Source organism: Cannabis sativa, chromosome 8 (assembly GCF_029168945.1).
Source record: "Cannabis sativa cultivar Pink pepper isolate KNU-18-1 chromosome 8, ASM2916894v1, whole genome shotgun sequence".
NCBI classification, from domain to species: domain Eukaryota; kingdom Viridiplantae; phylum Streptophyta; class Magnoliopsida; order Rosales; family Cannabaceae; genus Cannabis; species Cannabis sativa.
The window spans coordinates 49,841,329-49,902,276 of NC_083608.1; the positions used below are offsets into that span (position 1 = coordinate 49,841,329).

General features: G+C 29.9%; 7 protein-coding genes and 1 long non-coding RNA gene across 12 annotated transcripts; 5 read left to right on the plus strand and 3 right to left on the minus strand.

Annotated features, from left to right (window-relative positions):
- Positions 1 to 7,584: 7,584 nt before the first annotated feature.
- LOC115699999 (polypyrimidine tract-binding protein homolog 1) lies at positions 7,585 to 13,216 on the minus strand. Of its 5 annotated transcripts, none has more exons than XM_030627543.2 (10): positions 12,835 to 13,216; positions 11,691 to 11,900; positions 10,833 to 10,895; positions 10,683 to 10,756; positions 10,464 to 10,559; positions 9,248 to 9,305; positions 9,038 to 9,142; positions 8,862 to 8,943; positions 8,626 to 8,738; positions 7,585 to 8,398 (listed from the first exon to the last, which is right to left on the minus strand). In XM_030627543.2, exons 1-10 carry the CDS (start codon positions 13,015 to 13,017, stop codon positions 7,976 to 7,978), a joined length of 1,407 nt encoding a protein of 468 aa, XP_030483403.2. In that variant the 5' UTR covers positions 13,018 to 13,216; the 3' UTR covers positions 7,585 to 7,975. The 5 variants fall into 5 exon arrangements, 4 of the variants coding, with proteins under 4 accessions (XP_030483403.2, XP_030483406.1, XP_060958212.1 ...); XM_030627546.2 differs by having other exon boundaries at positions 8,673 to 8,738; positions 12,835 to 13,168; XM_061102229.1 differs by lacking the exon at positions 12,835 to 13,216 and adding an exon at positions 11,040 to 11,097 and having other exon boundaries at positions 8,673 to 8,738; positions 11,691 to 11,853.
- Positions 13,217 to 15,757: 2,541 nt separating this feature from the next.
- On the plus strand, positions 15,758 to 20,133 carry LOC115698738 (KH domain-containing protein HEN4). The gene is made up of 8 exons (XM_030625894.2): positions 15,758 to 16,031; positions 16,713 to 17,305; positions 17,575 to 18,003; positions 18,079 to 18,336; positions 18,453 to 18,719; positions 18,947 to 19,029; positions 19,447 to 19,522; positions 19,707 to 20,133. Exons 2-7 carry the CDS (start codon positions 16,733 to 16,735, stop codon positions 19,493 to 19,495), a joined length of 1,659 nt encoding a protein of 552 aa, XP_030481754.1. The 5' UTR covers positions 15,758 to 16,031; positions 16,713 to 16,732; the 3' UTR covers positions 19,496 to 19,522; positions 19,707 to 20,133.
- Positions 20,134 to 21,475: 1,342 nt separating this feature from the next.
- Positions 21,476 to 24,105, plus strand: LOC115698886 (uncharacterized). Its single transcript, XR_004008249.2, has 2 exons — positions 21,476 to 23,616; positions 23,917 to 24,105. It is a non-coding gene; the product is annotated as an uncharacterized LOC115698886 (long non-coding RNA).
- A 3,163-nt stretch (positions 24,106 to 27,268) lies between these two features.
- LOC115700716 (pentatricopeptide repeat-containing protein At5g15280, mitochondrial) lies at positions 27,269 to 31,711 on the plus strand. The gene has a single exon (XM_030628344.2). The coding sequence runs from the start codon at positions 27,672 to 27,674 to the stop codon at positions 31,452 to 31,454; it is 3,783 nt and encodes a 1,260-aa protein (XP_030484204.2). The 5' UTR covers positions 27,269 to 27,671; the 3' UTR covers positions 31,455 to 31,711.
- An 86-nt stretch (positions 31,712 to 31,797) lies between these two features.
- On the minus strand, positions 31,798 to 32,633 carry LOC115700717 (uncharacterized protein PAM68-like). The gene has a single exon (XM_030628346.2). It carries the CDS (start codon positions 32,468 to 32,470, stop codon positions 31,916 to 31,918), a length of 555 nt encoding a protein of 184 aa, XP_030484206.1. The 5' UTR covers positions 32,471 to 32,633; the 3' UTR covers positions 31,798 to 31,915.
- Positions 32,634 to 35,353: 2,720 nt separating this feature from the next.
- LOC115701379 (casparian strip membrane protein 5) lies at positions 35,354 to 36,827 on the plus strand. The gene is made up of 3 exons (XM_030629160.2): positions 35,354 to 35,653; positions 35,972 to 36,095; positions 36,349 to 36,827. Exons 1-3 carry the CDS (start codon positions 35,418 to 35,420, stop codon positions 36,562 to 36,564), a joined length of 576 nt encoding a protein of 191 aa, XP_030485020.1. The 5' UTR covers positions 35,354 to 35,417; the 3' UTR covers positions 36,565 to 36,827.
- A 1,485-nt stretch (positions 36,828 to 38,312) lies between these two features.
- Positions 38,313 to 40,269, minus strand: LOC115698905 (pentatricopeptide repeat-containing protein At5g15300). Its single transcript, XM_030626104.2, has one exon. It carries the CDS (start codon positions 40,044 to 40,046, stop codon positions 38,388 to 38,390), a length of 1,659 nt encoding a protein of 552 aa, XP_030481964.2. The 5' UTR covers positions 40,047 to 40,269; the 3' UTR covers positions 38,313 to 38,387.
- Positions 40,270 to 50,263: 9,994 nt separating this feature from the next.
- Positions 50,264 to 52,123, plus strand: LOC115701489 (NAC domain-containing protein 100). The gene is made up of 3 exons (XM_030629301.2): positions 50,264 to 50,778; positions 50,893 to 51,170; positions 51,273 to 52,123. Exons 1-3 carry the CDS (start codon positions 50,589 to 50,591, stop codon positions 51,834 to 51,836), a joined length of 1,032 nt encoding a protein of 343 aa, XP_030485161.2. The 5' UTR covers positions 50,264 to 50,588; the 3' UTR covers positions 51,837 to 52,123.
- Positions 52,124 to 60,948: the final 8,825 nt, after the last annotated feature.

Here is a 60,948-nt window from a genome sequence, read left to right on the forward strand (position 1 = left end):
GATATATCGTTTACCATTCAAACTTTCAACTTGTATTGGACCCATTAGATCCATGTGAAGCAATTCCAATACCTTTGAGGTATTGATATCAGACACAGGCTTGTGAGTGATTTTTAATTGCTTCCCAAGTTGACACGGTTCACACTTACCTTCACTTTCCTTACCAAGCTTGGGTAGACCTCGAACAATACCTGCATTTGACAGCTTTTTTCTGTGTTTTTAAAATTAATATGCCCAAGCTTGGCATGCCACGAATCCGTGGTGTTGTTGATAGGCGAGTGACAAGTAAACACGGGGGTTAGAGTGTAACGGTTATCATTGGATCGAAATCCTTGCAAGATACATTCATTGTCATCATTCATAACATAACAATGATCACTATCAAAAGAAACGAGTAAACCCTTGATCACGTATTTGACCGATGCTAAGTAAATTAGCCCTCGATCCTTCAACTAACATCACATTTTTCGCCCAGGTAACCCTTCAAAATTTAGAGTTCCCATACCAACAACTTTTCCAGATAAGCCATTACCAAAAGTGACTTCTCCACATTGCATAGGCCGAATGTTAGTCAAAAGATCCTTGTCACCTGTCATATGTCTAGAGCAACCACTGTCAAAATACCACATTTGAGATGCGAGTTTATCGGAAAAACCGGTAGACACTTCTTTTTCACCCATATTTGTTTCAAACCTTTATGTTTCTTTTGAGATTTTTTCAAATTATCAAAATAATTTGTTTTAAACAAAGTTGTTCAATGTGAAACATTTAGGTACCGATATGTCCTTTTCTACCACAAAAATGACAAATGGGAACAAATCTTTTTACCTGAGATTTTACCTTTTTCGAAAATCCTGGAGATTTTGCAGCATCAGAAGCTGTTCTTGCTGCCACAGGCCGTGAAACTGTTACAGTAGAGTTTGTAGCCTCACGGTGATTCGTTGGAACACTAGATTTTACAAACTTCGTGACTCCAGAACTTTCCATTCCATTAGAACCAAGGCCTGCAAAACCTCTCTGACCTCGCATTCGAGCTTTTTCAAAAATAGAAGATCCAGGATTAAGCATTTGAACATTTTTCTTAAAGTTTTCAAGTTCCTTCTTCAATAGAGAGATTTTTTCATCTTTATCACAAACACTTGTCTCATATTCTTTTATTTTCAACTCACACATTTCAATCTGATGAGACAATTTTTTATTCAATTTATTCAACTCTCTATTTTCGAAGCAACTGAATCCATTTTTCATACATGACTTTGTATGATTCGGCAAGAGATTCTTCACGGATTTCGGACTCATCCGAATGCGATTCCTCTTGTTTGGTGGTATTATTCGGACATACCAATCTATCTTTCACTCCGTGAATCACACAACACATTAGTCATAACGAAGAGGTTAGGGCAACATTTTCGATAATATCTTCATCACTTTCGGTTTCATCATCACTCCAAGTGACATTGAAACTTTTCTTATTCTTTTTCAAAGTGTTTGCACACTCAGATTGAATATGCCCAAAACCTTCACATTCCCTGCACTGAATTCCCTTTTTGTTAGAGACAGGAGGTTTAATGAAAGTATTACCTTTTGAACCTTTCGAAATATTCTTTTTATTTCCCATCTTTTTCATATATTTACGAAAATTCTTAGTTAATAAAGCAATCTCATCATCACATTCACTATCGAATTTTCATTATCGGCAACTTTCAAAGCAATACTTTTACCTTTATCAAGAATGGATTTGGGTTTGTCCTTTTGTTTAATCAGTTGATTTAATTCAAAAGTACGTAAGGAACCCATCAATTCTTCCACTTTCATAGTGCTAAAATCTTTAGCTTCCTCCATTGCCAAAAGTTTCGTATCAAACCTTTACGGAAGAACTCTAACAATTTTTCTCACAAGAACGAGTCATCAAGCTTTTCTCCAAGAGCAAAATATTCATTAGCAATGTCGTATAATTTTTCATAGAATTCGGTTAAAGTTTCATTATCGGACATTCTAAGCTCATCAAATTTAGTTTGAAGCATGATAAATCTAGATCTTTTCACATCGAAGTTCCTTCAAACCGAGTTTGAAGAATCTCCCAAGCTTCCTTAGCAGAAACACAAGATGATATAAGTTTAATGTAACCCTCACCTACACCATTAAAGATAGCATGCAAGGCTTTGCTATTGTAGGCGAGATAGTTTATCATCTTGATAGACCATTCCGGTTCGGATTTTATAATAGTATTACTCCGAAGAATGCGTCTCAACCTGGAGGAGACCAACTGATAGAACCATTCTCCACGCCTTCTCATCTTGAGATTTGATGAAGGCTCTCATTCTAACTTTCCAGTAAGGATAGTTAGAGTCATTAAGCAATGGTGGTCTAGAAATAGAACTTCCTTCTGCAAAAAATGACATTCTAACAAAAACGTTATAGGACCACACTAAGAGTTTAGTGTCCCGCTCTGATACCAATTGAAAAACCGTGTTTTTGCAAATGTCGAATGTATATAAGAAAATATAAAAGCGTAAGCGTTTGCGGCGGCGAAAGTAATTCTCGCTACAAAGAAAACGAAACAAAGTAATATAAAATATTTGCGAGAAAAATAAATAACTTGACACAAGAGATTTATACGTGGTATCGTTGTTCTCCCGAACACTCCTAGTCACGGGGCCACGCCCGAGAGAATGAAATCAATTAATAAAGTATCAAAATTACAAAGACAATTGACTTAAACAAGTTTAGACTCCCTCTAAAGTATTGCCGCAATCCTTTGTAATCCACTTTATGAATCTGACTTCTTGAAACACCTTCAAGCCCGAACTCCCTTCGTCTTTGAAGTGTGAGTGCTTACTTCCTCCCGAAGTAAGGCTTTAGCAAGTCTTCTCCCGAAGACCAAGTGCTTACTTCCTCCCGAAGTAAGGCTTTATCAAGTCTTCTCCCGAAGACCAATCTCTTGTTCAGTCAAGTAGTTCTTCACAACCTCTAGAATAGAGTAAGAACATAAATAGAACAACTAGAACCTAGATGAACAACTAGGCTCTCACAAAACAAAGAAAGACTCTCTTCTCTCAAAAGATAAATGTAGAAAATGAATAATGGAAGAGGTAATTCGAATGGTTGCTCTCTAGGCTCTATTTATAGATCATAGAAACCAAAGAGGCAACCACAAGTTCGAATTAGCAGCTGTACAAAAACTTTCCAAAAGAAACACGATCTGCTACATCAGATTCGGATGTCCGACGCAACGGATACGCGAGAAACGGAAACTTACTAAAATCGGGTCCGATCTTCTTTTAATGTTTGATTCCTGCCAAAAACAGATTAGATATTCTGATTGTATCAAGATACAATCGAAATCAATAAGGAAAAGGCAATAAACAAAGTTTCCCTAAAAAAGACAACTTTCCAAAAGAGAATTCCTTCTCTTTTGAGAAGTTTTTCAACAAAGGAAAGTTCAGCTGAAAGTGCAACTTTCCAAACAAGGAAAATGGCAACTACAATCCGAATTTATAAGGCAAGAAATCGAATATGAATGCATAGCAATCTTACCATAAATGGAAAAATTATTTTGTCAACTAACTTGCCAAAAAAAACTTTACAGTTTTCTAAGTTTTTAGTTGTTTTGTCTTCTAATTTTGTTAGCTATTTTTGGTTGCCTAGATCGTCTAATCAGGCGACTCATATGCTTGCTAAATGGAGTCTACATCACAGTTGTAAGGGTTTTCTTAATTTTTGGTTGGTGAGTTCTTATGTGCTCACTAAGATCTTATCTTTAAATGAATGAAATATTTTTGAATTTCTTAGCAACAAAATCTGTAAATTTTTGAATAATTTACAGCGTCAAAAATAAAATTTACATATTTTATTACACCTGTGGTTATTTTTTTTTTATACGCATGATAATTACAATTATGAATAATGTAGCTGAAGAACCTTTTACAAATTTTTGAAAACTTCAAATACTTTAGGATGCTAAAATCAAAATCATTTAAATAATGCATTGCACATATACTTGTTTTGATATTTATATGTGTGCCCAATAAATTATTTAAATTCGGATTTCATCATCTTTCCTAAATTATTGGAAGGTTAAAATTTGTGAAATCTCATGTAACTACATTATATACCATACCGCAAAAGTATGAATTTATAATTTATCCATATACCAAAAATATTAAATTAGCCATAATAACTAAACAAAATTACAATTGCCCAAATAGTACATGTATAATTAATAATCTATAAATGGCCAATAAACTATCAAAGTTGAAATTAGTGTTTTTGGAGCACAAGGTTGTGCCTTAATATTGTTTCAAATATATAAATATAGATGGTTATATGTCACCAAATTAAAAGCTTATTAATTAAAGCTCAAGTATGATTTCAATATTGTAAAGTGTAATAAGTAATATTGATTAATGGATAGACCTTATCTTCACTTGAGAAAAGGAATATGAAGAAAAAAGGTGTGAAGCAACTAATTTGGTGGGCCTTTAATTGTCATTATTCATCAATTAACTAATTGATAGCAAAAGTAAATTAATAATGCTGCTGAAATATATAGGGAGCCTTTGAAATATTAATATATTAATATTGCATGAGACATTATACTAATGTTTCTAATTAATTAGCATCACATGTATTTTTCTTAGCTTTTTTTAAGCATTATATATATAAACATTATCATAAATTACCAATGGTAATTTGAGCACTAGCAATTAACAAAGAATTTATTTGGCTGAAGTACTGTAGTTAAAATAAAATTTGTAATTAAAAGTAAAAATATGACTGAAAAAATTCTATTACACTTATGTTCACTTAAAAATTTGTGTGACAAAATATTAGTTAAAAAATTATAATTTATTGTGATTGAATATATGTTAATAATACAACACTCATGTGATTAAAACTCCATAAATTAAAAACAACTTAAATCGAAAATACTATTCTTTTAATATTAGTCAAAAAATTATAATTTATTGATTGAATATATACAAGTTATTTGAATGTCAAATAATTATTATATATAATATTTAAACCATTTGAAGAAATGTAGTAACAATATTAATGTTTGTGGAGTGTTGCACAATTAAAATTAATGAAATATATATAGTAAAGTTTAACCAAAAAAAAATGAAGAGTACAATTTAAATGGATGTAATGTACTTAGTTATAAGATAAGAGGCACATGCACCTGCGTTCTCGTCGCCATGTGTGATTCGGATTTCTTATATATATTTTTATAAAGTAGTGTTAATTATATTTTCTTATTATAATTTTTTTTATCAATTTCTAAACCTAAAATCAAATATTAGAATATTTTTTTTTAATAATAATATCCGTTATAGTTACAATATTATTTTTGTAAATTTTTATAAAATTTCGAATAATTTACACTAAAAATAGTAAATTATTTGAAATTTTTTAAAAAATTTACAAAGATGATGTTATAAGTTAACGAATACCGCTATGAAATAAAATTTGAAAAAAAAAATATATTTCAATATGTGTTTTTGAGTATAAAAATTAACTAAAAAATTATAATAAGAAGGGAACTATAGTACTTCTTTGTGTATATATATATATACTCTGTTCACTAATGTGACGTAAAGCACAATGCACTGTTTCACTTCTATTATATACACATGACATATAAATGTGTATATTAACTGTGAGCCACGTAATTGTATTTAGGATATATGGCTCAAATGGAACTTGAATTATAATATATAGTTATTACTTATTAGTTGTAGCTATAATAACCATACAAACACAAAATCGTCCGTATATGTAATTATATATATTTATATAAAAAAAATGATCATTGTAACAGTACAAACAGTAGTTTTAAAATGCCTCTTCTTGTATCACATGCCTGCATGTGTTGGCTAGTACTTGTGTGATCAAATACTACTCAATCCATATGCTTTTTATATATATTATATACATATATATATATACAGTAATAAGAATACTCATATGTGATATACACCTCAAATTTTTATATAGTCACTGTTAAAGCTCTAATGGGTGTCAAGATCCTTATCTCTTTCTTCATTAAAGACCTCTCTATATATAACATATTGTTGTGGTGAGTAGTAAACCTGAGATTCATCATTTTATTTTATCTTTTTAAAGTAAAATGGTATAATATGATCAAGATTATTGTACTAAATGCAATATTGAAGAGTGATGAGTTTTTGATTTAATGTAACAATATTATAGTGGTCTGCTCACCAGCAAACATGCTTAAACAATGTTTCTGAGACACTTCAAAATCAGCTTATATGACAGATTGTGTTTGTGAAGAAGTAATTTCTACAAACCTTTCTATTCAAAAGTGGACCATGTACTTATACTTGTATAAATATGATAACCACCTATAATGGACATTTCATAATTGAAAGTTTTAGTTGGTAGGCCAACCATAACACAACACATACCACTTATTACATAATGCTATTATAGTAAACTCAGTTTTTCTTCTATTCAATCTCTTATCTTTACATTTTTATTTTTACTTTTTTCTATTCAAGGAAAATGATTAGTGCTCAAAAAGTAGCACCTAATCATTGATCAACTCTTATTATAGGCTTTAGTATATATCGAATACTCGTGCACATGCTGCTATACTATTTATTCTGAATCCCTAAATTATCTCTTTTTACTGGCATTTCTTCCTAATCACGGATGCAAATTTCTTTCCTACCCTTTTACTAGCTCAAACAATTCCGAGTCCACTTATCAATTATAGGCTTCTTATATCTCCTCCAAATTGAAAAGGTGATGCACCAGTTCAACCCGTATAAGATAATGGGCTGACCCAATTATAAATAACGGGTCGGCCCGAGTAAAGCATGCCACGAGTCCAAGCACAGTACAAAATATGAACTACGAGCCATGTCAGATTTACCTTTTAAAATATTAACACAGAATTATTGCAGGCTTTTTAAAATATGAGCCAGCACGGTATAATCCCTACCACTACAGCACAAGTTTGTTTCTTCAATATAATGTTGTGCAATGCTTTTTCCATTATAAAACAGAATAATAATCATTTTATCTTTCTACAGTCTGACCTATTAAATAATATACAAACTCGGTTACAATAAATAATCTAATCACAAGCCCTATTAGCCCTATTATTTAGATCGTTCGTCAGAAGTTAACAAGTCCAATAATTATGTATGCTTCAATAATTTACTATTGGGACAAATTACACAATGGAGACACGTACCTGATACTGATAGCAGCTATACATAACAATAGAGGTTGATTTAAATTTGCTTTTGTACGGATCATGTTTCAGTAACCAGTTTCCACTCACATGAAAAGCACATGGCCACTACATGAGTGGACTCTCTTCTCAAACAAGTAGGCCAATCCCACTTCTCAACTGTCTCATAAAATTTCATTGAAACTGGTTCCTCTTTTAGTTTTGCCAAAATCAAATGCACCTTACTCACTCTAACATTAAAAATGCCATTTTCTTACTGTGATCATGTTTGTGAAAACTACTAAAACTGGCCTAGTTAAAAGCTGAAACTTACTGGAGGCGTGACCTATATATCTTAGGACTAAAAATACAATAAAAGCTTTCCATTCCAATAGTAATCCCATTAGAAAAAAATAGTTGATTATGATTATGGTATCTATCTTATACATAGAAGACAATTCTATATATTCTCATGTTGGAGCTTAAAAATGAAATAGAAAAAAAGGTTTTCTTTTTTTCTCTTTTCAGTATGTACAGAATACTTTAGGATGATAATCATGTCATGTTGAAATTTTAATAGCAAGAATCACAGTTTCCAGGCTGAGCAGGAAAGATATTTGAGTTTGATCAGACACTGCAATTTAATCTGTGGTGTGGATTCTTTCCAAGACACGTTCTCGGTCGCAAAAATAGCAAGGAAACCAAAAAGGAAGGAAATGGGATAGAAGCTATGGTACTATGCATTTTAGTTGAAAGAAAAGAAGATACAACCTATTGGCCATAGTAAGTAGGTTGACCAGAAGGTGAAACACCTCCGGGTCTCACCCCAGGAGGTGAGGCACCATCATGTCGCATGTTCGGTGGAGCTCCAGGCATAGACGGTCTTGTAGAGGCATGAGGAGATGAACCGGAAGGCACTCCTGCTGCTGCATAAGAGGGAACCGAGGATGTTGCAAAATTTTGGCCAGGAAAAGTTCCAGGAGCAGAGACATAAGTTGATCTTCCAGCCTGCATAGATGGATCCCATGGTCCTTGACCCGGAGGCATGTGACCTTGTACAGCACTACCATATTCGTTACCAGGGTACTGAGGATTCTGCCACTGGGGTGGTGCGGCAGGGGCACCAGGAGCTTGTTGTGCGGCAAGTAGACTAGCTTCCGGAATAGTATAATCTCTACTCTTGTCACTGTAAGCCTATAATCACATAAATAGAGAGAAAAATATGGTATGAGTAGGGAATAACCTTTCATTCTTAGAAGATATTGTGGTAAGACAAAAAAACAAGTGTAAAAGGGAATTCAAAGTGTCAAGAATCATACATTCAGGAACAAATCTTTTTCCATCCAACGGATCCACTTTGGATGTCTTTACATTATATTTATTTTCCCCATTAACGCAACCCAAAAGCACATATTTTATACCTTTACATTGAGATCAGTATGACGAGAGTATGATAGATGAAGCTTACAATAGCCACCATCATAAATGCAATGTCCTTCTAAAGCTTCTCTGGCAACTGCTGCGGTACTGATATCTGAAAATTACAGCTCAAAATCAATCAAATCTAATAAATTTTGCAAGTAATCATCAAATGGTTACGAAAAATGGGAAGGGGTTGCAGACAGAGATAATGAAAAATGAACTTGCAAAAAATTACCAGGGTACTGGACCAATGCCTGTGTTTGACCATTCTTTTCGAATATTGCAATTTTCTGGACTGTACCAAATGCAGAAAACACCTAGCCAAATAAACATGATAAATTTATGAAATATATCAATCTAGAAACATAATTGTAAGTACTCAAAAAAAACAAAACTGAGAAAAGTCCTCACTGTGTTAATAACATCAACAGTAACAGCATACTGCATGTTCTCTATTGAAGCAAGAAGCACATTACTCTCTGGCTCTTTCTTTTTTCCGTCAGGACCAACAGCAGGCTGGAGATGATGATGAATTAGTCGTATTGAAACCATCTTCGAATGAATTGAGAAGGGGACAAACATACCAAGAAGTAGAGAAAGATACTAACAAGAAGAATATACCTGAGAAATACCCTCAATAGCAGTAGGATTCACAGGAAGGTACGGATTCGTATAATCCCTGTAGAACATACAAAAAAGTTCACATATGTCATAAAATATTTCCATATAACATGTATTTTTGAAAAACTTTAGAAACGTGTGGTTGTATTAATATAACTCCTGATTAACACATCTAAAGACCATCTCACTATAATAACTCCATGAAGGCAATAGCATGCTCAATTAGAAAAAAGAAACAGAACTACTTATCAGCTTCAAAATTCAAACTCCTGAGACGTGGCAAAAGATAGGAAGGGCAATACCAAATTGTCAACTGTAGACATTAGTGAGCTAAAAAGGAACTTACTAACCATTACAAAGATATTTTCAATGACTGAGGAAATAAATTGCAGCTAAAGTGGTGGTTGATATATTGAGTCCTATTCCTAAGTTTCGAAATGCATACAATACAAAAGATTTATTAGATGAATTGTCACATCGAAATATTTAATGAGGCCCTAGTCATTCTCAGACAACAGTAGCGTTCAATCAGAAAGCAAAGAGGCTTTTAGTTTCAAAACTCATTAGGGATAAGAATGGAAAAGTCTCTAGGCAGTATTCAAATTTTGCATTAGACTACACATTTTTGCATTAGAAATAGACTACACATTCTCTTGAAAATTCTAGGTAGTATCACCTAACAACAAATGCTGCAATCCAAAGCGGAAGAAACTAAGGCAGGGGGGAAAAGAACGTTTAAGTGTGTGCATAAGTTTACAGCTCAATCTTACTGTCTATTGTGAACTTAAAAATATAAAATCACCAGTCAAAAAAGGAGGTATATGAGCAACAAGACCGCACAAACTATGGTCAAGAAAAGAATGACATTAAAGTTTCTAGAATATAATGCCAAGCTGATAGAGAACCATCTAGAAAAGAAGTAACAATTCCATTTGTGGCATTTCTACAACAACAAATAAGATGCTCTTACAACGACATTAATGCTTTAAATTTAAACTACAATTAGAAGATCAAGGAAATTACTAAATTGCAACACATCTGTGTTCTGGCTAGCAGGCTTCACTAAACACCCTAGATGACAAAAAGTACACATCAATTAGAAGCATCTCAAAACCCAAAACCACTAACAAACAAATACAAAAGGAGAAAAAGAAAATCACTATTTTAGACACAAAAGACGAAGAAGAGAGAAGAGATCTTCTTGTTGCAGTCTTACCTGCTACGATGAGACTGAAATTTTATATTTAGATCAGTGTGGGCGGAATATGAAATGCGTAAGTGGCATGAACCAACATGCTCAGGAAGGAGATACCTAAAATAAAATAGCAAAGCACATATTATTACTCAAGTTAATGGATATGCAGTAATGTCAAATTCAAACAGCTCCCAAATCTCAATAAATTCCATAATAAGAAGGGTATGTTATAGAGCGTACCTCGGTATGCTCCTTCCATCCAACGCATTCCTTGCGGAAGATGCAGTCTCCGCATCACTGAACTGAATCAATGCCTGCAAATCCAACCAAATTGAGGATGCCATATTGAAAATGCACTACAAGAAAACACCAACATAACTGATAACAAACCTGAAAACCTGCAGCCTTTTCAAAAGTGGCAATCTTGTGCACAAATCCAAAAGCAGAGAACACCTACAATAGAAGTTAAAAATGACTTGTGATTGTGAGCAGATCAAATTGATGTTAGGAACAAAAATTAAGAACCACCTTCAATGTGAATTTATTATAGGGTTATGAAAAATTCCAAACAGATGAGTAATAAGTGCAGAATGACACCTGTACATAAATGCGTGACCTTAGAAAGGGGTATGACGAACATGATAATAATTCCAAACTGTTTCCAACAAAACAATTTAAATAAGATACAACACCATCTGTGATTCAACCAATTTCAATTAAAGTAAAATTGGAACTTAATTTACTTAGCATAATAAAGGTGAGAAGAAACTAATTTGTTTGATTTACTGAGAAGAGACCAAAAGGCCAAGCAGTGTAGTATGTTGATTCTTGAGTGTATTAAAACCAGGAGAAGCATTTATTATTTTATCTTTTACTCGTGCCATATTCAAACATTGTTTAAAATAGATTACGAATCAAATACACAAATTTTATAGAAAATATTCATCTCTGAAATGAGGTTTATACTTGCAAGGAAACAGGGTCAAACAACTTTTTATATACGTTACACTTGAAAATTGTTGGCAGAATCATGATAATAAATATCATCTATATATACTTTTAAGGAAGACGGTTAGAAAATATGGTATTTACAGAGATTTATATAGAGCAATATATAGTCATACATTATAGCTACTTCGGGATGTACCCCAAAGTGGATATGAATCAGTTAGTTGTTACAGTATTGTATCAATTAAATACAACAAAAGCTAAAGACATGTACGTAAACTTAGTACGGCAACCACTTACCAAGTGAATAACATCAATGCTCACATCGCCGGCTTCTACACCTTCAATGGTTACCAACAGAACATTTCCGGGAACATCTCCAGGACTCTTGTTGTTGACAATTTCATGCCTATTAGAGTACTGGATATATACAGTTTTACCTCGAACTTGTGCAGGCTCCGAAGATGAAGCATAATAAGAAACCATGGAAATGGCCTGATTTAAGTCTGACTGCAAAAGCAATGAGATTATTTATATCAATATATAGCTATGTTAACAATATTCAAATAAATAAGTAAGAGCCTTTATGCAACAAACTAAGAGAAAATCCTATTAGGATTAAATTTTAGGTTGCAACATGGGTTTATAGAACAAAAGCTTTTGATAACCTTTCGTTTCAAGATCTACTTAGAGAATGGGGATGTATACTGTCCTAGGACTTCTCCTTAGTTAAGACATTTACTCTGTTTTATTGATTTTGTTTTACTTTTCTATCTAAATGTTACATTTTTTGTTATGTTACAACGATTTTCCTCCACCACAAGTAAAGATCCCTAATAAATTATGTCAAACTAACAAGTAAAGGTCACTTAATTTACTCTATGCAACCATAATGATTGTGTATGGTAACACGATGTAATTCATTATCGTTTCTGCGACCATACAAGATCATTTTGCTGATAAAAATATTTGAAAAGTCATTTTACTAATAAAAATTTTCATAAAGATTATTTTGCCAGACTCACTAATAAATTTGGGGGAGGACAATTATTGATTGACCTTTGTCTCTTTTTTTATTTAGAAAATCCTATAAGGGTACATACAAACCAACAAGAAGAGCAATTAATATTTCGAAGTTGTAAAATAGTGAAATCCATAAATATAATTTGAATCGAAAACATCGTCAAACTATTCAACCGTTTAAAATTTTAGTAAAAAGTGTGTACTTAGATTTCTCTAATCCATTTTTTCTGAAAATTTTTACACACTAGTAGTAATTCATACCCTACCCAAGTATAGTGTGTCAAAACTCGAACTGTTCTAATCATTGATGGTCTTAAGCTTAAACCCTAACCAGAAAAAGAACCCCAAGAATTCTTCATAACCTGAATATACAAAAGAAAGCCAATCGAAGCGCAAAAAGAGTTAAGAGTAAAGGACTTACAAATTCAACGAAAGCCTGGTTGCGATTGGCGCCGACATTGCACTTGGTATTAACAATCTTACCAAAAGGCTTGCAGAGCTCGATGAGTTCCTCTTCGGTACACTCCCATGGAAGATTTCGGAGATGGAGGACTTTGGACGGGGTTTGGGTGTATCTGAACTGGGGCGTACCGGAGGTTGACATCGGAAATTTCGTCGGAATAGAAGAGCTCAGGAGGAAGGATTAGGGTTATGAGAAAGAGGGAAATTGTGTTTGGATGGTGAGAAAAGGTGTAGAGAATTTTCCGTCAAAGTATGGGAAAATGATTGGATTGAATTGAATTTGGGATTTGTAACTTTTTTATTTATTTATTTATTTTATTGAGAAATTATTAGATCTGTGGCTGCCGGGCGCGTCCTGCTCACCGCATCCGGATAATAAAGTAAATATATTATCTTTTCATTTCACTTTTATTTTATTTTTTAAAAATTTATTTTTATGAACTTTTTCACTAGAAAATTAGAAATATGTCACCTAAATTATGCTTTAGACTTTGGCTATAATTTTGTTAAGAAGTTTGGATTTTAGTGATAAAAGAAAAAGGTAAGAAAATTGTAAAAATAAAAATAAAAAATGTGGAGAATGAATAAAAAAAATTAATATGTTTGGTATGAACAAATTTTTTTCTTTACATTTTTTCCTTAAAATTATTGTAGTGGAACATGTTTGGTTCATGCTATAGGCAAGATAGAAATGGAGGAAAATTCTATTGGGGTTCGTTTAATACGTCGTATTACACCGTATTGTATTGTATTATATTGAATTATATTTTATGCAATATTTTTATGTAAAACTATATGTAGTATTGACTTGTATGAACACATAAATATATGATATTTTAGTATAAATTAAAGTTTAACGTTGTTTTATATGAAAATATGATATATAATCTAATTTAATATAATATAATACAATATAATACGACTTAATACAACATATCAAACGAGCCCTTAATGATTTATTTTGTCCTTTGTGTAAAACCTATAACACAAAAACAACTCTAATATTGGGTCACAACTCTAATACTTTTTTTTCTTCTCCTTTTTTTTCCTTTCTCTTCTGTCTCTTTCTCTTTTCGTTTTTAATGGTTAATTTTTTATGTAATTGGTTCGTTGGAGTTATTTTTATAAGATCGACCCGTCTATGTGTGAAAAGATTTTAGTAGTTGTTCATAGGCTATTGCATACAATATGAAAGCTTGAAGAAGAAATTTCAAACATTTCAACATCAAAATGTTAATGAACATTATTATCTAAACAAACAATGTGAAATTTTTTAAGGAGCGCTCTTCTATATCCCAAGATATTGAACAATGAGCTTTAGGTTGATACACAAGATTTTCTTAATAATATGGTAAAAATTGCTTACATAAAGAATTTTAATGAATGTAACAGAGTTAGTGTTGAAGATTCAAAAATTTCGATGAACACTCATGTTTTGTGTGGAATTTTGGTCACATGTGTTGTATTTGTCATTGTCTTTTCGGTTCATGTCATGAATTTTGTTTGGATCCCTACAATTTAAGGAGATATTAAGAATAGTTTTTTTTTTTCTTAGGATCCCTCTAATATGACAATGTAATGAAAAAAATTGACAAATTTAAATGAAATGATTTATATCTCAAGATTAAAACATTAACAAAATATAATTTGTACATTCATTAATTTGATTGTTGATACATTGATCAAATATCACCAAAAGGCACTTATACATAATTGAATCATTACCAAAATATACCTTATTTGTTACCTGGTGCATTATTCTAAGATTGTCAAAAAGTACCTATACAATATTTAAGCATCAATAAAATATAAGTTAAGCCCTTATTTATTTGTTGGTACATTACTTTAAGATCACCAAAAGACACATTTACAATATATAAAATAAACCAAGTTCTCTATCAAAAGACTAGTGTTAAAACAACCCCGTTCCAAAAGACAAACAACTATGTTTCAAAGAAAAATTAACTACGAGCCTGTGAACTTGAACCTTCCCCCCTCTGTCTAACCTCTTCTTACTCAGTTATTTCTCTATATGATTCCTCCTCTTCAATGTTTGCACAATTGGATTCTTAATCGGTGACTTACCTCTTTTACTCTTTTAACCATACACACACATAATATCAATACAATTGTCAAACATAATACAAATGAAAATCTCAAAAAAATTATCAAAGCATATTTTACTATAAGCCTTTTAGCTTCTCTGGTACATGTTGCTTGTATTTTGGGGTTGTGTGGATAGTTTGTTTGCATTGCATGATTGCTCCCTTTCCACTAGGTGCAGGTGGCTCTTTTTCATCAGCTTCCCCTCACCTTTTTTTCTTTGGCCTGGCAGGAAAATTATGCTAACAAGGAGGTAAGATTTGATTAAGGCCTTTGTTTGGCCACTTACCAGAGCTAGGCATAGGGAAAATTTTCAGTAGTTTTTTAGTGTTGCAAGTTGAAGTTGTAGCTCTTCTGGTGTGATGTTTGAAGACGTTATATCTTTATTGTTTTTTTTCGGAGGCAGTTTTGTCTTATGATGTTCACTTATTTCAGCAGTTTATAATTTGACAAAACATGTCATTCGGTTAGATGATGGGATATCCTTATTTGAGGATGTTCTTGTGCTGTTTGTAAAAATCTACATTGTAAATTCATGAATGATTTTAATTACTACGTCAATATAAATACTACTTAATTATTCATATGCTCTTTTGTCATTTTTAATTAAGATAAATCTTACTTATGAAAAGTGAATTGTCACTTAAAAATCTTAAATTTGTGTGTGATTTATGTATTAAGTATGTATTATCACTCATATCACGATAAAGTGTCATTCTATAATTAGTTAGTGATTTTTTATCATATTTATTAAAGTAAAACAAGTAGAACTCCAACCCAATATTGAGTTGCACTAATAATAATATTACACATTTGATATGAAATAGCTTACTTTAAAGTATAAATGTGAAATATTAAAAGGATGTATTTGTAATTTTGAAAAAGATGGAGGACGATAAGTGAAATATTGAAAGCAAGGGAAATAAAACAATTTTGGGGGTCAAAACCAAACCCTAGAATACACGGGAAAGAAAAATCGACCCGTTCTTGAATCAAATATCCAAAAATATCTTTCTCTCGCTTTAGCTCATCTTCTTGATTCACGATTTGAAGGTATCTAACCTATTTAATTTTCTTTCCAACACTTATTTTTTTTCTAATCGCTATTTTTATTTTTGAATAAATTATTCAAAATTGTTTTCTTTTCGATAAAAAAGTAATTTTTTTTTTTGTTTGTATTGCAAAACCGGGTTTTGGTATATATGTTTCTTTTTCTGGGATCTATGCACGGTGAATTGGGAACTTGAATTCGTTAATGGTCTGTAATATAAAACGTTTTGATACATGGTGGGCGATCTAAAACTGTCCAAATTTGTCGGTTTGGAGGGTCTTTTTCATTAGTTTTATAGGTTTTTTATTTACCTTTGTTTTTTAGGGGTTTGGGGGAAGGGTTCAATTATATATTTCTTTCATTGTCTGGGGTTTTGGGGAAATTTTGGAGATCTATGCTGCCAATTATTAGGTATAAGAGATTGCATACCAATTTTGTAATTGAGTACTTATTGTGATCCTCATTTGTTATTATTGTGTTGGACTTGGAGTTTTTAATAGTAACTTTAGTGGGTTTTGGGATTAGAGTATGATTAAGATGCTATTGTTGAGTGTTGCATTTTTTTCCCCTTTAGTTTTTTAGTTTTTGGTCTGATCTTGTTGAGCTAAGCTTTTTTGGAATTTATGGTTTGTCCAAGCTTTCTTCTTTTCTAATATGGCTTATGCATGAAAATCTGGAAACAGTTAGCAAGCCTGACAAAATAATGGCGGGTCAGAGGAATAGTTATGGAAAGCGTTCTCATTCTGATTATTCTGATAATGGAGGAAATAAAAGGAGAAATCCTGGTGAAGATAGAGAACAGTTTGTCATAGATTCTGAAGATACTGTTTATCGTTATTTATGCCCTGTTAAGAAGATAGGAAGCATAATAGGGCGAGGTGGGGAGATTGTGAAGCAGCTGAGGTTGGACACAAAATCAAAGATTAGGATTGGAGAGACTGTACCTGGAAGTGAAGAGCGTGTTGTCACTGTTTATAGTACCAGTGATGAGAGTAATTCATCTGAAGACAATGGTAATAATATTTGCCCTGCTCAAGATGCTCTCTTTAGGGTTCATGAAAGGGTTGTTGCTGAAGAATTGCATGGTGATGATGACATGGAAGGTGGTCATCAGGTTACTTGTCGTCTTCTTGTACCGTCTGACCAGATTGGTTGTGTTATTGGGAAGGGAGGGCAGATAGTACAGAACATTCGTAGTGAGACTGGAGCTCAGATTCGTATTCTTAAGGATGAACATCTTCCTCCTTGTGCCTTGAATTCTGATGAGCTTATACAGGTAAACATTATGAGTTTTGTATATTTCCCTCAGTTCGGCATGCTATTGTGCATTCTCTTGTTGATAATGCATCTGCTTGTGATGCTCTGGCCATGTTTAAACACTCTATGAAATGAAATATTTACTTGGGAGTTTGGAAATGTAGCAAGCTTACTTAATTCTGTCTTCCTTCTTTCAGCTGTTGTTTATTTGTGGTTACAACTCGAAATCATTTTAACTTAGCAATCTATTAATGCTTATCTATTTATTTATTGGTTACTGTGGGTCAGATATCTGGTGATTCTCTAGTTGTCAAGAAAGCTCTCTATCGAATTGCTTCTCGCCTCCATGATAACCCATCCAGATCCCAGCATTTACTTACATCTGCCGTGCCTAATGTGTATCCTTCTGGTGGTTCACTCATGGGTCCAAATACTGGTGCTCCCCTTGTGGGATTAGCTCCATTGATGGGTCCCTATGGAGGATACAAAGGTGATGCTGGAGACTGGTCACGTTCCTTGTACTCAGCTCCAAGGGATGAAGCATCTTCGAAAGAGTTCTCTATCCGCTTGGTATGTCCGACTGGAAATATTGGAGGTGTGATTGGAAAGGGTGGCACTATAATTAATCAGATCAGACAGGAATCTGGAGCAGGAGTCAAAGTTGATAGTTCCGCTACTGAAGGCGACGATTGTTTAATAACAGTTTCAGCAAAGGAGGTAAAATGTCATCTTAGTTATTCTTCTAACATAAAATCGTATGACTAAAATTTTATTAATTCTGTATCGTTGTAGTTCTTTGAGGATTCATACTCTCCAACTATAGAAGCAGCAGTACGCCTGCAGCCCAGATGTAGTGAGAAGGTTGAGAGAGATTCAGGAATTGTCTCATTCACGACCCGTCTACTTGTTCCAACATCAAGAATTGGCTGCCTTATTGGTAAAGGGGGAGCCATCGTAACTGAAATGAGGAGGGCTACTAAAGCTAATATTCGTATATTGGCAAAGGATAATCTTCCAAAAATTGCATCCGATGAGGATGAGATGGTGCAGGTAATACTAGCTTTACTGAAGTCTTTTTGGATTTGATCATTATCCAGCCTTTAGTGATTAACAGGGTGGCATGTGATCACTAACAATTATTGAATCGGTGAATTTTTAATGATCAGATTGCTGGTGATCTTGACGTAGCTAAGGAAGCTCTTATACATGTAATTACCCGATTGAGAGCTAATCTTTTTGATAGAGAGGGTGCAGTATCTACTTTCCTTCCAGTTCTACCGTATATTCCTATGTCCGCAGATGGTTCAGATGGTTTAAATTATGAAAGTAGAGACAGTAAAAGACATGGACGTGGTCATTCTTATTCTGGTGGTTATGGTGGCTCAAGTGATTTGGCATCTTCTGACGGCTATGGAAGTTATGGTGGTTCCCAGGTATTTTTCTGAATGCCAACAGTACATCTCTAGAGATGTTCAAAGTCTAACCTTTACCTGCATCCTTGTTTTGGTTGATTATCCTCTTCTTGTTTCGTACTTTTTGCAGAATGCATTTAAATATTTTTCACCATCCATATATTTGTATATATTTTGTATATGTCTTTTGCACAATAAATTTTCCTTCCAGTTTGTGAATTTGTTTGTTTTACTTTATCTGTATGCAGATTGGTGGTGGTGGTGGTGGTAGCGGTGGCGGCGCTTATGGTGCTTATGGGTCTTATTCCTCAGGACGACCTGGTAGTTCTGGGTAAGAGCTTTTTTAGTTTTTCTTGGTTGATACTTTATTTGTTGATCTTATATATCTCTGAGTTTTCCTTATTAAGCTTATGTGATTTACTGGATTTTATCCAATTAATGTTGATTTTTCTTCCTTGCTTGAAGTTGCGTTTTAAACATTTGGTTAACCATTGATTCTGAAAATAGTGATTGCTATAGTTTTCTGTTACTCAAAATTTTGTAAGGTTGAGTGAGGAGCCTATTTTTTTTTCCTTCTTTCTAAAATGACTTTATGTGCTATTCTCATTTTTTCACTAGAAATAAGAAAAAGAACACTCGATTCTCAATTTACCATAGGAAGAAGAAAAGAACACTCCATCGTTAGTGCATTATCTTGCTTATTAATGTTTTGAGATGCCTCGACCCTGATTTAACCTTCTGATACCAGGTTATCTAGCCAGAACCCCGTTTCTCGACGGAGAAACTATGGTTACTAGAATTTGTTGATGGTTACCTGCAGGCAGGTAGACTACTGTTTCCCGTGATCCTTTTTCTATTCTCTGTTACTTTTACTGGCATTTTCCTCTGGGCCAGCCATAGATTTGTATGTGACAGTTTGATATCATTCATAACCTATCCAATCTCCCTGTGAATAGAGTTCTGATGCACTTGTTTTCCCTTTTTGCCTTTCCCATCCCAACAAAACAGCTTGAGATATACGAAGCCCCGAAGCCAGCCTACTGCCTCTTTTGATGAAGCCTTCTGCCTAAACTGGAAGACCAGATGAACCAGCGTTTGACAATACTCATGGCCCACCTTGACGCTTCTATTTTAATGGACCAAATACATGTGAAGATTTTTTTTCCACCAAGAAAATTTTGCTTGTCCATTAAACCAAATTTGCCAAACTTAGTATCTTGTGTTTCCTAAATCCTAAGGCCTCTCACTCCTGCTTGTTTTTATTTTATTTTTTTTCGACTCAACTTTCCTTAAGATACAAATCCATGTTGCTCCCAACCTCCAGTAGGTGTTTTGAATTCTAAAGTAAATGTTTGCAGTTGCTTTTCTTTTTTCAGCTGTGTAGTATGAATTCTTTTTCATGGTATTTATAACGAGTTGATTGTTGATACTTTAACCTCTTACGCTGCTGTAGCAGAATCGTTATATCATCTGAATTGCAGGAATCGATGTTTTGCTCAGCTTTAGGCTTAAAGGTCAATAATCTAAGTATCAAAATTTTAGAGTATGAAATACTAGTGTTCTATGTTTTCCAATTTATCATTTTTTCTAGTAATATGAAGATTGCTTGTTAAATGAGGACGGTGTGGATTAAGTTCTGTAGAATACCCGACAATTTGGTCGTAGTTAGTACTAAAATTTTCATGGACATTTAGGTGTGAAACTTCAGATGAAGCTGCAAAAGCTAAAGGAGTAAGTTTATTATGTTTACTATAATGGAGTAAGCTACAAGTCTTTGCTAACAGGTTTTTCTTATTATATTCAATGCATTTTTGTATGAATATATTAGCTTTTGTTTTTGGATCGTTTTGTGCTGTGAAATTGTTTTCTTATGTAGGGCAATTGCATGAAGTGATGAAGATAAGAGGTGTGAAGAAGCCATATATATATATATATGTACTTTTATATTTGTATGTATATTTTTGTACTAGGATAGGGGAATACTAGTCAATTAATTTATTTACAGAGTCAAACTATTGACCCAAAACGTCAAACGGATCATGCTGTCTCATCTAGTCAAGTTATTGCTCTAAAATCATAGACCTCTGTCCTCCTGTGTCTGAAATACCTTTTGGCAATTACGATAAAATTTGTCATTTCACAAAATGTAATATATCACTTATTGGGCCAGAAAATATTACACTAAAATAAGTAACCATTCTACTCATAAAATATGGCTACTTCACTTTGCGATTTTGATGCTTCTTAATTGTGATTCAATGATGATGAACATGTAGGCAATCACTTCATTTCATTGTATGATTTGGTTTTGATAATATTGTATTGCTTTTACAATACAATCACCATTGAGCGTTGCCATAAGAGCACTCACACTAGCTCTTTATTTCTTCTAAAATAGAGAAGTATTACAAAATTTAAAGAACTGTCTTAAAATCATGCCACAACACAAATGTTCTAACTTTATTTTTCATTTTAAAGTTTCTTTATTATTTATGCTCTATATTTATAAAATATTATTTATTTTTTTAAATATATTTTATTAATTATTTTGAGTTTTAATATTATATATTTAAACAAATAAAAATAATAAAATATTAAAAAAGTAGGGTTTTGGTAACTATTTTAAAAGAAGTTATTGGGAGTGTTTTAAGATTGAGCATTGCTATTAGGTACTAGTGGTGCCTAGTGTTTTCTCGACATGCGTTGCGACTGGTTAGCGATACTCCCTAAGAACTATTATATTAAATTATATTGGACCTGATATTTAGTTAAACCAATAGAGATATTGACACATGAGATGGTGTTAAGCACTACTGGTACCTTTTAACATTTCTCTTTAAGATTTTAGTAGTGTTTAGTACCACTTAAAAATGAGGTTTTACGATATTGCATGAAAATTATTACATTAAAGTAAATAAAATAAGTTAATTATGATTTTTACCCCCTGAACTTTGACATGTACCAAATTATGCCCCCTAAACTATTGATATTGTTGGATTGAAGGACTTTTGTCTAATTTTATTCAATTTTACCATTTCAATGATTGTTTATGTACTAAACTATGTTCTCCAGACTTTGATATCTACCAAATCATGCCCTTCGAACTTTGACATGCACTAAATTATGCCCCTTGAACTTTCATCCATGTTAGACTTTTTTACTAAAATTAAAAAAAAGTTCTTAAATCCAACAATCTCAATAGTTCAAGAGATATTTTCAATGACCTTAAAAGTTCAGGGGCATGATTTGGTACATGTCAAAACTCAAAGGGCAAAAATCCTAATTAGCCAATAAAATATGATACTAAATTAATTAATAGCACTTCAGATACTTTTAAGCGTTTCTCTTACAAAGAATTTCATTACACAGCTAATGCTTGATTTAAATGAGTTCAAAGTCTGTTGAAAAGAAAAAAGTTAAAAGCTTAGGTTAGTGATGATTACTTACTCAAAGGGTTGGTGTCATTCTCACTTGGTTAAAGCTGAAATCACTCCAATTAATGACATGTGTAAACATTGTCTGTCGACTTCTTGTGAAGTGGGGTTCTGCCATTTTTGGTTTGGAAAAAGATTCCAGCTAATCCATAACTACAAATCTTTGCTTTGTTTAGAACAAACTGTTTGAAAATGAAAGAGCTTTGAAGACCTCCCCACCCCTTTCTTTTTTTAACACTGGGAATTGACAGTGTGTAGATTAGAATAGATTAGCTTAGATTTGACTTGACTATGAGGATTGAAGAGAGATGATGACTTGTCCCAATGCTTAAGCTCTGTCCAGCTGGTGATTTTTTTGACACCCGTAAAGCCACAAACAAGCCAAGTGTCTTCCACTTATTACCATTAATAACTCCATCACCCAATTATGATGAAACAATCTATGCAGTGTTGTACCACTTTGGTTGGTATGTTTTTTTTCTTTCTTTACATAAATTAGGTTCACCTAGATAACCATGAACAAAATCACATACCCTTCTAGGCAGGCCTTCTATTCTATAGAGTAGTACCATATAAAATGAGAATCTATCTCTTTCTTAAGATAATGTATCAGTTAGGGGTTTTAATACCTCAGTCTACCTTAATTGAATCATTACTTAGTTCTTATCATAAGGGGGCTAACACGCCAAAAAAGAAAAAAAAAAAGAATATATTTGAAGTAGTTGTCAATGCTGAAAAAGCATTTAGTAGCAAATAGTACTAGTAATAATATTTATACATATGCTTAGTTGGGGCATATTATAGTGTTGAAACAATGAAACTTACCTGGTTTTGGTGTCTAGTCTTAAATAGAGTAAATCTTTTCAACTACCCTTTTACCTACTATTATATTCACTTATTACTAGTATGCTGTGCTTGGAAGAAGAACTGAATTGAATTCAAGCAATTAAAAGTAAGGCAGTCAGTATTACTTAGGTGATGGAGATAGATGAGTAGTAGGATCAGCTTAATGTGATATATTGATATTGGTATCTTCAACAATGCAAAGTCACATCATCATCACAAACCCTTTAATAAAAAAAAAAAAAAAACTATTCAATGTTTGTTTTCAAACCGATGAAAGAACTCAGTTTAAGCAGAGCATCATTAATATACTTGTTTTAACTCTCTTTCTCTCTATAAATACATAAATATATTTATATTATTCTAGTCCTGCCAAGGAGGGAAATTTAGTCCAATAGGCATCTTCTTCTCTATCAGTTAAAACCAAAATCATTCAACAATTCACACAACACAACTCATATCATTTCCAACCTTTCTCTATTTTGGGCCAATGCCTTGTTCTGTTTCTTACAATATTCTATTAGGGAATGGTGCCTTTTTCACCTTTGGGGAAAGAATGAAATTTGGGGTCATTTGGGATTGGTCAAAACTCTCACAATATAACATTTTGTTTCATCTAAAATCTTGCATGTGGGAATGAGGTATATATATATTTATACATATATATATATATGTATATGTATAATAGTGTTGCAGCCAAGGATGACTTGCCGGCATAATTAACAACACTCAACTCACTAAAATAATGCATCAAATTTTGCATTATAAATTATTATAACTAATTAAGTTATAAGTGTATTTGATCGGCAAGTCATCTCTGGCTACACCACTGCCTCATTTTCTCATGCTAGATCTATGGTGACTATTACATTGGACACTAATTATTACATGAAATTTTATAGTACTTAATATATATTTATCTAATTGATATTGTTATGTAGGTTGTGTTTTCAGATGGAAAAGCTCAGATTCTTCTCTGCAAAAAATTGCTGGTAATTATAATATATATTCTAACTAGTCTCCAATTTAAAAGGGGGTTGTATTTATTATGAGCTTTATATGGTAAAAGCTAAACCCAACTTTCTTCCTTTGTTCTTTCTTTATACCAAAATCAATGATAAATATTCAGACACTCAAGAAAATAAAAACCCAATAATCCAAATCACATGTATAGTAAGTAAATTACATGATGATTACATAAAAGGTGATTAAAGAGAAATGAAACCTTCCCTTACAAGCAAGCCAAACATGAGGACTAAAAGCCCTATTGTGATGCCTTCATTTGGAGATACATATGATTGTGAATAGGCTGTTAAGGTGATTGTTGCTCCCAACACTCCAATCCAAAATGCAATCTTGTTTTGATTAAACATAATTGATCTCTTCTCTTCTTTTCTCTTCTCTTTTTGCTTTTGTTTTACCTTAAAAAAGAAGAAAAGGAAAATGATAGAAGTTGAAGAAGAGAAGAGAACATTAATGTGTGATGAGATCTAATATAAGTGTCCTTTCAACCTTAGGTTAAGCCCAATAGTGGTCAACTCTTCACCCTTTCACAACTACCATTTCATCTCATTTGATTCACCACTTGTGTTTATTTTTTGTTTTATTAATATTAAGTCAACTTTAGTGGTGGATGGATCTAATTGGAAAGTACTACTTAATACTTATATATAATTTGATTGATGGGACTCTTATTAATTCTATTTATTTACATATATGTTCATGCTTTTACATATATTGACAATTTGACCTTTATTTTCTAGTTTATAAACATTCTTATCCATATCTCTCAACTTGGATTATATATATGACAACATGCATTGTACACATGGTAAAGATATCCCATTGATTTGTTCATTTTTTCATTTGTAATATTTTATGAAAGCTTTTTTCTTTTTTTTTTTTACCTAATTTTTAGTAATGATAAAACTAATTTATGAGTTTGAAGGTTTCATTTATATAACACATTGTAAGATTTTTATTTTGAGTTTACATTAACGTGAGTTGATGATTTTTTACTGTTTTAGCATAGTTAGTGATCTATAATTAATGAGCTTAGAATCTATGTGAAAGCTAGTTGAAACAGTATTTTTTTTAGTTAATTGAAATCTTTAGTGAGTAGATATTGTTTCATTACAATTGTATATTTTTATTGATTTATTGATTTGCTTCAGTTTTAGAGATATATTTTATGTGAGAGAATTTTGTGTTTAAAGTTTTAGATTTTTTTCATAAAATTATAATGAAATTAATTGTTTGATTTTTGAAATGAGTAATTTAATTCTGAAATTGAATGATTATATGATGTAATACATTGATTAGAAGAGTTTTGATGTGGTTCAATAATTTTTCGATGTGTATGTTTAAGTGAAGCAATTTTTTGTATTTTATTAAAATATGAGTTGAGGAATAGTTCTTTCTTATAATAACTCATATAACTAGTGATATACGATTAATGGATTTAACATTAGTATGATGAAATTTAGTTAAAACAAATGTGTGAGCTTTTTTATTTAATTGAAGCCTTATTAAAGAGACTTACTCCAATTAGAGTTTTGTTGCTATGTTTCTTCTTTTAATTCTATAAATATAGTTTTATTACATTCTGTGAGTGTAAGGGCTTAATGGAGGCTTGAAGCAGGGGCATTATAGAAGATCATAACCTTCTGTGCAATCTCTAATAATGACTTCAGATTAGTGTTTTTGCTCATCTTATTATCATCATTTTCTTATTTGATTTATCAAATATTCTATAAAATGTGATTTAAGGTTTTCTATATTAAAGCACTACTGAAATATGTTTAGATCTGTTATTATTTGTATTTCTTGAGTGTTTTATAAATCCTAACACTTTGGTCTTGTTCTTCACTTAAAAATAATTGAAAAAGTTGGGTTGGTAAAGGGTTAGATAGCTTTAAAGATGCTTCCTAATTCTATTAATTGCTTGTGGAGTGCATGGATGCTCTTATGAAGCAGGACATGGAAGAATTTTTTTGAGTTGCGTTGAAGGATTTGTTATCGTCGAAAAACTTTTGTCCATAAGAATAAATTACTCTTTGATGATTTGGTTAGTCAATGGACTTTAAGTTTTCTGTGGCGCTTTCAAGATGCTCAAGCTAATTTGGCTCTAGTTGTTAATGTGAGGCTAGTGGGGACAGTGGGTGGTCTCTCTCGCAGGCAGTTTCAGATTTTGGGTTTGAGTGATTCTAACCTGTTTGTGGATGTAGATATCAATGAGGAACAAGGGCGTGTGTGGGGCTTGGGGTGGTGGTGATTGATCGGGAAAGGGCAGTTTTGTGCTCAGCGGATTCTCCAACAGCGACTTCCTTTAATCCTCATGTGGCAAGGCAGTAACTTTCTTAAATAGGTTGCTGTGGTGTTGTTGTTCGGGGTACAAATTTTGAAACGGATTACTTTCGCCTTGTTTAAGTTATTAATAAGAAGGATAGTGTCAAACTGAGCTTAGTATTATTGTTTATGATATTTTACACATGACTTTCTTTCTCTTCTATTTCTTTTTATCATTGTAAAATAGTTTAAAATGCTATAACTTGTTTGGCTTTAGCTTTTTACTCGGGTTTGATGGTCTAGTTTACCACCTTGGCTATAATGGTTGATTTTGCATCTTTTATCTTTTTGTCAATATGTTATCGAAGATTAAGTATGATAAAAAAAAAAGTATTGTAAATGTGTGAAAGAAAATTAAGTAGCATCTTTTATATAAATTGAAATGAGTGTTTTGTAATGATAGATTTTATGAAATTTTTTATGAACAAAATAATTTTACAAAAAAATTTATTATGCCACCATGAATGAATTATACTGTGTGTGACTATTATAATTGCAAAAGGATCATAAATTTATATTGTACCACACTACATTCTTATAGAGTAAATTAAGTGATATTATTTTATAGGCTAATTAGTAATTTTTCTCTCCGAACTTTGACATATATTAAATTATACTTCCTGAACTTTTTTTGCCGTTAAAAATTCTCCCTGAACTATTGAGATTGTTAGATTTAAGGACTTTTGTTTAATTTCATTCAATTTTACTGTTTTAGTGATTGTTTATGTACTAAATCATGCTCTCTAGACTTTAATATCTATCAAATCATGCCCTTCAAACTTTGATATGTACTAAATCATGCCCCTGAACTTTCATCCATGTTAGAATTTTTTTACTAAAATTAGACAAAAAGTCCTTAAATTTAACAATCTTAATAGTTGAGGAAGAATTTTTAACGACTAAAAAAATTCAGGGGATATGATTTAATATATGTCAAAGTTCGAAAAGAAAAATTATTAATTAATCTATTTTATAATATTTTATTGACGCTGTGAACAGAGTCACACTAACGGTAGAACTTACTCAAACCAAAGATAACTCGGCTAACCGAATAGCATGTGTTATAAATTTTTAGTAGTTCACAATTAAAAGAAGAGCATTGCTATTGGGCACCTTCTAAATGTGTCGACTTGCAATTGGCTAGCGATACTCTATAAAAATTATTATATTAAACTATATGGGACCCGATACTTAATTGCACCAATAGCGATATTAACACGTAGGAGGGTGCTAGGCACCAGTGGTGCGTTTAGCATTTCTCTTAAAAGAAATAACTCATGTTCTTTGTTTCAAGCTGCGGAAGATTCTCACTGCCAGAGTTCCACAAGCACCTACTATGCATACATAGATGAGACCCAGAGCCACCATTTTTGGACCTCTCTTCAATCCGACACCCCAACTTCTCTCTTCATCTCTCTCACTCCACAAACCCCAGCTCGGTTCGCTTTCCTATATCTTCTTAAATTTTCTTAGTAAGCTTCGGTTCTCGACAACCCCATCATCGCTTTTGGAGTCTTCATCACAATCAAGCCCAACCCACATAGATTACCCATCACTTTCTTCTTTCACTGGCATTGCTCAATCTGTCATATCTAGATGTTCCCATTTTGTAGAGAATGACAATACCAAAAGCTTTAATAGCGATTCTCCAAAAGAACTTCTTCGGGAGATTTCGGATATCGTTCCTGAATACACGCGTAGATTTCGTCGAGTTTCTGAGCTCAAAGCCGAAGATGTGCTTCAATTATTACTGGGGTTTCAATTTGAGTGTGGGAAAGTTGGAATTGGAGCTAGCAAGGTTGAAGCTTTACGGGAATTGTTCAAGTGGGCTAATGAACAAAGTAAGGATTTTGAGCATCTTCCTCAGTCATGGGAGGTCATGGCTCGATTGCTTGTCCAAGTGGGGTTGCTTAAAGAAGTTAAAGTCTTGCTCTTATCAGTGGAGAGACAAGGAATTTCTATGGATTGTCATGAAATTTTCAGTAATATGATTGAAGGGTATGCTTGTAGAGGTGAATTAGAGAATGCTATTTCTGTATATGATAGAATGAAGCAACTTGGTTTTGCTCCTTCATTGTTGTGTTATTGTATTCTTCTTGATCATTTGGTTAGAATAAAGAAAACCCACATTGCTTTGGGAGTTTGTTTAGATATGGTTGAGATGGGTATTGATTGGAATGAGATGGTGAAAACAACTCTTGATAATGTCATTAGATTACTTTGTGTAGATGGAAATATTCAAGAGGCAAGAAATCTTGTCAAGAAGGTAATGGCTTGTGGATACAAGGTTAGTGACTCTTCTATTAATGATATTGTTTTTGGGTATTGTGAGAAGAGGGACTTTGATGATGTGCTAAGTTTCTTTTTTGAGATAAAATGTTCACCTGATATTCTAGCTGGGAATAGAGCTATACATTCTTTGTGTAGTTATTATGATACAGAAATGGCTGAACAATTTATGCATGAGTTGAAGAGTTTTGGTTTTGTTCCTGATGAGATAACCCTTGGTATCTTAATTGGTTGGAGTTGCCATGAAAGGAATCTAAAGAATTCCTTTGTTTATCTTGCAGAGATATTTGCTAGAGGTTTACAACCCCATTTATGTACTTATAATGCTCTCATTGGAGGGTTGTTTTTGAAAGGTATGTGGAAACATGCTCGAGACGTTTTTGATGAAATGGTAGAGAGGGGAACAACTCCTGATCTATCAACATTTAGAATTCTTTTAGCGGGGTATTGTAAAGCTAGGAAATTTGATGAAGTGAAAAGGACAATTTGTGGGATGGAGAAATGTGGTATAGTGGATAATATATCATTAGAAGGGAAACTGTCTAAAGCTTTTTCGGTTTTGGGTTTTGATCCTTTAGCTGTGAGTCTAAAGAGGGATAGTGGTGTGGGACTCTCTAAAACCGAGTTCTTTGACAATCTTGGCAATGGACTTTACTTAGATACTGACATTGATGAGTATGATAGGAGAGTTACAGGGATTCTAGAAGATGGTCTAGTGCTTGATTTGAACTCACTTGTAGAAAAGGATTGTAATCATGGAAACCTGAAAGGTGCACTAGCTTTAGCAGATGAAATGGCTCATTGGGGACAAGAATTGTCTTTGTCTGTGTTCTCTGTCTTATTGAAAAGGTTGTGCTTGTCACGATATCATATTAAGGTCTATACAAATATTTTAGAGAAAAATCTGAAGATGGTTAATTTGCTTGACCAAGAAACTCGAAATTTACTTGTACAAGTTTACTACTGCAAGAGAGGATGGAGATTCAACGGGAAGATAGTTTGGGACAGCATGCTGCACGGGCATTTAAAACTCCATAACGAGACATACACTGCTATAATAACAGGTGTTTGTAAAATGGGAAATGTTAGGGATCTTCATGGTTGGTGGGATATTGCTCGAGAAGAGAGGTGGGTGCCAAGGCTTGAGGAATGTAAATCCCTTTTGGAATGCCTATGTAGTAAGGGAATGCTGAATGAAGCGCTGGAGCTGTTCGAGAACATGATGGTGTCTTTTCCTCACATGAGGTTAGACGTTTGTCATCTGTTTATTGAAAAGCTCAGTTTTGCAAGGTTGACTAGAGTGGTACATATATTGATAGAAGAGCTTAATAAAAGGGGTTGTGTAATGGATCATCTAGCTTACAGTCATCTTATAAGAGGAGTGTGTAAGGAGGGAAAAGTTTCCGAAGCTTTAGAAATATTGGAGTGTATGCTGGCTAAAAATTTGGCCCCGTGTTTGGATGTTGCTGTTATATTAATTCCCGAGCTGTGCAAGGCTAGTAGACACATGAAAGCTATTGCGTTAAAAGAGGTTATGTCGAGCAAGGATTCATCATCTTTGCTGTTTTTGAATAATGCATTAATACAAGGGTTATGCATGACATGTAAGGTTGAAGAAGCAGCCAGTGTATTCCGAGAGATGGGATTGAAAGGGATACCTTCAGATGCTGAAACTTACAATATTATGGTTCAAGGCCATTGCAAAGTCAAAAACTTTAGGAAAATTGAGGAGCTTCTTGGTGTCATTATTAGAAAAAGATTTGATCTTTCAGCCACAACTTACCGAAATTTGGTGCGCTTAATGTGTATGGAGGGCGAGGTCTCTTGTGCACTAAAGCTGAAGGAACTTATGCTTGGACAAAGCAAGACACCTTACCTTGTTATTTACAACATTCTGATTTTTTCTCTGTTCTTTTCGGGGAACAGTTTGTTTGTAAATGAAGTTGTGGATGATTTGCAAAAGAAGACACTGCAGCTCGATGAAGTCTCTTACAATTTTCTTGTGTATGGATTTTATCAGTGTAAAGACTTGGCTAATGCTTCTCAGTATTTATGCACTATGTTGTCCAAGGAAATCAAACCGAACAATCGCAGCTTGAGGGCAGCTATAACGGCCCTATGTAATGGCGGAGAGCTTGTGAAAGCATTAGAGTTGAGTCGGGAGATGGAAGTAAGGGGCTGGCTTCATGATTCCATCATTCAAAATGCAATTGTGGAGGGCCTTCTTTCTCATGGTATGGTTAAAGAAGCAGAAACTTTTCTCGACAGACTTATGGAGAAATGTCTGATTCCCGATGGCATCAATTACGACAACCTTATCAAATGTTTTTGCTCATATGGAAGACTAAGCAAGGCAATTAACCTTCTAAACATAATGTTAAAGAAAAGCAGCAATCTTCCAAGTTCCACCAGTTATGATTCTGTAATTAGCTCTTGTTGCTCGAGTAACTTCCTTAATAAAGCTCTGGATTTTCACGCTGAGATGCTCGATAAGGGTCTTAACCCGAGTATCAACACTCAGAACATAATTGTCCATCACCTTTGCGAAGATGGACGAACTTTGGAAGCAGAAGGGATTTTGATTTCTATGGCTCATGCCAACGAAACACCAACTAGGGAGATGTTCTCGTCTGTAATCAATAGGTATCGCTTCGAAAACAATCACAGGAAGGTGTCTGAGCTCGTTCGGGTGATGCAACACAGCGGTTATGAACCAGATTTCAAGACACATTGGTCTCTCATAACCAATCTAAGAAATTCATTTGACAAAAACACAAACAAAAGCAGCCAAGGCTTCCTTTCAAGACTCCTTTCTGAAAGTGGATTCACTAGGAAAAACTGATACAAGGGCTACACACAGGTTTGACTTGATTAACAAATGTTAAATATTTTTCATGTGTTTTCTTTTTTGTTCTCATAAAAATTACTTTTGGCAACTTCAGCTAAATGTAACAAATGGACTGGTTTGGCTTAGATTTTTTAACATGTTTTGATCTTTTGTGAGAAGTTAGAATAATTTTGTAATTAGTAAGTTATTTGTATACATGTATTCTTTTATAACGTATAAAATAAAAGAATTTAGCGTGCAAAGAATTATTTGACTCTGTGTACAGTAGTGTGTTAAGTTTTTTTAAATTTCGTAAGATGTATTAAATAACTATAACGTAGATAATCACGAACAAAAATTCACTGAAATGCTCTTTTAGGGATTCATTTTCATTAGCACACATCCATGTAAAAAAACTACCTAATGTAATTTTCTTTTGTAAAGATTTGTATTATTGTATAGATTCAAATACAATATCATTGAGTGCTCTCATCTTCTTCCCTCCACATATCGACCCAATTCTTCTGCGCTTCTTCAAAGCCAAGCAGAGAGCCTTTACTCTCTGCATCCCAACTGGTAGACAAAGCTCCATAAGCAATCCCAAAAGAAGAAACCCCAAAAGTCAAAAATGTAGTCAACAACGCTACCCAAACCGGTACAATCAGAAACCCCTGCTCCTTCCCTATTTCAAAAATCTTCAACAAACCCAAACCGGTCGCCATCGGAACCCCCACCGACACCAAAATCCTTACAATCATTCTGTTGAAAACAACTTGTGGGATTTCCTCCTCCGGTTCCACATTTTGGGTTGCCGGAGTTTCTTTCGCAGATGGCACCGGTGTACTGGAAAAGCCTTTGGGATTGGCTAAACCTGTTCTTTGAGCTCCCCTGTTTTGGTTTGGGCTTTTTGAGGCCATTATTGGGAGGAAGAGCTTTGTTGGGTTCTTGGGTTTCCATGGTGAAGAAGAAGAAGAAGAGTTTGGTGGGAAGTAAAGAGAGGAGGTTGGTGAGGTTGAAAGTAAAGATTTCATGGCTTCTGTAATACTCTAATTTTTTAGTTCCATCATTTACTATTAACTGTAGCATTACATTCTTCTCCTAGCAAAAAAAAATGTATCATACATTTGTATGGCTCTGTAAATCTTATCCAAAATCTTATCCATAATGCATATATATATATCATAAGATATATGTTATACTGTTTTCACGTTCTTTTGTAAACAAATATATAGATAAATAAAAATAATATTTTTATCAAAAATAAATATTAGTAAATTCTTTGAATATGGTTATATTGTTTTGCCTTCATGAATGAATATGGGTGTCCTAGGTGCACCAATAGTGTGGAGTCTTCTTTCCATGCATTAGTATTGTGCCATGCTACTCTCTTTCTTTAGGAATACTTTCACTCTCCAAAGGAATGAACTTTTTGTTTGCTAGTAGTTACAAACCTTCTTCCTGCCTTCTTTGTTTTGACTTCTCTTATTTTCTGAAATAAAGACTTGAGACTCCACACCTCTCGTCTTGTTTTGTTTTTCAAACGAAACCAAGACCTCTCTGCAATGATTACATGATTGATGGAGGACGTGTTGCCATTATCAATATCAACACAACCTCTTTCTAATTGCTAAACTTCACTTCAAACTTTATTTTGATTCTATATTTTGCAAGACACTATCTAAAAAATTAGACGAATTGTACTAGCTGTGATCTCGTCTATCTCATTCCAATCTTCGTCTTTCATCATACTAGGCTTTTTCTCTATGCTTAGTAACACCTTGTGGACCTTCTCCTAAATAATAAGGAGATCTTTCATCCTCAGCTAGAGAGAAATTATCGTTGCCTCTGAACTTCTTAAATTCTAATTTTTTGGCTCTTCATTTTTCTTCAGTCTCACCAACCTTTGTACTAGCTAGGTGATTCTCAAGAAAGACTGTGTTTATATATCGCAATCCTTTCAAGAAAGGATAGGCCTAGATAGTCTCCTAGACAAAATTACTCTTATAAGTGAGTTCCCAAGAAAGACATGAAGAGTCACATGCGGAATAGAGCTCCGACCTCGACGTTTTGATACCAATTGTCGGGAATTCAGGACAATATTCCAATTCCCCTTCTGGATCAATATTTGTGGGAATATACAACAGAGACTCTAAAATTTTTTTATGATGTGAAAGATCAGTCACAGTTGCAGTCACATAACATATTCAAAATTTTCGAATATTTTCCAACATAAATAGTCCTTTAAGAATAATAATTAAAAAACTAAATGCACGCCAAAAAATTCTCTTGTGGCAAATAAAAACTACAGTAAATCTTCCACTATAACAACATTAAGGAGTACACAATCCAACACTCTTAAGTTTTGACAAATACTTAAGGAATACACTCAAAACTCTCACTCGCTAGTATGGCAATCTCATCATCTCTCTACAAATATTTCTCACAATTTTGTAAGAATTATCTTTTTCTTTTATATTTCTCTCACTAAGAGATACTTTCTTTCTATTTTTTTTCCTCAAGTGCTTCACTCTTCACTTTTGGAATAGATTGTGATGGGGTGAGCAAAGGAAAGGGATGTAGTTCTTTTAGTATAAGCTTCCTTGGATGTATGAACAAGACACAAAAAATCGACTCTACATGCATAATCAAATATGTCCATATGCTTCAAGTCAAAAATTACCGTCATAGTTTTCACTTCATTCGTATTAACAATAATGTTCTAGGACTGGGGTTTAGGATTTGGGTCTAAGTTTGAGTCCGAAACTGAAGTTGGAGTTAGGATCGAAGTTGAATTTATGGTAAAATAATTAATTTTAGACAACCAATTAATACAAGTCAAGTCAATACTAAAAGTAATATTATATTAAATAATACAATTCAATAAACCTAACACAATACAATGCAATATACTAAACAAGCCCTTAAAAAGTAGTGAAAGAAAAAACCAAAGTCCCTTGTGATGCATGCAAAATGGGCGATGATCATAAACATCAGCTAAATAATAAAAAGTGGACTTAGAACCCGATGATGAAATCAGTCTAAACATATATATAAAATGGTAATTACATCATTACTTGAAAAATAAAATCACCACAAATTAGGTATAAATTAACCAACGAAAACGTTTTGTTAATTACATTATCAAATGTTGACTAGACATATATGATTTAAGTGTTTAAGGTTAATGGATGAACTTGAAATTAAGTAGTAAAGAATTAACATTAATAGTACTGAGGTTATAAATTCAATACGCATTAATTAATTGATTAAAAATAAAGAAGAAAAATATAAGTGGATCGGTTTATATAGATATCTTGAATATCTTGCTATACATACCAACTCAAACCTTGAAAAAATTCAAATTGTCAAACTTTACTGCCACTGAAGTGAGGCCCATATATATACTAACTACCCCATTTGCCCAAATTTCTTTCTTGAAGAGTGTAAACTATATGAATATTATGAAGTTTGATATCTTATCTCAAGATCCCTAGGTAGATATATAATTAAGAACATTATCATTCTATTAATTGAGATTTGTTTTCCACTACTAATACATAAGCTTCATTATTTGTGGAGTTGGCATGGAATGACAATTGTCATCATCATTACACCTAGATCATATAGTTTGGATATTAGAATATTCTTTTCCCCATTATATTGGTTTGGAATATTCATGAATATATATATGCAAAAGCAAGTATGATGAGCAGGTAGTAAAATTAATAATAAAACGTCACAAAATTAGGATAAGCTAGCTTTTAGGTCATGTATTATCATTTCATCAAGAATTTAGGTCATGACGATCGATGCATTAATTATATAATATTATCTATATATGTTTGTGAACTAGTCAATGCAAAATAATATATAAATACCCCTCATTAGTAATATATATATATATATATATATATATATAGTACTACTACTACTTCTAATTAATCAATCAAAACTTAAGAAAATTAAGGGTCATTATATATGATGATGAGCAAAGAAAATGTTGTGGAACTTGGTTATGAAGAAGGGAAGAGTAGTAGTAATAGTAAGTCATTTTCAAGAAGAGGAATATCAATGTTGGACTTTGTTCTAAGGCTTATTGGAATTGTTGGTACCATGGCAAGTGCAATTGCCATGGCAACAACCGATGAAACTCTTCCTTTCGCTACTCGTTTCGTTCGCTTTAAGGCTAATTACGACGACCTTCCAACTTTTACGTACGTTTTCTTACTCTTAAATATATTCTTCTTATTATTTTTTGGAAAAATGTTAAGATGCACTATAAAATATTTTTATATGACAAACTGTTATTGATGCATTTGAGTAAATTTTAAGTCTTAATTTAATAAATAATATTGAAAACTGTTAGTTAATTATTAAGGATCATATTAGTGTGGTATTTTTTTTTAATAAATCATATCAATATAGAGTTGAACAACTTAAAATGCCAAGATGTTTTTTTTTTTTTTGAGTATTAATTAATTGATGCATTATTATTATGTGACCTAATAATAATAAATTGATGAATTGAATAGGTTGTTCGTTGTTGTGAATGGCGTTGTGGGTGGCTATCTGGTTGTTTCTCTATCTCTTTCTATCCTACACATAGTACGAAGCACCCCACAAAAGAGTAGAATACTTTTGATCATCTTCGACACGGTACACGTCATCTTGTAACTACTTAGCGGGATTTTTTAAAAGTTATTATTTAAAATTATATGAGTTTCAATACTTAATTATATTAACAAGTAGGATAGTATTTGGGCATCGGATACTTAACACCTTCTAGATGAATGGAATGCCTATAACTATAATAACTATAATGTAGACCGCGGTATAAAAAAATTGAATTATAATTTTTTATATGTCAATAACATAGATGATCATAACTGATAGTTTGCGGTTTTTATAGGTAATGCTTGGTTTTTTAACTGCGGGAGCATCAGCATCCGCAGCTATAGTCTATTTAGCACACCAAGGAAACACCACGGCGAACTGGTTTGCGATATGCCAACAATTCAACTCCTTCTGCGGGCGCATCTCCGGTTCTCTCATCGGATCTTTTGTTGGCGTTGCTGTTTTCATACTCATAATTTTGCTCTCCGCCGTGGCTCTTGCGCGCAGCTAGATCACATAATTGACTCATAGTAATGTCACCCTCGTTTGTGTGTGCTTGTGTTACTTACTATATATTATTTAGTTAATTTGGTAAATTCATTATGAGTTTAAATTTTGTGGATGATATTATTCATCATGATCACTAGTAGTTTTTTCTCTCTATACATATATCATGTTGTGTGATTGGCTCCATTAAATTTACTACTTTTATGTATTTTCTTAATTTATCTTTTGTTGTGATATGAATGAAGTATATATGTTTTTCATGTTCAAGATGATATTCGGTGTTAGGAATATTAGTGTTAATAGCGATATTAATATCTAAAGTTTTGAATTTGTAAGTAACATAAACTTAATATTTTTTTTAGCGGCATAAGTACTTAATATTTGTAAAATTATAATTTTTTTTTTTCTAATTTCGTCAGTACAAATTCTATTTTGAATTCATTAAAAGAAGATTGGAAGTAACTGTTACTGATGTTTCCAGCCAAATCCAATAATTTGAAATCTACCAATTTGAGTTTTATATGTGCCCTGTTTCAAACAATAATAAAATTTGTACTAATGAAACTGAAAAAAAAAATTACAATTGTACAAACATTATCCTACTTACCAACTCAAAACCCTAGGTAATTATACTACTATTTTATCCAACAAATTATCAACTTATTCACAATTATATACCATGTTAATATGTTATTATGGTATATGACATATGTATTAATACATTAAAAAAATGTAAACATTTATGTATTTATAAATATTTTTGTACTTTTTTTTTGAAAGAATATTTTCGTACTTTAAACAATCTCAACCATGTAATAAGGAATCTTACCAAATAGAGATACTGCCAAAACCAAAAGAGCTAAATAACAGAGCAAGAGGCAATGAGCAATGAGCATAGAGAAAATAATACAATAAAACAAAATTATATAATATTACACTAAAAAGGACCTTAACTTTTTGCCATGTTGGTCTAATTATATCCATAATCTTTGTTTGAGTTGGCTAATATGAATGAAGAAACAAACTATTAATTAAAGAAAGCACAAAAGATTCCCACCAGCTTAAGTTCTATGATGTTATCATTTGTGATTCCTAATATATATTATAATTCCATCATATTCTAATTAAATTTGAATGGTTCCTTCCCTTAATTAATAACAATTGGTTTACTTTACCTATATGCTTTCAAAGTCAAGTTAGAATGATACAATGCCTTTCAATACTAGTATGGGAGATCAGTTTAATTGAGACCACCAATTTTAGAATAATTATGAAAATAGAAAATACTTTTTCAAAATATATATTTATCAATTAATTGGTAAAAATACTATTTTAGATTTTGTATTTTGCAAAAGTTATTGATTGGACCATCAGTTTTGTTAAATAACAATTCAAATCCTGTATTTTTTTAAAATAGTACAAAATAGACACTCAGTTGAATTTTCGTCAAATTAAAACTTTTTAATAACTTGACTTGAATGTATTATTAGCAGACTCATTACATTTTTTGTATCTGTTTGTGCTAGATACTGGCTTTAGGTTAGTTATGATGAAATTTTTTTTTACAGAAAATTGAGTTCAGAATCTATTTTGTACTATTTTAAAAAATAAAAAATTTAAATTATCATTTAACAAAATAAATGGTATAATTAATTACTTTACAAAACATATAATCTAAAATGATATTTATCCTAATTAATTCATTTGTTGCAAATTAGCTTGAGCCTTACATACAAAAACCACTGCAACATGTTGAGAAAGCTAATATATTTATAAATTGCTTCTCAAGTAAACGATTTTGTTACATCTACAAATGTTTTAATTGACTTAACTAACATCCTTGCCTTCTAATATATTTATAGATTTGTTAACTTTTGAATCAAACAAAAATTGGTTAACAAACATGTTATTATTGGATTCAATTAGACTAAAGCCAGCCTCTTTCATCAGACCATTGTCATCCATCGACTTCCTCACCTTTTCAGCCCCACTCCACTCTCCATGTGAAGCAAATATGTTAGAAAGAAGAACATAATCACCGCTCTCATTCGTTTTCATTCGAAGCAGTTGCTCGTTCGCTCGCTGTCCAAGCTCAACATCGCCATGAATTCGACAAGCTCCAAGAAGTGTCCTCCACACAATGGCATTAGGATCAATAGCCATTGTCTCTACAAACTCAAACGCTTCATTTAACAGCCCAGCACGGCCTAGAATGTCAACCATACAGCCATAGTGTTTTATATTCGGCTCAATCTTGTATTCACTTCTCATGAGATTGAAATACCTCTTACCTTCTTCAACATTCCCAGCATGGCTACAAGCAACCAAAACACCAACAAAAGTGATTTCATTTGGCTTAATTTTACTCCTCAACATGTCTTGAAACAGAGTAATTGATTCCTCAGCATGGCCATGGAAAGCCAATCCTCCTATAGCTGAATTCCAAGTTGAAACATCTTTGTTCATCATCCCATCAAAAACTTCAAGTGCCCTTTGGATATTCCCACACTTTGCATACATATCAATTAGTGAATTTCCTAGTAGAATGCTTAAATTTCTTGAACCCTTCTCCAAAATTGAGCTGTGTATCTTTTGGCCAATTTCTAAGTCTCCTTGACCAGTACAAGCAGACAAGAGACTCAGCATTGTCACTTCATCAGGCTGTTCCCCAACATTTCTCATTTCTTCAAACATCTCTAACGCTTTCGTGTTAGAACCACAGCTTACATACCCTGCAATTACTGCATTCCAAGTCACAACATCCCTTCTAGGAACCTCATCGAAAAGTTTCCTTGCACACTCCATTTCACCTTGCTTTGCATACCCAGTAATCATCACATTCCAAGAAACCAAATCTCTTTCAGGCATTCGATCAAAAAGCTTTCTAGCAATACCAAGATTGCCTCGTCTAGCATACCCTGCAGTCAAAGCCGACCACGCTACAACATCTGTCTTCGTCTCCTCAGATTGATCGAAAAGTGCAGCTGCAACACTCAAATCCCCACAATTTGCATGAAAATGAATAAGGGCATTCCTCACAAACTTGTTGGATTCAAACCCGAACTTCACAACCTTCCCATGAATCCCAAAACCCATCTTTGCCCAACAAAGCTTAGTACAAGCCTTGAAGAGATAAGGAAACGTGAAACAATCAGGTTTGAAATATTGGCTTTCCATCTGATTATATAAGGAAATAGCATTAAAGGGATTACCACTCCTAGCTGAGCCTCTAATAATGGTGTTCCACATAAATGTGTCTGGTTGGGTAATAAAAGCAAACACTTGGTGGGCATAGTCAATGGTGCATGAAATGGTGACAGCAGAGGCGAAAATGAATTCTCTGAGAGCAGAAGCATTTGAATTGAAGCCATTGACAAGCATGGAAGCGTGGATTTGTTTGAGGAGTCTGACATTTGTACATCTCTGCCAAAGATCGGAGCTCTTGTGACGATGAATGCTCCTGTCGTTTGTTACGTTTCTGAGCATTTAGACGATGTCGTTTTAACGTTATTCTTTCCAATCAACTCCTACCTCATAAAATACTAAATTAACAAAAAAATTGGGAAGTCTAAATATGTTATTATTATATAGAGGAGCTGTCGTTTGTTGTTAGTTTCACAACGACATGTCGTACTCTTTATAGAGGAGCATTATCCACTAGTGCGGATCGAGCTTTTTGACACGACACGAAACTGTCACGAGCACGACCCGACATGAAGAAATATGAGCTTGAGCGTGACCAACACAATGCTGCAAATTGATACGAGATAACACGAAAAAAGTAAACTTAGACACGATACGATATGATACATCTAAAGGTACGATACGTTAAAAATTTTTATAATATAAAAACAATTCAAGCTGAAAAAAATAACATATAATTTAGTAATTAACTTACTTATTATTAAAAAAAAATAAAGTTTTAATTTGAGCTTATACAAAAAATCTAAGTAACCTATTTATCAAAAATAAGTTGATCCTGCTCTATTTTGAACTTTCAACCTCTTAGTTGTTAAACTAATCAAATTACCACTAAGCTACCACACATATTTAGTATTAAAAGTATTATTATTTATTTTATTTAATTATATTTTAATATTTTCGAAATAGGAGCCTAAGCGGTTGGGGGCCTAAGATGGTCGCCTCTTTCGTCTCACCTCAGGACCGGCCCTAATAAAACACGACATGAAGATGAATTTACAGGCCATGCCAGACTACTTTTAAAATATTAGCACGATACGATGTATATTATTGTAAATTTTTTAACATATAGTCCGAGCTAACCTCGACCCACACTTATTTACAACTATTTTATCAACTAACAACAAAATAGTAATTAATAGAGCATACATAATTCGAAAATAAAAGAAAAAAAACATGAAAATTATAGTTGAATCGAATGTGAAAACTTATGAAAATAACATCTCATCTAAGAAACAAGCACTCTCCTTTTAAAACTTGTCTTATCTCATCTTGTATTTAACCCATTTACTAGTGTCAATGTGTACTGTCTACTATTCGATTAGGAATCCCATAAGGCCTCACACCACTACCCATCAATCACTATACAATTAAAGCTCATTACTAAACCTTATTTCAAATGAGATTTACACAACCATAATAACATAACATAGATTTTGTGTGTAAATTCTTGAGTGAAAGTGTTTAGCTCAACAAAGTTTAAATTAAACATTGACTCGCGACCATGAAATTTAGTGTTATAAAAAAAATATTTTTAAGCCCAAAGAAAAATATAGTATTTTTTAAAATTAAAAAAAAAAATTACTTTATATACTATTTTTTAATTTTTTTTTTTAATTTATAGTTTGGGTTTCCAAAGTGGTTGCAGTGCTAGTTGCAATAAGGGTTTCTATACGATTTTTTGTTGCAATTTAGGTTGCAGCACTAGTTGCAATATGAGTTTTTATGTATAATTCCGTAAAAATGTAAAAAAAAAAAAACTAATTTGAAGTGTAAAAATGAAAAACTCCTAAAAAAATATTTTTTTAAAAAAGGAATAATTTTTTTGGTGACCCTAAGGTAGGTAGGCTCTAAGCACAGGCTTAGTACCTTTTATAGGTGACACATATTGATTAGTTATATTCCCTAATAGTTATTGTCATAAGTTATATGAGATTAAAAACTTAATTACAATAGCCAAAGGCAATAACCAAAATAACAGTCAAACTAACTAAATAATTGAAGTAACAAAGATGAAAAATAAACTAACTAAAATAACAGAATTAGTTAGGTTCATTAACACAACGTTTTGAACGTTGTTTGCTTGATCGGTTCCAGCTCTCATCATGTAACACCTAATTCACCTTAATTAATTCTATGAGCACTCATTAAAGACCTCTTAATAGTCATGGGAGTTTGTGATTTGAATTTCAAATAATCCTAAACACTATAAAAATAAGAGAAATGCTAAAAGGTACCAATGGTGCCTAACACCCTCCTATGTGTCAGTATCGTTATTGGTCCAACTAAGAATTGGGTCCCACATAGTTTAATATAATAGATTTTAGAGAGTATCGCTAGCCAATCGCAACATGACATGTCGAGAAGGTGCTAGGCACCATTGGTGTCTAATAGCAATGCTCTAAAAATAAGTGTTTATGTGCTGATTTTACACCCTAGCACCACTTAGAGGTGTTGTTTGTGATTAGTTAGCGATATTTTATAAAAATTATTATGTTTATATGAGATCTGAAATTTTACAGGATATCTTAAATAGCTATAATTTACATGACCATAAGAAAAAATTTGACTATAAAATTATTTCGGATACTAAATTAGATAGAGATATATCGATACATTCCTTTTAAAAAGTTATCAATTGGACCCTCTGTTTTGTTAAATAACAAAATAGACCCTGTATTTTCTAATATAGTACAAATAGGACCCTGAATTGATTTTTTTGTCAAAATAAAATTTAATTATAATCCGATCTAAAAGTGTTACGACAAAATTGTTTACATTTTCTGTATATTAGGAATTGTTTTCAAGTTGATTATATTAAAAAAAATGTCAAAAATTAAGGTCAGGTCCTATTTTTACTATTTTGGAAAATACACGGTCTATTTTATCATTTAACAAAACACAAGGTCCAATGAGTAACTTTTGCAAAATACAATTTACCCTTATTTATTAATACACGTGTGTTTATTTTTTAACTTCCCAAATTACATCACTTATTTTGTGCAGGTTGAGTTTTTCTCAAATGAGTTTTATCATCTCTTCCCTAGCTCGGTGGATCGTTTAATTTTGGCCGATTGTTATGTCTTATTTAATGAATTTCAAAAATAAAAACAAATTTCAATTGAAATTTGAGTAAGACTTTTTTTTTTTATTGGTTGTTATAGAATAAACCAACCAGGATCTACTTTTTCTCTCTCTCCTAATTAAAGTCTCATATTACACATACACATTATACAGTTCGTTACAACTTCCAACTTGTGATTTTTTTAAATTTTCATTTTTTATTTTTCTAATTAATTTTTTGGACTATAGTATATCCAACCCATATTTATATATATAATATTTGTGAGAGAACAAAATTAATTTATATTTTACTAATTCTCAGCAGCCACAGAGATACAGTACCAAGGACTAGAACATATATAATACAAAATTAATCATTTCAAATTATCTCTCATATTAATTAATACAAATTTTTTTAATTTATTATCTCCACGAGTGTATTCATTCCATTAATTTATTATTTCAACTACAGATATATTAAAATATATACTTTATCTTATCTGTTCACACACATATATATAAATATATCTATATATGTATGATTGATTCGTTTATTTTAGCAGAAAAATATAATAAGTAGGGTATAGATATAAGTATATATTTTATTAGAGAAGAAGTCTGAATTTTTTGATAGAAATATGCAAGCTGATAGTATTTTAAAACCCAATAATTTATAGATGAAATTATTTTATTTCATTTGGAAAATGAAATTATTATTTGATCATTTTATGTATAATAAATATTAAGTTTGGAAAAATGATATTAATTATTAAACAATTATAAAATGCATGAGATTATTATTATTAATTTGAGTTTTACATAAGTTGTTGTGTCCTCGATTGGGGTACAATTCTATCACAATTTTCTTTAATTGTTTCCACTTTGTTCGTATTATCAATAGAAAATAAAAGTGTCCGATTAATTTTTTGATATAATAGTTCAACATATTTTACATGATATTTTTTCTCTTCTATTTCTCTTACTTTGTGAAATGGTTTAAAATACTATGATTCATTCTCTTGCTTATTTGGCTTTATCGATCTCAGATTAGTAGTCTGATTTAATATCGTCTTATCTCTAATTCTGAACTATTTTCATATTAATCTTTACTTGAAATTTTTTACCTTCTAACAAATTGAGTTTTAGAAAATCAAAATGTCTTATATATAATAAGAACATTGTTATTAGGTACCAATAATGCTTAATAAATAGCTAACATCTTTTATAAGTAAAATACGATAAAAAATTATTATCATAATTTAAACAGAATATTTAATTACATTTATATAACACACTAACAAATACCTTTTACCATTTCTCATCCAATAATTAATCTAAATTCAATTCAAAAAGTGGTTGAGTCAAATTCTTTTGTAGCTAAAACTTTTGGACAGTCTAGTTCCCCACGCAATTGTATGTTAACTTACAAAACTAGCTCCTCTCATATACAAAAACTATTAATATATTATTAATTAATTAATAATAAAATATAATTTATTTTTATTCTTTCCTTAAAATAATTGATCGTGATCAATTTGAACAAGTGAAAACACTACATTATTCTTCTTCTTCTTAATTATTATTAATAAAAATTAATTATTTGGCCTCAACTTTGCCAAACAAAGCTTTTTGTTGCTTCGTGTTCTTAAGCATATCCTAAAACCCATTTTAAATATTATTATCAGTTTACCACTTTGTGATCTTCTTTTCGAAACCCCAATGCACCTAATTAAAATAAAGTCAAAATTAAAGGCTTACCCATTTAATTTCCTGTTCTTTCTTTGGGTTCAATGGATAACTGTTTATGACTTTATTAATATATATTATTGGAAATTAATCATTGACGTTAGGCACTATGTATAGCCTTAAAACAGTACGTACTACAAATATATATTTATTTTTTCCATTCAGAAAATACATTGGTAAAAAATAGGATTATTATATACATACAACTTAATAAATAAAAGGTACAAACATAACAAAAAAATAAATAAATAAATAAATTAGTAATCTTGAAACACACATTTTGGTTTGAGATTAAGGAAATTATTAATTAATATAAAAATGTTTCTTGTTAGTTACATTTTATATTTGGGAGATATATATGGAATGGAATATTCTAAAAACCTAATAATTAAGCTTTGAAGCAAAGATATTATTATTACGTGTAAAATATGATTCTAATTAATTAGTTCAGTTGTGAACTTTGTGAACAATATCTCATAGTTCATACCATGAATAGAAAATTGAAACGATCGATTAGTGAATTGAAGTGAAAATATTTCTAAGATGATCATGATCCTAATAATTTGTCACCATATGATGATTTTGAATTATTATTAATACAAAACTAAACTAGAGTGGAGTACTCTTATTCGGTCAACAAAATTATAATTAATATCATTGAATAACTTTACACATTAATAATTATGAACAAGTCGAAAAACTTACACCATTCTTTTTCAATCGCAATAATTAATTGTTCCAAATACCAATTATATAATTTGAATATATATATATATGCTCTAGAGCAATACAACTGTGTTTTATAACTATATATTTGCTAAAAAAGAAATAATTAGCCTTTTTCTTTAATTATCTTTTTCTTTCTCCTATCAAATTTATAAATTGTTGGTTACATTTTTTTTTGTCTTAGTTAAATTGTTGATTTAAATATATATATATTAAAGTTTAGAGGCACGATTTAATATATGGATAATTGATGCGTTAGTAAAATTAAACACTATTTGACAGAAGTCTTTTAAATTTATATAACAATTTTAATAGTTCAGATGAGATTCTTAACGACTTGAAAAATCGAAATAAGCATATACTATACATATCAAAATTTTATGAACAAAAATACTAATTAGCATTGGATATGTGATTAACTAGGACGTTTGATAACAAACAAGCTCCGGTGGCGTCTCCTCCCTTGTTGTCGGAAGGCAGTTGACATCCCTTATGGGGGACAGTGTCTTGGACAGCCCCTCTTTAGGTGGTCCCAAAATAGAAACTTTTCCAACCGCTTGATTATCTCAAAGTCAATACAGATGCCGCTATCAATTCTTTGGGCAATTATAATGGCTTGGGTATGGTGATTCGTAATTAATTAGAAATAGCTTTAGCTTCAACAAGTTGGCATTTGGATGACTGTTTTGTTCCTAAAGTGGCTTAAGCTTTGGCTATTCGCAACGTGTTGATTCAGTGCATCTCCTTTGGATGTAGAATTATTATTGTTGAGTTTGATTATTATTTGAATATTGTGCTTAAACTGAAAAATAATACTTCTCTTATTACTTCTTTGATTCTAGTTTTAGATGATATTATTGGTCTTGGTAATAGATATTAATTTTGTGTTTTGTAATAGATCTTATAACAGTTATAACAGTGTTGCTTATACTTTGGTCAAACTTGATTTCACAGTTAGAAAAAGTATAATTTAGTGGTTAGAGAATCTTACTTGTATTCAGAACTTATTATTAGAAGATATGTTGTACCTTAATAGACTTTTTGTTGCTTTTAGTGTTTAGTTGTTGAGACTTTTTATTAAAAAAAAAATACTAATTAACCTCTATTTGAATAATAATAATTAATAATTAAAAAAAACCCTCGAATCATAGCCTAACTTCTTCTAATCCAAAATTTGATCTCATATTCAAGAGTCAAACATGTCACATCTTTACTTTGTTGGGGTTTTCCACGAACCCTGTTTAGCCACGTGTCCAGCCCTCAGATAGAGGTCGTGTCGGAACAGGGGAAGCAGGGCCCACTAGTCTCGGCTCTAGCAAATTGGGTTTTGGGGTTCACTGGTCAAACTCAAACTAAAAAAAGAGTTAGGTGCGACTTATTTCATTACACCAATAGGAAGTGGCCACGTGGAAATATATGTGTGGCTCATCGTATGAGATAATGAGAGTGGCGGCACTGTCTTTCTACATTTTAATCTCTGATCTTAGGTGGCAGATGGCATACCTTAAAAGTGAGATTGAATATGGACCGTTGGATGAGAGAGGTTGCCTGGACGATTAAAATTCCTAAAAACAGGTGTGATTGACACGTGTGAAAACGAGTGATGAAAGTGTTTCCTGATAGGGAAAGAATCACTTTTGGGATTGTTGAGCTCAATTAAGAATTAAGATAAAAAAAAAATAATAAAAAAAAACTTAATTATTGGGCTGAGAAAAACAAATGGGCACCCAAAATGAGCTATATCATTATTTCAATAATATCACTATTCTCCTGCCCAAATGACTAACTTACCCTTTCTTGTCTTTTTCTCAACATTAGAAAATTATGGTTATTAGCTATGACCCCTAATGATTTGTAACACCATATACTATACCCAACCTCAGAAATAAAAAATAGAACAAAATAAAAATTATCATTGAGTCTAGTGGAGTTATTTATGGTAAAAATAAATTTATACTATGTTGATCCATTGTCATGATATTGGAGTTATTACAAAAATTTAGAACCGTTATTACAATGTAATAGGGTGTGGTATTTGTCTGTCTTTGTTTCATATTCACACTATATAATGTGACTAAACTAACAGGAAAAATATATATCAATTTCACTAAAAAAATAAAAAAAAAAAAAATCCTTAAATTATAGTTTCTGAGCAATAGCATTTAGGGTGTGGTGTTTGTGGGTCTTGATCTTTATAATATAATAAGTGTTCGAGACAGAAATATTAGATTATTTTATCCTGAAAAAGAAGAAGCTGGTAATCTGCTTGCAGACAGTGGCGGAACCAACTCACTTACTTAAGGGGATAATATAAAAGGGGTTTTGATGAAATACAAAAATTTTATGAGGACAAAAATGGAAAAAAAAATATGGGGACAAAAGTAAAAATAATCAAAACTTTTTATACAAAATATAATTTATAATAAATTGAGTGGGGTCATGTGCCCTCATATGACCCTTCATGTGGTTCGCAGGGTAAGACGTGGGCTAAAGCGGGCTATACCTGCGTCTAAGGCCCACTCAACCTAAAAACCTTATAATTATTTTTTATTTTTGAAAAATATAAATAATTTATAGTATTTTTAAAAATACTATATATTTATTTCATCAAGGCCAATAATATTTTTTAATCCTAAAGCCTACAAATTTTTAGGGTCGGCCCTAGTGGCTCGGCCTCGACTTTCACATTCCTAAATATAGTGTCACAAATACTTTAAAGAAAATAATCTAATTTGCGACTCAACTAAGATTTTTATTGGGCAATTAAACTCTTTTTTACTTTATATGCATCAATACTATCTTCGTGTGATATTTGTATCCACATTTTTGTGTATCTCCCACATGACTTATTTGTAATAGACATTGTTCCATTTTAATGATCATTTAATCAATTGATTTGAAAAAAAAGACACTAAAATAAATTAATAAAACCTAGTTCTTTAGTAGATGCCAAGCTGGCTCTAAACCATTGAAGTTTTTGAAGACTGAGATGTTAATTATAATTAAATATTTGCTTAATAACTTTTTCATAACACTAATTCTTAAAACTTTTCAATAAAAAATAATATAGCTTATTAAGTGGATTTAAGAAAGTTCAAAATCCAACTAATTGACTATTTCTCTTTTGAGGAAAAAAGTTAACTTTTTTTCCATGAAGAGAAATTAAATATACTATCTTTTATTTGAACGGATAATATTGGATTATTTATTAATTTATGGTTATCATAAATAAAATAAAAAATGTACATATATACTAACCAAAGACATGGCTAAAAAGTAATTAAACATTATTTATTTTAAATGTTTAATACTAATTAAAAGAAAACCTAAATACAATTGATATACTTTGTATACCAAATATAATTTTACCAAGAAAGGGTCACACCTCATATGTACAATTATATGAAGATATGGTCCAAAAAGACAATATAACATAAGTATTTTTCTAAATTTTGTCTTCTAGTCTAACAAACAAACCTCCCTTACACACACACCCAAGAAAATGTGTTTTATTTTTTAGTTTTAAGATTAATCACTAACCAATTATAACATGCTTATTTAATACAATATTTTTGTTAATATTATTATTATGATTAGTATAAATACAATTTCAAAAGATGTGTTTTGTAAAAATAATTGATCTCTTTTTTTTTTACAAAATATTAAATTGAACACTATATTTTCTAAAATAGTACAAAACAGTCCATTGAACTAATTTTTTGTCAAATAAAACTTAATAATAATAATTTAATTTAAAATTGTTATAATAAAATTAAGTATATTTTCTACATTTGTTCAAACTACATTAATTGTCTTCAAATTAGTTATATAAAAAAAATTATTAAAAAATATCAAGTCTTATTTTTTATTTAACAAAATAAAAAATTTAATAATTTAAATAATATTAACTTTAATATTAGAGCTAACCAAATTTTATTGTTCACTCAAAAGAGAAAAAAAAAAAAAAACAAACAGCTCAGCTCATCTTATTCTTGAGTGGATGACATGTTGGGTATGGGTCAATTTGGCAAGATTGAAATAATTCTTTTTTGCTGATACTTGAAAGATGTGATGTGGGATTTTATTTGTTAATATAAAATAAAAAAAAAAATATTTATGTATTTATACACACGTTTAGACTGTCACACTATAATGGTTTGAAATTTAAAACTGTCTTAATTATAAAAACTTAATCAGTTTCCACTATATTTATGTATTTTATATTAATCTTTATCTTATCCTGTTGTGGTAAATTTTAATTTAAATATGATTTTTTTTCCACAAACAAACAAATTTTATAATAACTTAAGTTAAACCAGAACAACTAACAATGTGACTTTGAATCTGGATTAGTGTATAACTTTTCAGACTTTACCTAATGAATGACCAAAATTTACAGCTAACATTTTAGCTTAAGCTTGAGTAAAATGTATTTGTATTTGTATTAGGTTAATTAATTAATTAGTTTTATTATTAATTACATTAGTTGTTATTAATTAATCAAAGGTGAGTTGTTCCTGGTCCTTATTTACTATTCTATTCTTTTTTTTAAAAGAAAAAGCTAAATAGAATTTTATTGTGAATTTAACATATACTAAATTATATCTCTAAATTTTTTAAGTTGTTAAAATTTTTAAGAGATTGTTGAATTCAAAAATTTATGTTTAATTTTATTTAATTTTACTAACGTGAGAATTGCTCAATTACTAAATTGTGCCTCCAAACTTTGATATTTATTCAATTATACTTCTCTAATTTTGATATATACTAAATTGTACTCTTAAAATTTCATCTATGTTAAAATTTCTTTAGTAAAATTTGATAAAAATCGTTTAATTTAACAATCTTAATAGTTCAAAGCACACCGATACACTTTTTTACATGTGGAGGCAGATTTTTTTTTTTTAATTTTAAAAAATGAAAAAAAAATAATAAAAAGCTGAAAGCATGAAACTGCCAAACGGAGTTACCTTGTGAGCCACGTTTCTAGCCTTAATTTCATTCCAAAAACCTGTATTTAAAGCCCTATGTTTTAAAGAACACACCTTTTTTTTTTTTCTTAACAACATCTTTGAATCTCTCCCTTTTAAAACCTCTTCTCACTTCCTTCATATCTTTCCCTTTCCTTTCTGGGTTCTGTTAAGTCCTTATTGATTTTGAGAAATTTGGTTTATTGATCAATTTTCTGTCTCAAAGTTTTGAACTTTAACGCTTATTTGAGAAAACCCATTTCAGAAATTAGTGAAAAAAGAAAGAAAGGAAGGCTTTTTAGAAAAAGAAAATCAAAGAAAAATGGAAAATAAATCAGGGGTTTGTAAAGAAGATCATGAGTTGATGGAATTACCACCTGGATTTCGATTTCACCCAACTGATGAAGAACTCATATCTCACTACTTATCTCCCAAAGTTCTCAACAATCGATTCTCAGCTAGAGCTATTGGTGAGGTTGATTTGAACAAGTGTGAGCCATGGGATTTGCCTTGTAAGTTGTTTTTGTATTTTTATTTTCCCATGTCTGTTTCTGTTTGGTTCTCAAGAAAAAAAAAACAACTTTTTTCTTTAAAATCTAACCTTTTTTTTCTTTTGTTTAATGAAGGGAGAGCTAAAATGGGTGAAAAAGAATGGTACTTTTTCTGTCAAAGGGATAGAAAATACCCAACTGGTTTAAGAACCAATAGAGCTACAGAAGCAGGGTATTGGAAAGCCACAGGAAAAGATAAAGAAATTTTCAAAGGAAAAACACTTGTTGGGATGAAGAAAACTCTTGTTTTCTACAAAGGAAGAGCCCCAAAAGGAGAAAAATCCAATTGGGTTATGCACGAATATAGATTAGAAGGAAAATACTCTGTTTATAATCTCTCAAGAGAAACTAAGGTAATATTATCAATAATAACACACAATTCAATTCATTTATTTTCTTCAGTTATGGGATTATTTAATTTGTTGTACTAATAAAAATGATTTCTTTTTTGTCAGAATGAGTGGGTGATTTGCAGAATCTTTCAAAAGAGTTGTGGTGGTAAAAAAACTCATATTTCAGGGTTGGTGAGACTAAGCTCTTATGGTTCTTTACTACCTCCATTAATGGAGTCATCTCCTCCATATAACAACGACCCAAGAACCACCACAGTCACTAATACAAGTAGTAACAACAGTACTGCAACTCACGTGACCTGCTTCTCCGATCCAATGGAGGATCAGAAAAGTCAACAACATCAAACCATGAATAACAACAATATTCAAAGCTTCAACAATCATCATCATCATCATCAGAACTCTCTCTTCTCACATAATCAAATCATAATCCAAGAAAGATTTGGGAATTTACAATACCCAGATTCTCTTTTGATGCAAGAAGACTCGATTTTGAGTATGTTGATCGAGAATAATAATAATCAAGCTCCGGAAATGAAACTATGTCGTTCGTCCAAAACAGAGTTTGAACCAGAGTTTCGAATAAACGACAGGTCGTTTGATGAGCAAAACGACCCGTCGTCTTCTGTTGGTCCTGTTGACTTGGACTGTCTCTGGAATTATTGAAGATATATGTGAACAAAAATATTGTTCATTTAAAATTATTACTATGTATAGATTTTATTATTGGGTCCATATAATATTTCTTGGTAAGTTTATTTTTATATATATAGAAAAAAAAATAAGAAAAAAAAAAGATTATTATATGTATAATAGGGAATTAATTAATTAATTCATATATGGTTTAGGTGGTGCGTTTGTAAAATTGGGTTGTATACAAAAGCATTCATAACTTGGAATTTGATTACTATTTATATTAATTAAAAATACTAAGTAAATATTTGCTTTGTCTATATTCATTTTAAATTGTGTTTTATATATTTATATATAAGAGAGTCATCAATAAATGGTGTTTAATTTCTTTGGAATATTTATATACAAGAAAATAATTTTATTTTTGTTAATTCATTCACCCAAAAAAAATAGTAGATTATTTCCAAAAATATATATAAATAAATAAAAAAAAAAATTATGAGTCTCATGAGTTAGGCCACCAACCTATAGAGTTCACAGTGTTTAAAACATAAATAACAAAAGTAGAAGATAATTTTTAATTTCCCCAAAATTTATATTCTATAATTACACTAAAATAAAAGCAAGTTTAAGCTTCACCCTAATATAAAAATGCTTCTATATACATATATACATACACATATACACGTTTATTTGAGTTTCCTACTTTTATAATATAATGTTACAATTTACATACTAGTATTTTAAAAGACGTATAATACCATCTCTAGTACAAGAATTTATCCTTATCTCTCTTTTTTATTATTATTATTATTATTGTAAGGAAATTAAATTGATAATTATGAACTTTATAATTTTGGTTAAGAATAATATTCCTATTTAGAAATTAAAGTGTAATAATTACATAGGCAAATTAGATTGCACCACATCGTATCATACAAGATATATAGTTATAGATACTAAATATGTATTCTTTTCTATCCAATATTAGACGGTATTCTATACTAGAAAGATATATAAATCAAGAGAAAGAAAAAACAAATTTGTTTATTATCAAAATATATAAATAAATATCTTTATATTTAGTTCTATTTTTTATTTAAAAAAATATATATAGAATTATGTAAAAATTTTAAAAATATTTTTTATATTTTATTTATAATTTTACAGCTATTAATTTTTTTTTAATAAAAATATTCTTGTAAAATTTTAAAATTATAAAAATACATTTTGCTTGTCAAAAAGTAAGAAAATAACGGAAAAATCAATCTCGCGATATAACTATAAAATAATCAAAAATAATTAAATAAAAAAGTTTAAAGAGAGAGAAATTTTTCCATATTGATGTATTTTTATATTTTTTTTAAAATTTTTGATCTATTATATAAATTTTTCTATAATTAATCTAAATATTTTGTTTAAAAAAATATATAAACATTTCTTTTTTTTTTCCTGATTAATTTCTTAAATATATATTTTACCTAATAAAACCAGCTGTCTCAACTCAATTAATCAAAACCTCTCCTTAATTAATTTCTCCAAGCCTATAATCCAGCAACATAGAGTGACGGTGGCAAAGTCAAAAATTCAACATTAATTATTATTATTATTATTATTATTATAAATAAGCATTTTCTTGCTAATTATATATATTTTATGTTCTTATCTTTTAAACTTTTAAGGTTCATTTCACGTTCCCAATTTTGCAATTTATTTTATTTTATTTTTTATTTCAAAGTCTTCTGCCCAAAAATTACTATTTTTTAAATAGAAATTATTATGTATGGAATGTTTTTCATTTTTCATAAGAAAATCTTGATGTTATAGTCAAAAAAACAGTATTAAGTTTGGAACTATATACCATAGCAAAGGTATGTTAATAATCATAACAGTGCAATTTTTTGTACAGATTAATACTGTGTCATTATTTATTTTTTTGAAGTTACGTAAAATTTCAAACACTTGAACATATATATACATATATAAATATATAAATTTTTTTCTTATTTTTGTTTTGTCATGTGGGCTGTGATAAAAGAAGAAAGTAATACTATTCAATAATAATCAATATATGTCTCCATCACTATAATTTGTACTGATATATTTGAGAGTGTAACCATTCAATAATCCAAAAATATACATATGAATGAACCAATAATTATATATAGTTTTGTATATATCTACAGCATTTAGTTTTGGTGGCTATAATAATTGAGAGACACCATTTATTGTGTCAACTGTAAATTATTGTTGAGAAAAAATAAAATAAAAAACCTTATTCAATGTTTAATAAAAGGTCAAATATATATATTAATTGTTACCAGCTATCATAAACTATAGGTAGAAGGTTTTACCCACTCATATAGCATATAAAATTGACCAAATAATCTTAGGCTCTAAAACTTGAAACAATTCAAAATAAGATGCTAGGGATTTTTAAGATTATTAGGTACTAGGCTAATATTTTTTATAAAATTAATCAATTATTTTACGATTAGTTAGTAATATTTTTAAATTATATAGGATCCGATACATATAACACTAATAATTAACAATATATAACAATAAAAAAATATATAAAAGCACCACTAATACTTTTTAGTATTATTTCTAGATTTCTAAATATAAGATATATATATATCTATTCTATATAAAGTGTGCCTATATAACAATAATTCTTGGTTTATGAGAAATTCATGGTGACTTTTTATTTATATTAAAAATAAAATGATTTATGAGAAATTTATGGGTCACTTTTTATTTATATATAATAAAATAAATAGCTTAATTTATTCTCTCCTTAATTCTCTCATATTTATAATTTTTTTATTAAATTAATAAATATTAATCAATTAATTAATCTACTAATATAAAATATGTACTAATTTTTTTAAAGTTTAGCATTACTAAATAATAAAAACATCAAAATATCGTCCATTCCTATTTCATATATATATACAAAATCTTTCTTAAAAAATTAAAATATATCTAACTCATTTAATATTATAAAAATTAATTAATTAAGTAAATAGTAGGATGTTTTGCTAATTATTAATTTATTTTAATTATACCCTTATTATATTTATATAATGGGGAGTTCTATTTGCACCCCATAAAATAATAAATACACCCTATTATTAAAAAAAATATAAACTTAAATAATTTTTAAAATTTACTCTAAATATTGTTTTAAAATTTTTTCCTCACATTATTTTATGTTAATTTCAATAATTATTTTGATTTTATTTTCATAATTTTTTCTAACTCATGTATATATATATATATTTTTTTATTTTTTTTAAGAAAATTTCATATAAACTTTTTGTTATAATATTTAAAATATAATTTATTTTTATTTGATAGGTATATTTTTTAAGAATATGAATTGGAAGAAAAAAGTTAAAAAAACTTAGTATAATTGAAGATATAAATTTTATATAAAATAAAAATTATTAAAATGGAGTGTCTTTAGAAATTTTGGGAATGTAAATAATATTTCCCTTTTATAATTTATTTTCAAAAGGATCGAGTAAGAGAATACGTGTAATATATATGTATAGATCGCATTAATTACATACATGGTATAATAATTTATATATTCCTATATCTATATATCTATCTATTTATATAAAAGAGAAGTATGAGCCGGTGACGTGGTGTTAGTTAATTAATAAAATACCATATGTGTATAGTATTGGCCAAACTAATAATTATTTTAGAAAAATAATTTAAAAAACAAAAATTAATTAAAATAAACTCATATTATTCAAAAAAAAAAACATTATATACATATTAAATGAAATAAAAATTAATTTTTCCATCTTCTTCCCATCATATTATTTTTATAGATTAACAATAATTTTTTTTTTTTGTTAAGAGATTAACAATAAACTTTGATTCTCGATTCAAATGATATTTTTCAATTCTATTTTCATATATTTAAAATTCTAATTCCATAAACTTTCTATTAATATTTTTCAATTAATGAAACGAAAAGAAAAACTTTAATTCCTGTATGAAAAATCAAACTTTCAATCCTAATAATCAATAGAAACAACATCAAATTTCAAGTTCTCAAAATCTATAAAAATAAATAAATAAAAACAGATCTCATAAACACAAACTCAAACATTAGAACCTCAATAAAACACTAAAACTCAGACATTAAGAACACACACAATAAAATTCGAACCCAGAACTTATAACACACACATCTGAATAAAAATTAAACCATAAATGAGGATTATATGTTAGTATTTTTTGAATTTTGGTATTTATCAGCAACAAATTTAATATTTTAAGTATTTATATCATAAATTTTTTAATAGTAAAGTTAAAATTTTAATATAATTTTATTAAGTAATTATTATTAATTAAAATACACAATTTATTTTTTATATATAATTTAAAATATTTTATATATCCGCCGCGAAGCGCGGGATGTTTACTAGTATATATATATATATATATCTATATATATGAGAGAGAGGGGGTAGTGGTGTTCAAATATTTGATGAGATGTTATATTTTAGAGGGGCCAAAATTGTTTTATATATGGAATATTAATATAAAATTATTAATTTTGTTAGAGAATTTTTTTCAAAAAATTTATAAGGATGAAAAAATTATATATAAATTTTATGGGGTAAACCTAAATATATTAAAAATAAAAATATATATAAAAATAAAAATATAAATATAAATTATATAAGGATAAAATTACTAAAATTTATTTAAAATTTTTCTATATAAAAATATAATTTATCAAAACGTAGAATGAGGTCATGTACCCACATGACCCCTTGTCACTTGTGGCTCTGCCAGTGTACTAACTTTATGTTAAGTCATTATAATTTAATTTAATAATTATTATATAAAATTGTTAATATATGCTCATTAATAATAATTTTTTAAGGAAAATTACTTAATATATTATTTTTTTTAATTTTTTTTTTCAAATTTACGGTTAGGGTTTTCTAAAGTAGTTGGAGTACTAGTTGCAATAGGAGTTTCTATGTAGAATTTCGTGAAAATGTAAAAATAAACTGTTTTGAAGTATAAAAATAAAAAAAAACCCTTTTTTTTTTTAGGAGAAAAAAAAACCCATTTTTTTAATCACAATATAAATATTAAAAAATATATATTTAATGATTATAAAAAGTCATTCAATGACAAATGTGGATGATATAAATTTTGTTAAACCTATTAAATTTCTAGTGTGCCTAAAAATTTATTTAATTATAATAAATTATTATTAGATGCCTATATACTTTTTAATTACTGATGAAAAGTAAGATAATATTTTTTCAATCATAATTTTTTTTGTACTAAAAATAAAATATTTTGTAACAACAATTGCCTAATTAATAATTAATAATGTTAAAAAATATAGGGTGTGTGTAGTAGTGAACATTTTTTTATCCCAAAACTTAATTATATTGGTCAAAGTTTTACGTCTCCTTAATGCTATTGTTGTCCAACAAATTAATTAAAAATATTGCCACGATATATATATATATATATTTAAATAAATTAAGATATATATTACTTATAATTTATTTTCATTAACTTTAGCATTACAATTTAAAATTATGATAACAAATTAATCAAAAATTTAAGTTGAAAATATTTTTCCTAATTATAATTTTATTTTGTTTTCTCTAAATAACTATATATATAAAAAAAAAATGATATATATTGTGTGTAAACTATATATACAACCATCCACACAAAATAGTAAAATTAAGAATAATTAATTGATAAAGATAACTTTTTAAAGTATCAAATTGTCAATAAGTGATTACTTGTGTAACCAAATTCTTCTAAAGTAGCATTTATATGTATGTAGAATAGCTACCAATAGATGCATTTGGTAAACTATCATTTTGTAAAATAATAATAATAATCTTACATAATTTATTCGGTACTCTATTTATAACATTTTCTTAAAAAGTTAAGTGAATTTAGAAAGAAAAAAATTTATATTTTGTTTCATTATTAATGGTATGGTAGGAGAAAATATTAGTAAATATTTAAAAAAAAAAAATTATAATAGTAATATCATTACTTTTGCTCTTATGTACTTACACATAAATCCCGTATAAATATGATGTAGTTATATGGTAAATTATTTTTAATAAATAAAACTCATTTTAAATAAAGATTATTTATTAAAATTACTTATCACGTAATTATATATATTAAATTTGTGTGTAAATTATATGTGTAAATATCATTACTAACATTTTTTTATACTTAGAGAATTTATAATTCATATTTTTTTTTCTTAAATGAAAGTGTACATTATAAGTACTTAGATCCAGTAGATATATTTAGCAGCATAAATACTTAATATTTGTAAAACTATATAATTTTTGTCCAATTTCATTTGACTCTGTGCGTTACACCACTCACATCATTTTCTCTACTCTATCATTCAAAATACATTATCAAAACTCAACTTTCTCTATTTTATCTCAAACTTTTACATTACATATATTTTAGTTTATTTAAAATACATCACAAAAAAAATTTTAATATATTTTATTCATTTTAATATATATATGCTATAAAAAATAAATAATATTATATATATGTAAAGCATGAATAATGAATTTTATATAAGCTTCTAAATAGAGAATGAGTTTTTTTTTTTTTTTAAAAAAAAAAAGTAGTAAGGAATTTAGAGCATCTAAGAGCATGTTTGATATTGTTTTCTATTTTTTGTTTTCAAAAAATTGTTTTTAGAAATGTGAACAAAAAATAATTTTTGAAATTTTTAAAACACAAGTCACGTTTGATTAGTGTTTTTTAAAAATAATATTGACCAAAAGTAAATTTGTTTTTAAAACAGAAAACAACATTTGTTGTTTTCAAAATTCTTGTTTTTTGTAACTTTGTTTTTTAAAACTGTTTTAAAAAAACAAGGACAAACAAACCAAATTGTTTTCAAAAAATAATTTTCTGTTTTTAAAAATAAAAAATAGTTTTTAGTTATGATGTCAAACATGTACTAATTTAGCGTGTTTTTAGCTTAGTTCTTTAAATATTAGAATTATTTTATTTTAAAGCATCTGCTGTAAATACGTAGTGTCTTAATGTATATATCATACAAATATAATTTTTTTAAATGGCTCAACAAAAATAAATAATTTAGAAAATAGTAAAACATCTTTTTCTTTCATATAGGTTGTTCGAGAGTAAAAAGAGAACTGAAAATTAAAGACATGACTCGTAGGCAGGGCGGGCTCTAAAATTTAGTGGGTCATAAATAAAAAAATATTTTGGACCTTTATTTAATAAAATATAGTATTTTTTAAAATTAGTAAAAAAAAATATATGTAATTCTAAAAATAGATAAATTTTTCTGGACCTTTGGGCTAAGTAGGCTCTAGGTACAAGTCTAACTCGTGCATTCTCAATGTCAACCAAATGTTAGGATTATAGTTAGAGCATTAATTAACACATTAAAGTACTCAACACTATAATAATATGTCATCTTATAATTGATAAATATTTTTTTATATTATTTATCAAATTAAAATATATAAAACTCGATATTAAAAAAAAAAAAAAACAATTTAACACCTCTTATAATGTTTCACATTTAAGGTGTAGATTAACATTTTTCTTAGACTTACGTGTTATAAGTTAGAAACACAATAGAAAAGAGTGTTTAGGGAGGTGAAGGTGAGCCCACAACCACAAGGGTTTCATGTTAAACGTGGTCGTATTGTTCCCCACAGGCTGTTAAAGTTTAATGTACTGCCACCTGTCCCTTATGGGCCCCACTTTCACGCCATTATTCCATACCACTCACTCCTCTTCTCCATCATCTTTTCTGACCTATAAGATTCTTTTCTTATGCCACCTCATCATCCTTTCCTAACAATCTTAACTTTGCTTACCAAAACTTATGAACCTCTTTCTTTATATTTTGTCATTCTTATCATTTTTTTAGTTTAATTTTTTTTTTATTATTTACGTGTTATAATTATTTAAAATATTTTATTAAATTTTAAAAAATTAACACATTAAAAATAAGATTTAAATAATTTATTATAAGTATGACTCTTTTATTTTATACGCTTATAAAATATAATTTAAATATTACTATTTATAAATTATTTCATATATTTTTTTAAAATTTTATTGCATGTCTTAAATAATTATAATATATACAATCATAAAAAATAATTAAACTAAAAAAAAAATTAATTTACCATTTGAGACGGATCCACTAGTACTAATGTGGGGCTATAGCGCCCACCAGTAAAAATATTATCTTTTAAAAAATTAAATATAAATTTTTTAATTCGATAATTATAGATCAAAATAGTAAAAAAGTTTCCACAAAATTAAGTAAATCTAGTAAAAGTGATTATAATATAAGTATATATATTTTTTTATGTTAAATAAGCTCCCATAAAATAAAACTCCGATTATGTCACTGTTTGCCACCTCATTATCCTTTTCTAACGATTTTTTTGCTTACTTTGCCTAGAAAATTTAACGTGCACCTATTTTTATTTAATTTAATTTTTTATTATTGTGTACGCTATATTTATTTAAGATATCATATAAAATTTTAAGAAATTTGAAAATTTTAATACGCTGACAATAAAATTCAAACAATTTGTTTTATGTATGACTCTTTTATTTCATACGCCTATAAAATATAATTTTTGAGTATTACTTTTTATTCTAAATTATTCTAAATTTTTTAACGTAAACAATCATAAACAAAATTATATAATAAATATCAAAATAATAAAAAATGCATCAGTGTATTTTTTTTCTAGAATATATTGTAAAAGCACTCCAAAAAATTTATTATGTAATACAATTCAAATGCTAGACAAATTCAATGTTCTTTTTATTTCTTCATAAATAATTTTTGGTTCATACATATTTTGTATATAATAATACTATCATATTTTTGTTGATGTCATAAAGTTGTAACTTTTCGATTTTATTATTTTTCATCTAATTTAAAAATAAAAAGAATGTATTATGGATATATAGAAGAAAAAAAGGTGATATAATTCAGTTATATAATATAGTGTAAAGGAGAGTATTACTAACTTTAAAGGCATGGGTATTTATATATATATATATTGGTATTCACATATATATATATATATAT

What these genes read in the sequence shown, in the direction of transcription:
- LOC115701379 (XM_030629160.2), top strand. Translation starts at nt 35,418, where the DNA reads ATGATGATGAGCAAAGAAAATGTTGTGGAACTTGGTTATGAAGAAGGG. An exon ending in GACGACCTTCCAACTTTTAC is followed by an intron (nt 35,654 to 35,971) that starts GTACGTTTTCTT and finishes TGAATTGAATAG; the next exon opens with GTTGTTCGTTGTTGTGAATG. An exon ending in TTTTGATCATCTTCGACACG is followed by an intron (nt 36,096 to 36,348) that starts GTACACGTCATC and finishes CGGTTTTTATAG; the next exon opens with GTAATGCTTGGTTTTTTAAC.
- LOC115698905 (XM_030626104.2), bottom strand. Translation starts at nt 40,046, where the DNA reads ATGCTCAGAAACGTAACAAACGACAGGAGCATTCATCGTCACAAGAGC.
- LOC115700716 (XM_030628344.2), top strand. Translation starts at nt 27,672, where the DNA reads ATGAGACCCAGAGCCACCATTTTTGGACCTCTCTTCAATCCGACACCC.
- LOC115701489 (XM_030629301.2), top strand. Translation starts at nt 50,589, where the DNA reads ATGGAAAATAAATCAGGGGTTTGTAAAGAAGATCATGAGTTGATGGAA. An exon ending in TGAGCCATGGGATTTGCCTT is followed by an intron (nt 50,779 to 50,892) that starts GTAAGTTGTTTT and finishes TGTTTAATGAAG; the next exon opens with GGAGAGCTAAAATGGGTGAA. An exon ending in ATCTCTCAAGAGAAACTAAG is followed by an intron (nt 51,171 to 51,272) that starts GTAATATTATCA and finishes CTTTTTTGTCAG; the next exon opens with AATGAGTGGGTGATTTGCAG.
- LOC115698738 (XM_030625894.2), top strand. Translation starts at nt 16,733, where the DNA reads ATGGCGGGTCAGAGGAATAGTTATGGAAAGCGTTCTCATTCTGATTAT. An exon ending in TAACAGTTTCAGCAAAGGAG is followed by an intron (nt 18,004 to 18,078) that starts GTAAAATGTCAT and finishes GTATCGTTGTAG; the next exon opens with TTCTTTGAGGATTCATACTC. An exon ending in GAAGTTATGGTGGTTCCCAG is followed by an intron (nt 18,720 to 18,946) that starts GTATTTTTCTGA and finishes ATCTGTATGCAG; the next exon opens with ATTGGTGGTGGTGGTGGTGG.
- LOC115700717 (XM_030628346.2), bottom strand. Translation starts at nt 32,470, where the DNA reads ATGAAATCTTTACTTTCAACCTCACCAACCTCCTCTCTTTACTTCCCA.
- LOC115699999 (XM_030627543.2), bottom strand. Translation starts at nt 13,017, where the DNA reads ATGTCAACCTCCGGTACGCCCCAGTTCAGATACACCCAAACCCCGTCC. An exon ending in ACCAGGCTTTCGTTGAATTT is followed by an intron (nt 11,901 to 12,834) that starts GTAAGTCCTTTA and finishes TTGCTTTTGCAG; the next exon opens with TCAGACTTAAATCAGGCCAT. An exon ending in CTATTGAGGGTATTTCTCAG is followed by an intron (nt 9,143 to 9,247) that starts GTATATTCTTCT and finishes CATCATCTCCAG; the next exon opens with CCTGCTGTTGGTCCTGACGG.